This window comes from Brassica napus, chromosome C6 (genome assembly GCF_020379485.1).
Source record: "Brassica napus cultivar Da-Ae chromosome C6, Da-Ae, whole genome shotgun sequence".
NCBI classification, from domain to species: domain Eukaryota; kingdom Viridiplantae; phylum Streptophyta; class Magnoliopsida; order Brassicales; family Brassicaceae; genus Brassica; species Brassica napus.
In genome coordinates, this window is record NC_063449.1 from 19,802,749 (window position 1) to 19,873,877 (window position 71,129).

Genomic DNA, 71,129 nt, shown 5'->3' on the forward strand with positions numbered 1-71,129 from the left:
ATGTAAATTTCGTGTGGCCCAAGCTGTGAATGAGAGTTTTGACCTCATAAGTTATGGTCTATCCATTCTTGGTACGGACATGTATCACAGAATTGTCCACACTTGGGACATGTATTCACCAGTATTATCTAGACATATAGTCTTTATTATGAAAAAGCGGCTCGTAGTCGTTTTACTGGTGATGACCTAATGAGTTTCCCTTGTGTACATGCTACACACGTGAGATTCTTTGGGATAACTCTTCTTATCTTTTAATGTGTGTCTTTTGAATATCAATTTTCGTATCATGTTTGGACCAGGATGGCCAATCCGGTCGTGCCATATAGTGCATATTTTCGTAGGTTTTTAGCCTCTATCATACTGATCTATGCATAGTCTAGGTCAGTAGAGAATGCATGTATAGTCTTTAGGACTTATTATGGCCTTGGGCAATTTTATACATATATCTGAAGGAACTCTTTGTTTTCTTCGCCCATTGTTTCAATATGGAAACCATTCATTCTTATATCTTTAAAACTCAATAGGCTACTCTTGCTCTTAGAGCTAGGTGAATATAAGGCGTCACTGATTTCAAGATGCATACCCTTAGGAAATAATATATTAGCCGAGCTATAGTCTTTTTTCAGACTGACGATACCTGCTTTAGTACTTATATTGGCGTTTCTCAGTGTACTCATATTGAAAAATCATTCATTCATATAATCTAAGCAGACAATGTAATAGAAATAAATTCAAGGAGATAAAAATCAGAAAAAGCATACAAGCAAAGCAATCACACAAGTTTGATGTCGCAATCAGATTATCAACTTGATTCTTTTAGGCAATCATAAGTCTCATATTCCATAAGATCATCTTGATCATGTTCGAAATTATTTTCACCATCTTTATATACCAAGTGGGTTTCAGGATTCTTCCCTTTCAGACTCTCTTTGATAGAGGTCACAAAAATGTTTGGGAGTCCTTCATATCTTAGCCCAATGGTTCCCCATTCCACATCTATGGCACACTGATTTGGTCGAGCTTTGTCGTTTAAAGGATATACCACGACCATGACCGTGTGGTCTATCATTCTGGACGTGGTTACTTTTTTTTTCTTTTGCGGCTTTATTGGTATCAGGTAATGGGGTTAATCCATGAGGTCTCAATTCACTGTTTCTCATCAGTAATCCATTATTTTGCCCAGCTAGCAATAGACTCATCCACGGACTTATAGTCCTGGATTCTGAGATTCATCCAATCAAATAGGGTCTTTGGTAATAACACCGTTCTTTGGTGATCATATCTCGATTTTTAACTTTGTCCAAAGGTCTAGAGGATTCTCTATAGTCAGCTACTGATCTTTGAGACTCTTAATAAGATGATGGCTAATAATTAATATTGCCCTGTATCAATTTTTCTCATTGGCATTATTGTCTTCTATGATACATTCACCAAGTTTTTTTGACTTTAGGATAATCTTTGTATCCAATGCCCACCGTAAATAATTATCTCCAAAGAGATTTAGAGCAGCAAAATTTAGGTTGATTTTCGACATCTCAAATCATATATCACTCAATATTTAGGTATAATTTTCATGCGGCCTTACTCTTAAAAACAATCAATTCGGATTTCAATCTTGTGAAGACAATGAGACTATCAATCTTAAAGGTATTTAATCAATCAGTCAATTTCTAGCAAGTCTCAGCAATACTATTTCTATGTGCTCATAATATAATGGTTTATCAAAACTAGCAAAAACGGATTCAATTAATCATGCAACTAGGGTTTAACAATCAATGGATTTTATCAAGACTAGTAAAAAGATTTATTAATCACTCAATCAGTTTCAAGGTTGATTTTAGCAATACTAGAATATAGATTTCAATCATGAATTTCAATGAATCAGTTTCAAGGCTGATTGGTATTTAGCATAAACCATGTGTAAATAATTTATCTAGTATCTGAATTTATCAAACCTCAAAAACATATAATCAGATCAATCAATTTAATCGAACTTAGCATACAATCTTAAACCTCAAGACATTAGATTTTATTATGAATCTATCAACCTAGCATACGGATTCTCAATTCCCAAAGACATCCAAATCAGATCAATATAACCTATCATACGGATTATTTAGGGTTTCTATTTAAAACATATCAGATTACAAAACTATCAATCCTAGCAGATGATATTAAACCTCAAGAATCATGCAATCAGATCATTCAGATTTTAAACAAGTAAACCTCGATCAATCTATCAACTTATCGGATTATATAAGCAAAGCAAGCTAGCAACCTATCGGATTCAATCAATGTTTTAACAGGCTGGTCGGTTTAAACAATTTTAAATCAGATGAACAATTAACCAAGCAGGATGAGAAAATAAATCTATCAATTTAACGGTCAAACAATTCTAGCAACATAGCATCATATTCAATCAGATTTAAAACCTCAATGATCAAAACCGAACGTCTGATGCTGTCGCGAATGAGGAAGAGGTCGCGTGCTGGAGCTGCTCTCGGGTCGCGAACGTCTGAGCTAGGATCATGAACACCTTGGGATGAAGCTGATCGGGGACGCGAGCTGGAACAGATGCGGGAATAAGAGACGCGATCGCGGTTTAGGGTTCGTCGGATCGCCGGCTAGGGTTAGGGTTTTAGGGTTTTTCGATTTGGGTATTAGCTTAGAGATTTAGAATTTCGTGCTGATAACGTGTTATAAAAGTAATGGAAAAATCCATCTTTATTCATAACATAGAGGTTCTTTATATTGTAGATTACACCGTCATAGATAAATGGAAAGATTACAAATCATAATCTCTTGGTTATGAGCCATCCACAATCTGTTTCATAACAATTATACCAAAAAAACAAAAAGAATAAAAGGCCTTAAAAATTGGAAGAAATGCATAAATATATAAAAATACGTTTTTTTTTGGTAAAAATGTTAAATATTATTACTATTTTTGATTTTCGTAAAAGATTACAAAGATACCAGTAAATAACTACTACGATAACTAAACTACACAAACTAATCTAACTAAGAGAGAAGTTACAAAAATAAACCCACAACCTATTGAAAACCTGTCCTAAACTGACTGATTACTAAATCAACACCAAACGGTAAAACTATGACTAACCCTAGTAGCTCTGAAAATCCATCACATCTTAAGATGACATTGTTGACACAGAATGGTGTATCGGAGATTGACAAGAGAGGAACCGCGACTCCACCACATTGCAAGATGTTTTTTTCCGTCAATTTAGCAAGAAATCGGAGCCTGGTAAGCGACATTCCCACCATCTTGAGCAAGAGTACATGAGTAACCAACAAAGATAGACCCAACCAGACCAATCCAAGAAGATCGGAACCGGAGCTGCGCAGAGCCATCCTACACACGCCCTCAAACGGGAGTGGGGGAGTCTTGACCAGACGACGACCCCGCCAAACAAGAGCCCAGCAGAACCAAGAGGATTTCTTCAACCATCAGAACACAAGACCCTACATATCACAGACTCGCGATGAAGCCGGAGATGGGCTTTAATCCGCAGAAGCACCCAAAAACTCCTCTGGAAAGACAGAGAAGAAAAAACTGGCAGGAAGATCCGCCCACAATGAGGCAAAGAAAACGTTTGATCTAGTAGATCAGACCTCAAAACGGCCGACACACCGCCACTGTCACAGGCAAAGACCGGAACGAGGAGAAAATCCCGAATCTAGCAAGCGAGCTCCTAATCGCCGACACCTCTGTTCTCCACCAATCTCCACGCCTCGCCGTCCTTAAAAATCTACCGACAGCCTCTGACTTTCAAGAACTGCCACCGACCGTCATGATTACTGGTTCCAGAACTTTTTCATATCGGGAAGAAGGTTAGGGAAAACAGAGAAGCTAAAGAGAAAAGAAGAGAGGGGAAAGAAGCTCCAACACCGGCATGTCGGTGGCGGAAAAGAGAATCGGCGACTATCACTTTAAGAGGAGAGAAAGTAGAGAGATTGGTTTAAAAAAAAACAGTTTAAACTCTCTTCGTTTATATAGTACTAGCATAAACCCGAGCAAGTGAAAAATAATTGAAATTATGTTATATTTTAATATGTGTAAATATTTTCAATTTATTCTAAACTAAAAATAAAGTTAATCTTTAATATCTATTTTAGTTTTTATTAAAAACCAAAGACCTGATAAATTAATAAGAAAATATTTTTCATTAATGTAATTTATTTTACCTTTTTTTATCTTTGCTATACATTTATTGAAAAAGTAAGTAAATTACTTGTGATTACAGTTGAAATTTAATATACAAATCATGAATTATTTCATTCTTGTATATATATATTTTGAATATGTTGATATTTTTCTTTTCTTTTATATATTTTAAACCTATTCATGATTTAGATAATGTGAAAAATAAATCAATTTAAAATTTGTTTCTAAGGTTAGTTAAATAACATAACAATTCAAAATTGATTGTTTAAGAATATATATATTTTATCAAATTAACCATACCATCCAAACAGACTAAGATTATTAAACAAATATTGTTTTTAGTTTTTAGAGTAGAATTGGCTGTTATTTTTATTTGATTACCTTTTGAATATAATTATTTATTATTAAATTTTGTTGTTTTATTTTCATAATATTATATTTTGAATAGATATATTGCGTACTATATTTTTGGACTGAGTAACATTGATTTACTGAATAACTATGTTAAATAAATGTTTTATAAAAGTATATTATTATGAAATTAATTATCTATTAGAATATATTGGTATAATGTAAAGTTATAAGGGTAGATTCAAACCATAATTACTTTGAGATCATAATATGCAGATTTTGATGCTATAAAAGATAATGTATCTTTACGGTATTTAAACCAATTTTTTTTTTGCTTAAGTTCATAAAGAACTTTGGTAAGCATATAATTTTTTTTTAATAAAACTTGGTTAAACTGCTCGGTTGACCAACTGGTTTAGAGAGATATAGAGAATCTTAAAATTTACGGAACCAACTCTGCATCCATGTTTGTATTTCTCTTCTGATTGTCCTCTGCTGTTACCATTTTTGTTGTTGTTGTAAAACCTCTGTTGTTACTTCTCAGACAGAGCCACATAAAAAAAGCAATTGTTGCATACTCATTCTTTTCTTCTACTTGATTGGTTAAGTAGACTCAAGTCCAAAATAGTTTACAAAGCTTTCATGAGTCAAAATATAGACACGTATAAACATTATCTTACCAACTCTACTCTTTTCATTTTTTGTTTTTGGTAAAATTTACAAAATTATGCTTATCTTACCAACTCTACTATTTTTCTTTTTGTTAAAATTTACAAAATTATCTTACCGTGGAACATGTAAAATATGTAATCATTTATATTTTTTATTGTTTTCCTTTATCCCTCATCTTTGTTGTTGAGGAACGTTACCCCATAGTCTAATACTCTAATCTCTGTTGACCTTTTTGCTCTCCTACCTTGGCTTTGTAAGAGGAATGCCATTGACAATGGCCCCAGCTTTGCGCACAGCAAGGATACCATTGGATTCAAGCTGTGTACGAAAAGAAGAACCAAGATGGCCAGAATCATCTTTCATCTTTCATTATTTGTTAACACTTTTTTTAAATCGTAACACTTCTTTCACTAACAACGTAGTTTTTCACCTTATAGACACACCCTTCCCAAGGTACTCTTTTCCACCATCCATGAGCTCAAGAGCCTCGCAGATACCAATGAAAGCTCCACTCGAAACGTTGACACCCCTATACCGTTATCAGATAAATATCCATCAATCATGACTTTCATTTATATGAATCCAAATTAATCACTAATAAACAATTAACGTGAGACCAAAGAACATATCCAAATCATGAAATCTAGGTGAAGGATCGATGAAAACAGAACCGCCGCAAGAATCATCTAAACATTATCAAGACCATAATCGATGAACGACCCTCCATCATCTTCTCACAATATGTATTCACACTATCTAAAGCCTAAAGGACACAACATTGGTATGTTTTCTAATCTTTATTAAGTGCATATATATAGGAGTTTACCATAGTGTATTGTCGTTATGCTTCAATGGAACACACATGGGGCTTCTGCCGCAGAACCTTTTCGAATTCATGTATATGACACTTCAAGTACCGCTCGATGGTTGTAATATCCATAACTTACCAGGATGACTTTCCTAGGATCTCGATATATATATGCCTTCCATCTTTATTAATTCCACGATTCATTTCAGGATAGTGCATTATGATGTTCTCCAATTCTTTGAACCTGTAATCATGTTCCGAGCAATAAAGCCAAAAACGTTATTAACTTGGGCTTGCTACTACGTACTCCTTTCTGTTACATCTAATGACCAAATATAATATCCAGTTACCTTTATAATGTGATCTGTTCCAACTTCATTTTTCCATTTAAACATGTCTTCCCATCGTCGAGGAGGTTTACATTTCAACGGCATAGATAAATATAATATCCAGTTACCTTTATAATGTGATCTGTTCCAACTTCATTTTTCCATTTAAACATGTCTTCCCATCGTCGAGGAGGTTTACATTTCAACGGCATAGATAGAAACTTGGAGGCAAGACCGCTGTCGCTGTAACATCCTCGGATGAAGGAGATCTTAACTTCTGCTTTCGGTGAATGTTGAACTCGAGGAATCTAGAACCTCCGGTATTCTTCAATTTGGCGGCGACCATATGCTCGTGAGGTAACGAACTGATGCAAGCAATGTAAGTTAGCAGAAATAGATTAAAAAAATCGGGAGATGGAGATCCAATCGAACCAATGTAAAGAATCAATCTCATGGTCGTTGATGATTGATTTATATAGCTAGTTTGGGAGAGGGGAGAAGTTGAAGAGAGTTGAATACTTTAAGTTCCTTAATTTTAGAGCGCAATAATGGAGGAAGATGTGTGATGTTGGAGATGTGTAACGAAGGTGACTATTTGTTAACCGAAGTAAGTTTGACAGAGATCTCGAAGAGTCGAAGACGATGACTATTGTATCTAACGTGTCAACACCATAGAGCTCATATTTCCACTCTGTCATCCAACGTGTCCTCACAGGAGAGAAACATTCTCTTCTTTATATATAAAGATTATACTATTATTACTTGAAAACAGCTTAAATGAAAACGTTATAATTTGATTGGTTGCTTAAAGCACTATTGTGACTAAGCAAAAATGTCATGGATGTAGTCAACTGTGACTCATCAATACATCTAGAATTAACCTCTCAAAACTTGTTGACATGACTAATGTGTGATTAGCTTCCCTAAACTGTTTTTATTACCACTTTCTCAATATCGATTGTGTTAATCTATCTTCCGGTTATCATAGTCAAAACTCGTTTGGTTGTTATCCTCTAATTTTTATTTTGGCTCCCCTATCTCTTTTGTGAAATCCTACGGTATGGTTTGAAGACATTATTATAAAGTTTATTGTATATACAAAAGTGACATGTGCTATGTGATTCCATTATAAAAGCAACATGTTTTATGATTTATGGATTAGGGCTTATGTCTGCAGATGTTTAGATTTCTTTTAGGGTTTAAGGTATAGAATTCAATATCAACTTAACATATCATACAATATATACATGATATACATGATATAGTAAATGTTACATGTTCTAAGATTTATTGTTTACGGTTTATATTTTAACAATTATATGGTTTATTTTAGGGTTTAGTGTAAAGTTTTCAAGACCAAAAAAATATATCCCTTTCAAGGCTAGACACAAAAATTCTTTTAATAATGTTTGAATTTTAGTTTGATATTATATTTAAATTATTAATTCATTATTCGCAAGGAAGTTTTACCTTCTAAATATTTTCTATATAATGAATTGAGATCCCTTACTAACTATTATGTGTGTTCTTATGCTCTTCATTCATGTAGTAATCATTCATATCTAATGAAAATGAATCTAATACCAAACAATTGAGAATGCAATTGATAATGAAGTGAATACTTTTCCGCCTAATATTTTTCTCTTAATATTGATCATACTGCCTCAAATATTCTTTATTCTATCATTCATGCACTAATTATTTGTATCTATATCTAATTCAGATAAATGTTAACTACACTGAATACCAAACAATTAAGAAGCCAATTGATAATGGAGTACTCTTGCCGGGTAATATATTTCCCTTAATATTGATCATATTTTCGTGACTATGTTTTTAATTGTCATGTTTTACAACTTTACTAGCTACTAGGTGATAACCCGCGCCATGTGTGAGATGAAAGCGTGGAATAAATATTATAATACAAATTACTTTTATATATTATTATTTATGTTGTGTTCATTTACTTATTATAAAATAATAACTATATTGAATAATTGAGTAACTATTATGTATATAATTAAATTGGAAGAACATAAATCAAAACTATATCTCTTGTTTACTTACAACTAGGGTCGGCCGGCGCTGTGCGCATGATATGATTATTGTATGAGGTACATAACTATATTATCGTATAGTTTCATTGCAATATGTTTATATTCTTAAAATTTATTGTTTAATAATATTTACAAATTGATGAGTTTTATTTTGTTTTCGAGTTTATGTGACCTATTAGTTTTATGATCGTCCTTTTCTATTTGTTATCTTCATTGCCATTAAAATCCCCTATATATTAATTGAGGATCATTTAAAAAGTTGTAACATAGGTGTTATTGGTTTATATATTTTGATTGATTTAGAAATCTATATAGTATTTATAAATCCAAGTAAAATATGTAAATTCAGAGGTTTTCCCTCGGATTTGAGTCTTTGTATTTTAACTAAAAAATCCAAACAAATTCATTCAAATCCATTATAAAATCAAATATATTAGTAAATCCGTACGATTGAATAACACTTGATTTGATACAAAATTTGTGAATCATTAAACCAATAACACATGATTTTAATAAAGATTTGAAAATCATAGAACCAATAACACTAGATTTAGTTCGAATTTTCAAATCCATTAAAATACAACAACCAATAACTCCTACTAATTTTGTATTAATTAAAAAGAGAACATGCTTATGTGTCACTTAAGATGTCAATTTAGCTTACGTGGCAGCTTAATAATCAATTGAAAAAAATATTGGTCCAAATTCAATTACTAGGAAACATTATATTAACCCAAAATATAAGAAGTGTATTATTTACTTAAATAAAAGTTATGAAATTACCTAATATGATTAACATATATATAGTAATTAATGATTATGAATAATAAAGATTTGATAACAATTTTTGCATCTTTCTTCATTTTTGTTTAGTTTTATATTATTAAAAAAATTAAACAATCACATTAGCCATATAATAAAAAAATTAGATTTTTTCTTATATGTTATATTTGAATTTTTTAAAATGACTTTAAATTACAAAAATGAGAAAACCATATATGTTATATTTTAAAATTTTTAAAACGATTTTAAATTACAAAAATGAGGAAACCTTATATGTTATATTTTTCTTATATGTTATATTTTTCTCTCATATATTACATTTTGAATTTTTTAAAATGACTTTAAATAACAAAAATGTAAGTTTTTTCCTTAAACATACGACTAAAAACATTAAAATAACATGTATCAATTCGATGGTTGATCTAAAACCTTTCAAAACCATATGGAAGATAAAAGTCAAAATAATTCAACTGTGGAAACAATATCGTTCACTTTTTCAAGAATATGTTGGGTGAAAAAGAAATAAAGTTTTTGTGTCATAATTTGCTTAATTTTCAATCCGATCAACCCATGATATATTAATTATATTTTAGTTTCACAATTTTTAATAAAATTGATCCGGTCAATCAGAAAGAAATTATATAGTAACAACAAAAACATTGTATATATATTAATAAAATGATCAAATATATAAACAAAATTATCGATAATATATACAAATAAACTTATCATGCTCTAGCTGTGAGATTGAGGTTAATTCCTTTTGGAATGTGATTAAATTTTTATATTGCCCGAGAGATACTCAAACAGTCAAATGACCTGGTCAAAATTCTCTTTGCTCAAAAATCAGAAAATTAAACTCTGACTAATGAGTATTCTATAGTACAAATAAACTCACCACAGTTATCAAAATTTCATCACATACTCAAAAAGTACAAAGTGTGTTCTTTTACATATACTTCCCAGAGACTATACAACTTAGGTTGTGTTTCAAAAAAAAAAAATACAACTTAGGTTTAAGAAAAATGGTTTAATTGGTATGTGAAAAAGACCAAACTCTTCCTAGATTTTTAATTGTCTATTAAAACCTTTATAATCTCTTTCATGATATCGTTGTGAAGCCTTCTAGATATGGTAAAAAGATATTAAAAATGATGCTTTCAAAAAGTGAATTTATATAGCTGGACATGATATTAAAAATCTGTGTGAAACAAATTTTTTTTTTGTAGAGTTACACCTCAAACCGAAGTGGCCCTAAAGGTCTCAGCTATTTGAGTAGACCGACAAAGTAAGGAAGAAAAAAGGCATCTTTCATCTTCCTCTTGCGTCTTCGTTTCAGACAGTGAACCGACTTCTTCTAGAATCATCCTGCAAGTAAGTAGACCACATTTTAGTAAGCACGTGAAAGGATAAACATGAACAAAAGTATTATTGGCTTCTATAGGAGAACGTTAATTACATGGTTAGTGAAAGTTATCTTGTCGGTGACGTCAAGTAGCGCCTTCCACTTCTTTCCAATACTCATCTGAATTTACAACAACAAACAACAAAGCAGTAATTTAAGCAGACAGATTCAGAAACTAGTCTTTTAGCATCTAGATACTGCCATGTTCTAAAGAGCTGTCAAATGGGAAAATATAGCTATGTTTATACAGGGAAAACTATAACGGCAGGTATAATAGAAATATGAATAGTTAAACGAAACTATATAACTTCAGTATAAAAACTGTAGGAGATGGATTACACCCCTCCACAAGGCCCATCGAATAACAGGGTCTAATCCAGCAAGTCGGATCGGCGGCCAAACCTATCGGCTCGACCATAGAGTACTTTTAGCCGGTCGAATAAGCCGACCAAAAGTACCCGGCTTGGAGGGAGCCTTGTCCAGGCCCGCATACTCGGCCTTTCGCATCAAGGCCCAAAGAGGAACGAAATTAAGGCATCAAGGGCAAGAATCCTATAAAAAGGGAAGTGGAAGCAACAAGGAGAGGACTTTTGGAACCATAAAACAGGCGGAGTGGCTAGATCTAAGGTTTTTAGGCGATCTCTTTGATCTTGTTGCTCTTTGATCTTGTTGCTCTTTCGCTTTCCTATCACTCTTGTAGCCCTTCACTTCAAATCTAATAAAACGTCTTTAGTCATCCCATCTCAGACTTCAATCATTTTAGTCAACTGAATCCCGTTCAAACAATTGGCGCCCACCGTGGGACTGACTAAAGTAACGTTCTAAATCTACATGGTTCAAGACGACGCCACCTTCGGCGCTCCGGGCGGAGAACCGACCCCAACGCCCGAAGCAGCGCCACCCATCGCAGCAGATTTTATGAGCTCTATCATGGCTCGACTTGCTCGTCAAGACGAAGTCCAAAAGACGACCAACGACCAATTAGCTGCTTTGGTCGCGGCACTCACAGCTCCCGATGGCCAAACAAGCCGTCCCCAGCAGATACGCCGTCGCCTCTTTAACACCAACCCAACGGCGACCGGAGGCGATCATATCTCAGACGACTCGGAGCCTAATGAAACCCTTCTCGCCAACCACCCCCCAGTAGGTTCTGATCTCGCAACCATACGCGAGCTCGCTGAGCTCAAACTCAGCTTCCAACAAATGAGCGAGAAACTCAGCTTCCAACAAATGAGCGAGAAGATCCATCAAGTAACCAGCACGGCCCCGCAAATCGAGAGCGTCCTCGCCGCAACATCACGCACACCTTTTACTAGCGCTCTGACTAGTGTGCAACTCGGAAAGATAGAGAAGCTGCGCCTACCCGAGTACAAGCCCGGCGGAGACCCAGTGGAACACATGACAGCTTTCAACATCGCGATGGCACGGGCACGACTCCCCGACGAAGAAAGGGACGCATGCTACTGCCAACTGTTCGTCGAAACTCTCTACAAGCAAGCCCTAACCTGGTTTTCCGAGTTAGAGGAAAACTCCATCGGAAGCTTCCGTGACTTGTCAGCAGCTTTTCTCAAGACTTACATTATATTCACCAAGCGCAGCGCTACCGCCTCTAGCTTGTGGAACCTCAACCAAACCAAAAACCAGAGCCTCCGTGACTACATGGAGAAGTTCAAAGCCGTAGTCTCGAAGATTGAAATTCCAGACGGTATTGCCATCGACGCCCTGCGCAACACATTGTGGGTTCGTTCTAAATTCCGAGAGGATTTATACCAAAACCCAACTACGTCGCTCCAGGACGCTATCGCGCGATCTGACAATTTCATCCGAATGGAAGAAGATACTAACACCATTCTCAGCAAGATGAACCCACCCAAAGCTCCAGCGGCTAAAAACGCCAACACGCGACAAGAACCGCGCCAACATGCTCCAATCGACAAAAACGGCCGCAAAGACGGATACATGTATGTCGTCAATGAGAACAACATGCCGGTTTCAACTCTCGTAGTCCGCAGAGAAGGATGGAACAAGTGGGTAAGGGAGCTCGATTCGTCTGACAAACCAGTCGACGCCGTTTGCTCGACCCAGACTACAACAGCAACAGGTTAAGCGGCAGGACCTTCCAGAACCGTCGATCTCATCAAACATTGCAAGTATCACGACGTCAAAGGGCACGATACGACGGAGTGCAAGTCACTCTATGCGCACTACCTCTCATCCTTAGCAAGTGGTGACTTCAAGTTCGAACCCCTAAAGGCTAAGCCGAAGAACGGCAAGAGCTGGAGCAAAAATAAAGAAAGGAGAGCCCAGCGCAAAGCTACAGGCAAAGGCCGACATAGCGAAACTCAACAACGAAATGACGAGGAGGATGCTCCGAAGAGTAACGGTGAGGCAGACTCCTCGGCCAACGAAGAGCAACCAGCTAACCGCAGACGCATTGAGGTCATACTTTCTCAGGAAACCTTGTCGTCGGACGATGAGAACGATGACACACCTGTACTCGAAGATTTGAGAGATGTTCTGAAACGAAAGTTCGAATCCGAAAATAGCAACAGCTCCACGCGCAATAATCTCCGAACAACGTTGAATGCACGTAAGTCACAGCGTATCTCGGGAGTTGACCCCGATCCCGAAGAACGCTCGAACGGCGACCTTCGGGAAAAACTCAATGTAGGAGCATGCGATCTTCGAATCCGTCTCAATCGTTCGAAGCCCACTGACCTCCGAAGGCGTTTGGAGCAAACTAAGATGTCAAGCAACGACACTCCATCGTCAAAAAACGACAGCAGCGTACCAACCGATTTACGCGCCTTCTTAGACTCCAAGCAGGTACAAACGCGACGTCAACTAAATGTCATCATGGGCGGTTCTCTTCCTTGCGGCAACTCTGTTCGCTCCGTCAAGGATTACCGTCGGCAGGTCGCGACTTCGCAGAGATGGCCGACTAGGCCGCCAAAACACCCTCCGATAACGTTTTCGCCGGATGACGCTGAGGGGATTCATGTACCCCACAACAACCCTCTTCTTGTAGTTCTTGGAATTGGGGAGTACGACGTCACCAAGGTCCTCATCGATACAGGAAGCTCCGTCGACCTCATCTTCCGAGGAACTCTGCAAAAGATGGGAGTCGATCTCGACAACACCAAACCATCCTCCAGAACATTAACCGGCTTCAACGGATCCTCCGAAACAATACTGGGAACAATCCGCCTTCCGGTACGCGCACGTGGAGTCACTTGAACTGTCAAGTTTGCCGTTGTAAGCACGAAGGCCCCTTACCACGCTATACTTGGAACCCCCTGGATACATTCAATGCAGGCCGTTCTATCTACTTATCACCAGTGCGTCAAGTTCCCCGGTACGGACGAAAAAATCAAAACACTGCGAGGAGATCAAAAAGCCGCTAGGGAACTCCTAGTCGCCACAGTTAAACACCAACGATCGTCTTTATCGGTTAACTCTGTTACTCCTCCAACCTATAAAGCCTGCTCCCAAGAGGCGAAATTCTGGAGTTACCTATTGACGATACCGATCCAAGCCGGACCGCAAGGATTGGTGCGTATCTGTCTGAGGATATGCAGCGGTCAGTTCTCAACTTTCTCAAGGCGAATGTATCCACATTCGCGTAGTCCATGTCAGATATGAAAGGAATCGATCCGACCATAACAACTCACGAACTAAACGTCGATCCGACAGTCAAGCCTATCCGACAGAAGCGATGCAAGCTCGGTCCTGATAGGTCAAAGGCTGTAAACGAAGAGGTCGACCGGTTGCTCGGCGCTGGCTCAATTGCTGAGGTGCGCTACCCTGAGTGGTTAGCAAATCCAGTAGTCGTCAAAAAGAAGAACGGGAAGTGGCGCGTCTGCGTCGACTTCACAAACATAAATAAAGCTTGCCCAAAGGACAGTTATCCTCTTCTCAACATCGACCGTTTAGTCGAGTCCACGGCTGGAAACGAGATGCTCACCTTCATGGACGCTTTTTCTGGGTACAACCAAATCATGATGCACCCCGACGATCGCGAAAAAACGGCATTTATCACGGATAGAGGAACCTACTGCTATAAGGTCATGCCATTCGGTTTGAAGAACGCAGGAGCAACCTACCAACGGCTTGTGAACAAAATGTTCGCAGACAAGCTGGGCGTCACCATGAAAATATACATCGACGATATGCTTGTCAAGTCAATACACGTTGCTGATCACCTCTGTCACTTGCAAGATTGCTTCGAAACTCTCAACAAATACGACATGAAACTGAACCCAGCAAAGTGCACGTTCGGGGTTTCCTCAGGCGAGTTCCTTGGATACATAGTCACGTTGCGGGGAATCGAAGCCAACCCGAAGCAGATCTCCGCGGTCCTGAACCTCCGGAGCCCAAAAAACAGTAGAGAAGTGCAACGGCTTACGGGTAGGATAGCTGCACTCAACCGGTCATCTCCAGATCCATCGACAAATGCTTGCCATTCTACGACCTTCTGCGAGGTAACAAAAGGTTTATCTGGGACGAGAAATGCGAGGAGGCATTTACCCAACTCAAGCATTATCTAACAACACCACCCGTTCTCGCCAAGCCAGATATCGGCGACGTTCTATCTCTTTACGTTGCAGTGTCACAAGCAGCAGTCAGTAGCGTTCTAATAAAAGAGGATCGTGGTGAGCAAAAGCCAATCCAGAGAAGATGGCACTGGCGGTCGTTGACGCGGCGAGAAGCTTCGCCCTTACTTTCAGTCACATTCGGTGGAAGTATTAACCGACCAGCCCCTCCGAACAATACTTCAAAATACAAACAGGTACGGAAGACTAACGAAGTGGGCTATCGAACTAGGTGAGCTTGATATCACTTACAAGAACAGAACCGCAGCGAAATCTCAGGTTCTCGCAGACTTCTTAATCGAATTGGCCCCGGAGTTGGAGCAAGATCTCACACTCCCAAACCCAAACTGGACACATCATGTCGACGGATCTTCGACTAACAGGGGCGCAGGTGCCGGAGTTCAACTACAATCCCCAACCGGCGAACTAATCAAACAGTCTTTTAGCTTCGGCTTTCCAGCCTCGAACAATGAAGCAGAATACGAATCTTTGATAGCTGGACTCCGCTTAGCAAAAGCTGTCAAGGCCAAACGCCTAAGCGCCTACTGCGACCTACTACGACTCGCAGTTAGTCGCCAGTCAGTTTAGCGGCGATTACGACGCCCGCAACGATCGCATGGATGCCTACCTCAAGATAGTACAGGGCTTAGCCGCAGAGTTCGAATTCTTCGAACTCGTCAAAGTTCCCAGAGGAGAAAACGTCTGCGCCGACGCCCTTGCAGCCCTTGGAAGCAAGCTTCGCGACCAAGTTAAACGAACTAGTCCAATACACTGCATTGAGAAGCCGAGCATCGATATCTCTACGGACCAAACCATCGTCATTGCCCCAATCACCAAAACCGACACGCTCGTTACTGATGAATTCGGCTCCGACTGGCGAACTGAGTTCAACGACTATCTATCAAAGGGGGAACTTCCAACCGAGAAATGGGCAACCCGCCGACTAAAAACACGCAGTGCCCATTATGTCGTTCTAGACAACGAACTCCATCAGTGGACTGCGAGTAAAGTACTCAAATGTATCCATGGTGAAGAAACGGTCAGGGTTATGGCCGAAACACACGAAGGCGCTGGAGGAAACCACTCGGGCGGACGAGCATTAGCAATCAAAGTGAGAAGCCTAGGCTTCTTCTGGCCGACGATGAACGCAGATTGCGAGTCCTACGCCAGAAGCTGCGACAAATGCCAACGGCACGCACCAAACATCCATTGTCCAACTGAAATGTTACGAACGACGGTCGCGCCGTACCCGTTCATGCGATGGGCAATGGATATCATAGGACCTCATCCATGCTCCCGACAGCGGCATTTCATTCTCGTCCTCACTGATTACTTCACCAAATGGATCGAAGCTGAAGCCTACGCTCAAGTCACCGACAAAGAAGTCCTTGGGTTCGTCTGGAAAAACATTACCTGCCGTCACGGTCTACCATACGAAATCGTTACTGATAATGAGTCACAGTTCATGTCAGGCAACTTCAAGGAGTTTTGCAGCAAATGGAACATTCGTTTGAGCCCATCTACCCCTCGTTACCCACAGGGAAACGGCCAAGCGGAATCCTCCAACAAGCTCATCATCGACGGCATTAAGAAACGTTTAGACCTGAAAAAGGGTCATTGGGCCGACGAACTCGACGGAGTTCTATGGAGCCACCGCACAACACCACGAGGGTCGACCAAATCAACACCTTTCTCTCTTGCATACGGTGTAGAGGCTATAGCTCCCGCAGAAGTTAATGTTTCAAGCCTCCGACGCTCGACAATGCCCCAGTACGTCGAACTCAACAAGGAGATGCTGCTTGATGCCCTCGACGAAATTGAAGAACGACGGGACCAGGCTCTGCTGCGAATCCAAAACTATCAACATCAGATAGAGAGTTACTATAACAAAAAGGTCCGAGCCAGACCCCTTGAACTCGGTGACTTTGTCATGCGTAAAGTGTTTGAGAACACTAAGGAACTGAACGCCGGCAAACTCGGCACTAGGTGGGAAGGACCTTACAAAATCATCAAAGTTGTGAAACCAGGAGTCTACCGACTTCAAACGTCAAGTGGAGAAGAAGTGCCTAGAGCATGGAACTCAATGCATCTAAGACGCTTCTACTCTTAAAAAAAAAAAAAAAAAAACCGAGTAGATGCACCTCCGCGGTCACTTCTACTCGACCGAGTAAATGCGCTTCCAACGGCCACTTTCACTCGGGAAAAACGAACTACGAATGGCTTGATCCTCAACCGAGGTACGTAGGCAACCTTAACCGGTCCAGCTGTAACTAGGGGTGGGCACTTCGGTTATTTTATCGGTTCAATTCGAGTTCAGTTCGGTTTGGTTAGTTCGGTTCTAGAATTTTTTCAGCTGAAGTAAACCATAGTTAGTTTGGTTTGGATCGATTTCGGTTCGGTTATGTTTGGTTCGATTTATATTCGGTTTGGTTTGTATTCGATTCGGTTTGTATTTCGGTTCGGTTTAATCGAGTTTCTCTTAGTTTATTTATTGTACAAGAAATCATGTTTTAATACATAAATGTATGGTTGTCATGAAATAACCACGTTGGTCATAATAAAAATATGTAATACATAAGCTAAAAGAATAGTTTGATGTTTTCACTTTTGAGTTGTATAAATATATGTAACAAATTCTTAGAATTTGATAATAAAAATCTCACCTAAAGTTATTAAAATTGACACCACCAAAAGGAAAAATAGACAGGAAGGAGACGCAGAAAAGAGACGATGCGGAGAACTTTTGTTTTTAAATAGACTTGGTTTATGTTTTAATTTTAGGGTTTAAAAGTATACGCTATTGAAAAAAAATTAACATGGAAATTATGTGGGCTTAATGATGAATATTACAAAAGTTAGACGAAGTGTCATGGAAATCAAATTATATTAGGATTTCTTTCGTGCAAAAGGAAATTACGTTGGCTTAATCTTAGGATTTTAATATCTTGATATTACTAATATTTTTAATTTAAATAACTATAAAAACACTTCGGTTTATCGGTTCGGTTCGGTTTAAACCGAACTGAACTGAACCGTTCGGGTTAGGAAAATCTTCAACCGAATGATTTGAAATGGACTTTGGTTTGGTTCGAATCGGTTTCGGTTCGGTCGGTTCGATCGGTTCCATTTTTTTGCCCACCCCTAGCTGTAACAAAACCAAAGTCAAAATCTTGTTCTTTGTTTCGACTCCAATCGAGTAAATACCGATTGTCGAACCCAACGGCTCCCGTACCTCCAGCAGGGGGTACGCGGACACTCACGTTCCATCTCCTAGCTATGTCCTGATCAGACACTTAGCCTAAGGACCAAACGGTCGCGAGTCACATGTGCCCAAAGAGCACTGAACGACCAAACGGAGTGAATCTTTAACCTTTTCTCGACTAAACGCGTAACGGATTAGCTACCCATTTACTCGATAGTCTTTGAGAAAACGCGTAAAAAGAACCTTCTACTCTTAGATTCAGTCTCTTGTTTTCAAAGTAGAAAAACGCGTCTAGACGTTATCTCAATCGAAACACGACAAGAACTGAACAAAGTCCCTTAGCGGGTTGTGTCATTATCTATTTGCAAAAACCAAAGGTCAAGAATCTATTGTCTCTAGGCGAACATATCGCGAGACTCAAAAGATAACTGAAATTTACTTAGACAAGTTGCAAGTACAGATTGGGAACACAACAACCCGCAAATCTAAAAATCTGCTTGAAAACAGCGACTTACCGATAAAATAAAAGTACGTCTAGTAATACAACAACATGGTTTATCAAGACCACAAACACAAAAAGAAACACAAAAAGAACAAAGGAGACACAGGCAAAGCGTCAAGGTGCAGAATCTTGACTGACTGGGTCTTCAGTAGCAGCAACAGTCGGGTCATCCACCCGAGTAGGAACATGGACAAGAGAGGCCACAGCAGGAGGCGAAGGAACATCTTTATTCCCGACTTCATTGGTCGTCTCTTCCTCGATTAGCTGCGACGGCGACGTCTCCTCGACTCTATTGTCTTCCTCCTCTTCAGTCTTCTCGTCCTTCAGAAGAAGAATCCGAGATGAGGACAGGATCCTCGATGCCCACGTTCCCGGTCTCTTCCTCTCGAACCGGAGTGTTGCTTATCTCAAGGTTTTCCTTCCCGGGGACCTCCTCCAGGTTCTCGTTCTCTAGACGTTCACTGATGTGCCCTGGTTTGTGGATCAGTCCATTGGAGCCAACCAGCATGGAGATCAGGACGTTCTGAACAATTTGATCGAGGTTCGTTCATCCGACCGTACCGATCAGACTGACCGAGCCGTCCCGCGAACGTCCCGATTGGAGCTTCGGCTGGAACCACGTCCAGACGACCTAACCGACCGAACCACAGCCCGTCTTCCCGGACCAACTCGACATTCTAAAACCCACGGTCGAGCCAGACTTAGCTTGGGTCGTGAAGAAACCAAAGACGGACATGCATTCTTATCTGGCGGACCATCCGGACAGTCTCGCAAGCGTCCTTATCTTTACCCCGTGCATCCATCTGGTTCGGATGAACCTGGACAGTAGCCGAAGGGTTTCCTTGACCAGAACGTGAACCGAATGGTCATCTTTGACTAATCTGCATTGAAGACTGAGTCTTTGACTCATTAATAATATTCTAGTCAATGTTTCTATTTTCTATGCCTTGTTTTCCCACAATTCTCTTTAATTCTCTTTGACTACAAGTAGTATAAATATGTAGTCCCTTTGATGAATAAAATCAGTTCATTTTGGTTGTTTATTTTCGATTATTCTTTTCTCTGAGTGAGAGAGAGAGTTCTTAGCTAGTTCATCGGTTTGAACCGGCTTGTTGATTTGGTGGTCAGCCAATCATCTTTTGTGTCGTTTGGTGGTTAGCCAACACACCTTCATCGTTTCTTAGGTGGTTAGCCTTAGATCGTGGTATATCAAGAGTCATTACGCATCTCTTGACGATCCATTCATTACATTCCAGTTCCAGAAGTGTCATCGCCTTCTCGGTTCATATCAAACACCCGGCCAAAGCCATCCTTCCCGTTTTGGGCGTATCAACTTGAAATGATGCGCCACGAATCAGCAGCAGAAACAAATTAAGAAGTTTTGGCTTATGGGTTTGCGATTAATCGAGATGAGCTTGAAGTATATTGCAAATGTGTTTATGAACATGTATCCGCCCAAAGAAAGAAAGGCCCAACAAGAAATTATAAGTGATGGTAGTATAATATATCAATCTGACGGCAATTCAGAGACTGTCGACCATGTGGAAGCACGAGATCAGCCAAAGAGTTTGGCGACCACAATCTTTCAATTTCGGTCAAGTCAAGACATTTATGATTTTTGGTCAATTCAAGGTCTTTGGTAAGTCTTCCTTGTTTTTATAAGTTGCTAATTTCTATGTTTGACTAGTCTTTTGTATTCCAACCCTTTGTATGCTTTGCCTATTATTTAAAGGCCATTTGATCAATGAAATAAAATAAGCTTTGATTATTATTTTTGGGACCTTGAGATGGATTCTCACTTCTTTCTTGGTGTGGTTAGCTCCAAGTAAACACCTCTTTCCTGTTGGACTTGTGCGTCATATCAAGCAACAGATCGAGATTGCTTCTTTGTTGGACCGGTGCGTCACATCCGGCAACAAATTGGCTTAGGGAATATCAGCAGCCTTCCGCATCTGCTGTGCGACCCTTCAATCCACCATTTCTTCCTTTGTTGGACTTGTGCGTCATATCAAGCAACAATCGAAGCTCGGTAGTATCAAGAGACTCTCCGCCCCTCTTGTGTCACCATTCAATCCACCAGTTCTCCCTTTTGGCGAGTTCATATCCTTAAGACCGATTGAGTGATCCTTTCCCTAATTTAGGATGTATCAAGTGGTATCAGAGCCACTCAACCGGTACTTGTCTGTTCATTTTTCTCATCTTTCCAACTTCTTCATCCATCTTCTACCTTTCATCTTCTTTTCTTTATTAAAAAAAAAAGAGTTCTACGGAAAGTCAAGAGACCATCCCATCTGAAGCTAAAGAAAGATAGATTTGAGGGCAAATCTTTTTAAAGGAGGAGGGAATGATGCGCCACGAATCAGTAGCAGAAACAAATTAAGAAGTTTTGGCTAATGGGTTTGCGATTAATCGAGATGAGCTTGAAGTATATTGCAAATGTGTTTATGAACATGTATCTGCCAAAAGAAAGAAAGGCCCAACAAGAAATTATAAGTGATGGTAGTATAATATATCAATCTGACGGCAATTCAGAGACTGTCGACGTGCTCAGCCGGGACCGACGTGACATCGACCAGTGGCTCCTCTGATGGCTCCTCGGTAATTTCGAGCGAAGTGATGACCTGAGAAACCGCCCTGGTCCGATCAAATTTACGTTTGATCCTTATGGATCAAACGACGCTCTAAATCTGTCCTCGACGAAACGAGAAGGGAGAACCAGCGGAGAAAGAGTGAGGTCGCTATCAGACAGCGGACCTGCACAAAGCTTCGTAGCCTCCGCCTCGTAAAGTTTCTTCTGCTCGGCAAAAACGTCGATCATTTCTTGCGGGATCTCCGTCCCGCTTGCCTTTATCATCTCAAGGCACTTCTTCGTCCCCGAAGCTTGACCGTACATGTTTTTCGCCTTCCCAAAGGCGTCCAAGCGAATAAAATGGTCGCGCACACGACCAAAGCAGCGGTTTGCCTTCTCGACCATAGCAGCTTCGACCCTTTCCCTCTCACAAGTAACCTCAAGCCCCCGGGAGTCGCTCAAGCGTTGCCTCTCTCCAATCAATTTCTCAACTGCAGCGTCCCTTTCCTCGAGTAGCTCAGTCTTCTCCTTCTCAAGGGTCGCAGCCGCTTGCTCCAAACGGGTGTTCTCTCGGACAAGCTTTTTCTTGGCCGCGCCGGCGGATTTGAGCTTACCCTCCAGCTCTTCGAACTTCACTCGAAGAACTTCTTTCTCCTTCGCAGCCTTCTCGTTAGCCTTCTTATGCTCAGCCCTTACCCTTTCAATGGCCTTCAACCTTGCTTGAGTGAGCTTCTCCGAAGATCCCAACTGGATCATCGTTTGCTTCAGGGCGCTGTCGTATTTCTCAACAAGGAAGTTCATGCTCCCGTCACTCTGCAGAACGACAAACACGGACCACGTGAGATGGATGAACCCAATAAATCGAGGAAGGAGATAAAAGGTGAAAGGTAGCGCAGATACCCGCGCTCTCGAGGAAGCAGCGTCGATGTACTTATTCTTGAAGTAAAGGTCTTCCAATTGCGGCATCTCCTTCGTCCCACCACGAATTTGACACGTCAGCTCTGCGCACCTAAGGGGATTAAGGATCAGGGGAGTTATCTTGTTGTAGGAAAACTCGACGCGATCGGGGAATTCAATCCTCTTTCTCTTCGCTACGGAACCTTCAGATCCAGATCTTTTTCTCGCAGGAGAGTCTGGAGTAGACCTCGCGGGCTCGCCACCAGAACTTCATTCTCGCGAGCAGGTTTGATACGACCAAAATAAGGATCACTCTTTTGGTAAGGTTGATATGAACTCAGATCCGAGAGGATTGAGAACTGATGGATCGAGGGGTGACACTAAAGGTTGCGGAATAGCCCAAAGATACTACCAGACTTCGATCGTTGCCGGATGTGACGCACCGGTCCAACAAAAGAAGGATCGAAACTTGGAGATAACCTCACCAAGAAACTAAGAAGTGTTCTAAACAAAGAACAATGAGAGAAACTCATAAAAAGGGAAAAACAATATGTTTTATTTCGTGGCTCTAAGGCCTTATTTATAGGATTACAAGTTGTAGAGATCCAAAGAAAAATATGCTAAAAACAAGACATTGGAAATAGAAACAAAGACTTGACTAAATAAAGTCTTTGACTGAAACTTGGACTACCTCTTCATATAGCCACGACCAGGACTTTGAAAGGAGAAGAATATACTCCTGATATGGGCCAAGACATGTCCCTTTGAGGCCTGGTCGAAATCCATCTTTTCCCTTAGCCAATATTTATCGGTTTCTCCATTTGGCCCAAACAAGTTCGTTTTTGAATTTTTTTGAAAACCATCAAGCCCAATGCTTTCTTGAACATTTAGAACATGAATAATAACTTTTGTCATGATTGAATTGACCATTGGTTCATCAGAAACAAGGTTAGCCATTTCGAGCTTCTCGGGTGGTCTGAATTCGCGAGAACTGAAGATCACCTGATTTGTAAATAGCATAACTATCACATATGAACTCCGTTTGATCTGATTCTTCTTCAAGGAGCTACGTAATTGAGTTGAGAACATTCTCCAAGTGATTTCATGCGTAGAAGCCTCGTGGTTTGGAAGATATGAGTCAAACAATGAACATATATCTTTACTGCTTTCCATGATCAAGCCATGCATGCCTGTTTTGCCCGGTGCGCTAGCCCACGGCACATCAAGGTTTTCCTCCTTTCCTCTGACAGGTTTTCAGGAGTGCCGCTGGCCTCCCCAACAGCGTCGACTAAGGCCTCGTCAGCAGCGTTCGCGTCGGAGGTAGAGGGACGGGGCTCTGCCTCGACAGACCTCTTGGTTCTCTTCCTCGGGTGACCATCTGATGCCGCCCCGACTAAAACAGTCTCCTGCCCTTCTGCCCCGCCACGAGACCTTTTCCTCCCATCCTTCTTCTTTTTGGCCTTCAAACCCTCAAAAGTCGCATCGAGGGAAGCAGACTCTTCGAGAGGAACCTCGTCGGTCGCTCCCACTTTAGTCCTTTTGGTCTTTTTCTTCTTCTTGGGACCTGAAGCAGAAGTCTCTGCCCTGCCCCCCTGATCAATTGCAATAGGGCCTTCCTCTCTGAAGGCTCCTTCTTTGGAGGCCCTTCTCGGGAGGTTCCACCACCTTCAGAAGTGACGTCGACTCCAGAATTAGACGGTCCCTGAGAATCGACTGTAGTCGATTTCTTCGTGAGCGGTTGCAACTTCCCTTTTAACAGGGCGCTTAGATCCGGAACTCCACCCATTTCTCTGGCTTTGTCGAGAAGTCTCTGTTGTTTGCGAGTAAACAAAGGGAGGCGCGACTTACGGGGACCGGGAACGCAAGGAAGCCTCGACTCCCAATCAACTACAAAAGCAGAGAATCAACATGAAAAATCGCAAAAGGAAACTCGAGTAGGCCCTAAACGCAATCAGCAGGCTTACCTCTAGCGATCCTAGCTTGCTGACGACGTATCCACTCCCGACTGAGATCCGGCCAACGAAGATGACTATGCGCCGCGATCGCTTGAGCACTTTCGAAAAACTTCTCGGGGTAGGCGATCGTATTCGGATGACGAACTGCAAACACAAGGATAAGAAAAGTTAGGACTAACGACTAAAACGAAACTCCAACAGACGAGTCTCTACCGAGTTGCCGATTCCACAGAACGCGGTAGTCGTGCCCCGGCGGCTCTTCAAAAGCATGTTCATCAGATTTCACAAAGAAATACACGCGTTGCCAATCATGCGTCTTATTTGGATGACCGGTCAAGACGTTGTAGTTCGAACGCATTTTCACCGAGAAGATCCCGTTTGGCTCCGCCTTCGTGAAAGTCAACTCCTCGAAGACCCTCACGCTCATTGAGATGTTCATCTCAGCTGCCATTACCATTAGCATGACGGCTATTCGCAGCGACCCGTTCAAAAGTTGAGAGATGGCGATGTCTCAGTGGAATGCATAAGACATCACTAACCGAGGAATCGGGAACCATACCTTCGTATGATCCCCGAAATAGGACTCATACACGCATTGGTAACCAACCGGAGGCGACCAGGGACGCTGCTCGGCAGACGGAATGATGTAAGTAACGCCAGCACCGCCGCTCGCCCTTAATAGATCCCTCACGGTATAATGAGAAGCAGAAGATCCAAACACGTTCCCCCACGACTGAGCCCGCGGGTCCCGTAGCAGTCCGGGTGGCAGCGGACCTAGCTCTTCGAAGATCCCACCAGGATGATAAATAGTTGGGCGACAGTCTATATGGTCGAAACAAACTCTCTTGCGAACCTGTCTCGAAGGCGTCGGAGACCGACCAGACTCATCAGTGTCGCCACGTTCGGAACCAGTCGCAGTATCGCCTTGGTCTCTCCCTCCATCCTCACTTCCGCTCACATCACTGTTCCCGACTTCAAGACGCTGAGATAGAGTTATATTCTCCGTGTCCCGAAGAGCATCGCGATGAATCAAGTCGAAATCGTCCAGTGGACTACCGGTCGCTGACACATCTCTGGTCGGGCTCGGAGAATCTGCGATGTTCCCTTTCTCTTCTCGCGACAATCGACTTCTCGGAGGCATGTTTCTTAACTCAGGGGACGACTACAACCGCCGAACGATACCAACGAGTCTATACGAAGAAAAACCTATCTAGAGAAAGAAAGTAAAAGTAGAGAGAAGGGAGAGAAAACGGGATACCTGAATCTGCAGAGAAGAATGACGAATGCAAAGGAGAGAGACCTATTTATAGCAAAAACGAAGGCACGTTCCCCGAGCACAATTATTAGGTCTACAAAGGCCTAAATGGGCCTCAAAAGGCCGCCTAAATGCCCAGAAACCTACTCGCGACGGTTCGGTTTCTCGCTCGAACCGATTTTCAATCAGGTTGTCAGGCCGGAATCAATCCATGGTCTTGATTTAAACCGGTCCCCGGTTAACCAGCAAAACCGATCCCCGTCGCTTTATCCAAGATGATCTATCACCCGAGTAAATTGTACCCTACTATAAAAGCAGGTAGGCAAGTAAGCGAGTCAAGCGCTACTCTGAGCGACCAGAGACACCTATAGAACACCACGCGGCTAAAAGCACATACCAACGACTAAACGGGAAGGGTTATCCCTTGTATTAGAGTCTGCTATCCGAATAAACCTGACCCACAAATTCACTGAGACCGCCATGTCGCTCACAAGTGAACTGGGGGGGGACTTATTGTAGGAGATGGATTACACCCCTCTACAAGGCCCATCGAATAACAGGCCCTTATCCAGCAAGTCAGATCGGTTTGGTCGGCTCGGCGGCCAAACCTATCGGCTCGACCTTTGAGTACTTTTAGCCGGTCGAGTAAGCCGACCAAAAGTACCCGGCTTGGAGGGAGCCTTGTCCAGGCCCGCATACTCGGCCTCTCGCATCAAGGCCCAAAGAGGTACGAAATTAGGGCATCAAGGGCAGGAGTCCTATAAAAAGGGAAGGGGAAGCAACAAGGAGGGGACTTTTGGCACCATAAAACAGACTGAGTGGCTAGATCTAGGGTTTTTAGGCGATCTCTTTGATCTTGTTGCTCTTTGATCTTGTTGCTCTTTCACTTTCCTATCACTCTTGTAACCCTTCAGTTCAAATCTAATAAAACGTCTTTAGTCATCCCATCTCAGACTTTAATCATTTTAGTCGACTGAATCCCGTTCAAACAAAAACTGTTTTAATTCTGAATGGTAATTTAAAGAAGCAAGGGTATCTCAGTCATCAGAAGCTGGTAAGACACCCAAGGTCAGAACAAAGCAACAAGATAGTAGTCCTTTCTACATCTGTGTTGATAATTTAGAGTAGCGTTATTAAACAGCTTATGCTATTTTACTGTAGAAAGCAATCAACACGTTCAACAAAGGAAGCTAGTCTATAGTACTTGGGCATCTCATCGCACACCGCCAACAAGCAAGAAAATGAAAAAGAAAAAAAAGAAAACCAAACAAAATACCAGATAACAACTAGAAGAAAACAGGATTCGTAATCATGAACAGCACAAGAACATCAATGTACAAAGTGAGAAGAGAAACATCTTACCAGGACAGCTTCATTTGATTTAGTCCTTGTCCACAATGAGAGCTTGTCTTGCTTTTGGCGCACACTAGCAACAAGACCACAAATCTCATCTGCCTCATCGAATTGCTCTCCAATCAAAGCCATCAACTGCCGCCCAATGACGAGAGAGAGAAATAGACATTAGGACATAAGGCACAATTGTCTAAAGACAAAAAACAGTAAAAGGGAAGACGATATTACAGTTTCAAGCCAAGCCTTGTCTAAAGCTTGCTTCCTGCTGTTGGCAACAACATAAGTCCACTTTCCGCCATTAGCACACTCTGGATCTTCCCACTTGGGCTCAACACCAGCTTTGAACATGTGAATTTCAGCATTCGGCGTCAATTTGCTGGGGATGAATATAGTCTCGTGCAAACTGCAAAACGCATGCCAGAAGAAGTTAATCGAAGCAATCTAACGAGGCATTCAGATCTAACTTTACCATGAATCTCACAGATCGATACAAAGCCTAAAAATGAGGAAATGAAGGAGGAGAAGAAGGAAGACACACCCCCAGAAATCTTCGACAGTGTCGAAGGTACAGGCTTTACGAAGGGAAGCTCCCCAGGCAGCGCCTTGCTCTTGCTTAGATTGGTTATCGAACCAGAAACACCATTTTCTTTCGAGCTTATGAGGCTGCTTCTCCGTTACTTCCGCCGCCGCAAGGGCTTCTTCGTTCACATCCTCGGTCGCCATATTCTTCGCAACTTGTGAATGAGAGAGAGATTTGGAATGTTACTTTGAAGACTGTCATTAATGCCGATTTGGGTCAATTCGGGCCGGTACGCTAGAGACCATTATTTTAATTTTATTTGATTGTAACTAATTATTATAAACATCATTAAAACTCAATAAAATTATATTTGTTATTTTCTCTTTTTTCAAGAAAAGAAAATATTGTGGCCGTTGGTTTTTGCCGCCGCCGGTTACCGCCCTTCTCCTTTTGTTTTTTGATTGTAAATACTTTCGATCTTTGATCGAACTTGCTTTTCGCTTAGGCGATTTTTATCTTTCGTTAGGTAATTTTGGTGTGCTAGGTTTTAACCACATCAGAACTGCATAAATTTGTGTTCACAAATCATCTAATTTTGTGTTCTTCTTCTCTATCGATTATGCACATATTACTTCATAAAGGAGTAAATCTCTACTCATCTTTGAATGGATCTGTGATCGGTGAAAGAGTAAAGTATCCTTGAAGGAAAGGAAGACTCTGATGATGAATTTATTTTAGTTGATGTAAGGGGATAGTAGAGTCGGCATCGTTGTATGGTCCGATAAAAAATCCTCACTAAATTAATTGAGTCTTTTCTCTGTTTCTATCAATTGGTATAGATAGGAGTCTTGGATCCAAACAACGGCTGTGGTGAAAGATTGGAGGTCAAAGAGTGCTCTTTGGAAGCTTTGTGGCGGTGAAGATGATATACAGACGGTGGTTTGATGCAGAGAACTGCCGACGGTGGAAGACTCCGGTTTGCATGCTTCATTTGCGCCACGTTTCTTGACCTTTTTATTTTGTGCTTACACGTATAAAATATTTTTGCTCATGTGTTTGTACTCCTCTGCCTTCGGGCTTATGAAATGCAAAAATCGATAAAAAAATACATTTTTAATTGTTTTTTTTAATAAACAAATCTAATATTATAATTCTGATAAATTTATATATTATTTTTAATTTAAAATTTTCAAAATAAAAATTAGCTATTTTAGTTATTATTTTTTTTTAACTATTTTTATGACAAAAATTTAAAATATATTATTAGAGTAAATTGCCTTTAACCAGCTTAGAAAGTGGAAACGAAAACAATTAATATCTCCGGCAGAGGCGTGAAGAGTTTTCGTAAGTCGTAGTCCATGATTCTTTCAATTCTACATGGCACGCAATTTACTCTATCCAGATATAAAACGCATGCCGTTTAATGAATCAATCTACTTAGGCCTGGACGTTCGGATATCCGTTGGCATTCGGGTAGGGTTTTTCGGATTTTCAAATTTTTGGGTTTACGCTTCTAGGTTTCATACTAAAATTTTATTAGTACGGGTCGGGTTCGGATAATAACACTTCGGGTTCGGTTCAAAATTGTATTGCATCATAAAACCCATAAAGTAATCATATATCGTACGGGTTCGAGTTATATCGGTTCGGTTCGGATATAACCAAAGTGAAAAATAATTTTTTTGAAGTAAAACATAAATAAAAACATCTAAATTAAATAAAAATTAATCTATCACATATAAAATTGATAAAATAACAATAAAATGTTAAATCAAACATGAAAACAAACATCATTTGTAAAAAATATGTATTGTCTTATAGAGAGTCGACTTTTTATTTCAATGAGCAAATTATAAAATACTTATTTATAACTAATTGTATACTTAAAGCATTTATTAGAATTTTAATATTTATTATTATATATAATATTACCACAAATATTGAATTTGATAATTGGAATACTTATATATATTTCAAAATATTTATATTGACTATTAATTTTGAATTTTTTGGATTACCAGTTCGGGTTCAGATATATTTTGTACCACCCTACAAGATCCGTTCGGGTATTTTTACGTTTCGGGTCGGATAACGGATCTGGTTTTTCTGTTCGGATTTCGGGTTCCGGATTTTATGCCCAGGCCTAAATCTACCCATTTCCTCTCCGCTCTGGGATTGATTCTTCTCTCACTAACCAAAGAAAAGATGCAAACTCTCGAATAAATCGCAGGAAACGGAATCCTATCCGAGTAGAAGAAAGAAAAAATGTCATCAGGTAGCAATTCGGGAAGCTGTTCAACTCGATCCAGAAACAACTCTCGGGTTACTTCACAAGTCCTCGCTGATGCAAAGCTCCACGGGAGTTTCGAGGAATCGGAGCGTTTATTCGACTACTCAGCTTCAATTAACGTGAACATGCCGACCTCCTCCTCCTACGACATCCCTTCTTCTTCAGACGTCTCATCTTACTTACAGAAGATTCAGAGAGGGATGTTGATTCAGCCCTTTGGTTGCTTAATCGTCGTTGACGACAAAACCCTCAAAGTGATTGCCTTCAGTGAGAACACGCAAGAGATGTTGGGTTTGACTCCACATACTGTGCCTAGCATCACAGAGCAACGTGAAGCGCTGAGTATCGGAACTGATGTGCAATCTCTGTTTCAGTCTCAAGGCTCTTCTGCTTTACAGAAAGCTGCTGACTTTGGTGAGATTAGTATTCTGAATCCTATCACGCTTCACTGCAGGACTTCAGGCAAGCCTTTTTATGCCATTCTCCATCGAATTGAACAAGGTCTCGTTATCGATTTGGAGCCAGTCAGTCCTGATGAGGTCCCAGTCACTGCTGCTGGTGCGTTGAAGTCATACAAGCTCGCTGCTAAATCCATTTCGAGGTTGCAGGCATTGCCTAGTGGGAATATGTCGTTGCTCTGTGACGCTTTGGTCAAGGAAGTTAGTGAGTTAACCGGTTATGATAGGGTGATGGTTTATAAGTTCCATGAAGATGGGCATGGGGAAGTGATTGCTGAGTGCTGTAAGGCAGACTTGGAACCTTATCTTGGGTTGCATTACTCGGCTACCGATATACCACAAGCCTCTAGATTTCTCTTTATGAGAAACAAGGTTAGGATGATTTGTGATTGTTCGGCTGCTCCAGTTAAAGTAGTCCAGGACAAGAGTCTCTCACAGCCGGTTACTCTCTCTGGATCTACTCTGAGAGCTCCTCATGGCTGTCACGCGCAGTATATGAGTAATATGGGCTCAGTGGCATCCCTTGTTATGTCCGTAACGATCAATGGTAGTGATAGTGATGAGATGAACAGAGATTTGCAGACAGGCAGAACATTATGGGGCTTAGTGGTTTGCCATCACGCAAGTCCTAGGGTCGTCCCGTTTCCTCTGAGATATGCCTGTGAATTCTTGACTCAGGTGTTTGGCGTGCAGATCAACAAGGAAGCGGAATCAGCTCTTCTGTTGAAAGAGAAGCGTATTTTGCAAACTCAGAGTGTGCTATGTGACATGCTTTTCCGCAATGCACCTATAGGTATAGTCACTCAGTCTCCAAATATAATGGATCTTGTTAAATGTGATGGAGCAGCTCTTTATTACAGAGATAAGCTCTGGGCGTTAGGGGTTACTCCTACAGAGACACAAATTAGAGATATAATCGATTGGGTTCTTAAAAGTCAAGGAGGAGGAAACAGTGGCTTTACCACTGAAAGTCTAATGGAGTCTGGCTATCCGGATGCTTCCGTCCTCGGGGAGTCAATCTGTGGAATGGCTGCCGTACATATTACCCAAAAGGTTTTCCTTTTCTGGTTCCGCTCTGGCACTGCAAAACAGATCAAGTGGGGTGGTGCAAGACATGATCCTGATGACAGAGATGGTAAAAGGATGCAGCATCCTAGATCCTCGTTCAAGGCTTTTATGGAAATAGTCCGGTGGAAAAGTATGCCCTGGGATGACATGGAAATGGATGCTATCAATTCTCTGCAGCTGATCATAAAAGGCTCATTGCAAGAGGAGCATCCAGAGACTGTTGTGGATGTGCCGCCGTTTGTGGATAATAGAGTCCAGAAGGTGGATGAAATGTGCGTTATTGTGAACGAAATGGTGCGGTTGATTGACACAGCTGTTGTTCCGATCTTTGCGGCTGATGCCTCTGGTGTTATAAACGGTTGGAATTCAAAAGCGGCTGAGGTGACTGGGTTGGCTGTTGAACAAGCGATAGGCAAACCTGTATCAGATATCGTTGAAGATGATTCCGCAATAACCGTTAAGAACATGTTAGCATTGGCTCTCCAAGGTCAGTATTTGGAAGCAAATGTCGTTTGTGTTTTTTCCGGTTCCCTTTTATATTTAGTTTTCACAGATATTCATTCATAATACATAATAGGTAGCGAAGAACGTGGCGCCGAGATCAGGATCAGAGCATTTGGTCCTAAAAGGAAAAGCAGTCCTATTGAATTAGTCGTCAACACTTGCTGTAGCAGAGATACAACGAATAATGTTCATGGTGTGTGCTTCATTGGACAAGATGTTACAGGCCAGAAGACGCTTATTGAGAAGTATAGCCGCGTGCAAGGAGATTACGCCAGAATCATGTGGAGCCCTTCAACACTAATCCCACCAATTTTTATGACCACTGAGAATGGGTTATGCTCAGAGTGGAACGACGCGATGCAGAAGCTCTCTGGTATAAGGAGAGAAGAAGCTGTGAATAAAATGCTTCTTGGAGAGGTTTTCACCTCAAATGATTCATGCTGTCGACTTCAAGACCATGACACGTTGACTAAACTCAGAATAGCTTTAAATGCTGTGAGTTCTGGCCAGGATAACATGGAGAAGCTTTTATTTGGCTTCTACCATCGTGATGGTAGATTCATCGAGGCCTTGCTTTCTGCAAACAAAAGAACTGATATGGAAGGAAAAGTTACAGGGGTTTTATGCTTTGTGCAAGTACCTAGTCCAGAACTCCAATACGTTCTACAGGTTCAGCGAATATCAGAGCAGGCAATGGCCTGCGCTGTGAACAAAATGGCATATCTCCGCCAACAAGTGGAGAATCCAGAAAAAGCAATATCCTTCCTTCAAGATTTTCTACATTCATCTGGATTAAATGAAGAACAAAAGCAGCTCTTGAGTACAAGCGTGTCATGCAGGGAGCAGTTAGCCAAAGTCATAAGCGACTCAGACATAGAGGGAATCGAGGATGGGTACTACTGTAACCTGGATTCTTGTTTTTTTTTCCTGGTTGGATTGGATTGGTTACTATTTCTTGAATCTTCTGTTCTAATCCTGTTGCTTTTTGTTTGTTTGTTTGTTGATGTCTTTAAATCAGGTATGTGCAGCTGGGTTGCAGCGAATTCAGCCTTGAGGAATCCCTGGAAGCAGTTGTAAAACAAGTGATGGAGCTGAGCATAGAACGTAAAGTGCAGATCATCTGCGATTATCCTCAAGAAGTTTCGTTAATGAGACTGTATGGAGATTCCTTAAGGCTTCAGCAAATCCTTTCAGAGACACTCTCAAGCTGCATACGGTTCACTCCTGCATTGAAGGGATTGTGCGTATCATTTAAGGTAATGTCACGGATAGAAGCTATAGGGAAAAGAATGAAGAGAGTAGAGCTAGAGTTCAGGATAATACACCCGGCACCGGGACTGCCTGACGATCTGGTAAGAGAGATGTTTCAGCCTTTGAGGAAAGATACATCAAGGGAAGGATTGGGACTACACATAACACAGAAGATGGTGAAACTCATGGAGGGAGGAACGTTGAGATACTTGAGAGAATCGGAAATGTCAGCTTTTGTGATCCTCGCAGAATTTCCATTGATTTGAATGCAACTCTCCAAGGTCTCAATAAATAAATGAATAGATGATCGGACGTTATTGGGTTTCACATAAGTGTATGTTTTTCTTTTCACATAAATGTATGTTAGTTACTGTAACATAAATATAGGACGTTAATGTAATATACATATAGTTTACTCTTTTGTATTGATCAAAGTAACAAACACCCCGGGCAAGCATCAAACCAATGTCTCTACTATTTGATAAAAGTCACCAGAAATGTAAGACAGTAGATTAAAGATAACTCCAGAAAATATTAGCGGATTTAAGTGCAAACTGTTTTTTTTTTCTGAAGGAAAGATTATTGAACTGAGAGAACGAATGGACTGGTAGATAGTAATCAAAAAGAGAGAAAGAAGTATTAAACAAATTTATTTTTTAACTCTTTCTACATCTCTTTGGAAATTTGTGAGAATTTTGCAAGTACCATTTCACATTTTGGGAGAGTTTAAATTTACCAAAACGAAAAATTCACTGGGGAAATGGGAGAAGATTTGCTTATCGAGAGAGGGTGTGGGAACTGGATTCCATACGATTCATGAGTTTGATTTGGCCTTACTGGCTAAACAACTTTGGTGATTGGTCAAATTAGACATGTCAATTGGGGTCGAACACCTAATCCCGATCTTGCTGAGCCATATAAATTACCGGACTCGAGCTTAATTATATAAGACAAAAAATTGAACCTTTCGGGCTTAGCTCATTTGGGCTTTAAATGTTTTGGACTTAAACCTGTTTGGAATAAAACCGGCCCGAAAATCCGAAACTTATATTTTAATATATTAACTTACAGTAGAACCTTTATAAATTAATACTCAATAAATTAATGATCTCTATAAATTAATAAATTTTGCTAGTCCCAACTTGGGCTGGTTTAAAATTTGACACAAATCGATAAAATAATAAGATAATAATTTTTATAAAATTCTATATAAATATATGGTCCCATTAAAATTATAAATTAATAATTTATATGTATACATATTTTATATAAGATATAACTTATTCTTATATTATTTGTTTTATACTCACAATAAAATTATCTTTATGTTTTCTTAACACTTAATATATTTATGATGAGATTTAGTAATATTATATCTAAAACCACATTTAAATTTTATGCATTATATATTATATACACCAAATAATATAATAAAATTAATATAACTCTCAAATTTTAAAAAGTAACAATTAATGTCTATACACTAAAATAAAATATTTTTCTTATCTTAAAATAAATATATAATATAATAAAAAATCTAAATAGGGAAATTTTTGTAAATTAATATCTCTATAAATTAATAGAATTTCAAAGTTCCAACATTATTAATTTATAGAGGTTCTACTGTATTTAAAATATTTAACTTTCTAAATTATTAATTTAGACTATTCTCTTATATGGTAAGTTTTATTCTTTTATATATTTCATATTAATTAAAAATATTAATTCTTCAAGATTGATTTAATTTTGATTCGTTTATAACAAGATTTCAAAATTTATGAATGCTAACAAAAGAAAGTCTAAATTGACTTTATATTTTAGAAGAATAGATTGGAACTAACTATAAGACTCGGATGTTTTAGAATGGTGGAAATGTCAAACACGGTGCTAGGTGAATTAGTTCATATAACATGTGATCTTGTAAGCATTTTGATAAATACAATGGCATCAGTGTCTAGTTTTAACATTGGTGCTCATGCATTAAAAAAATATGCAAATAGTCTCCTAGCAAGATATGCTGAAGCAAAAAAATTTAAAATTTTTAAGTTCTAGCGAAATACATATTTTTTCACTAACTAACGAAAAAAATGAAAATTAGTTGTGTAGAGAAAAGATAGAGAGAGATAGCAAGAGAAAAGAGGAGAGAGTGTGTAATTTTTTTTTAGTTAGTGAACTATGGTTTTTTTGTTTAGCTAGTGAGCGCAATATTTTCTTCATCTACTCAGAAGAATAATAAGACTAAGAAAGTGGTTGATGCCACCACGTCTCTTCTTCTTTAGAATCAATAAGGTAAATCTCCTGGTGCTGGTACTGATCATTCGGTTCCTCTGAAGGTGCTCGCTCCAGAACTCGGGAAAGAAGTGCCTTTCAGGTTGAGCATCTTCATATGGACTCTCCACCGTCACTCCTAAAGTTGTTTTTGATTCAATGCATGTTCCGGAAGTGGTTCAAAATTCATCTATCTCTAGCACCCTTCCTAGTTCATACCACCCGAGTTGCTCCAGCTGCTCTTCTAGTTGAAAATGAGGGATATTTTGGTTTGGACAACAAAATGTTTTCGCTGGACTTGCAGAACAATGAGGCAAAAATCACTTTAGAGGGGCAACAAAAAGATTCCTTTGGATAATAACTCGGTGTGTCAACCTTCAAAGTTTTTTCTCGGGGAAGAAGCGTGCTCTATAATTTTGGTTATGGTCACAAAAATTTCTATATATATGGAGATGCTTTTTGGAATGTTAGAGGTTTTTGTAGTAGTGATCAGCAGAGGAGTGTGAGAAGATGGGTTAATGCTAATAATGTGTCAGTCAGAGCATTCCTAGAAACTCATTCTCAGGAAGCTAATATTTTGGTGGTGATCAATAGTACTCTCCCGGGTTGGGGGTTTGACAGCAACATGTGTCAGTTTTCGGGAGGCGGGATAGTAGTTGTCTAGGATCCAGCAATTTCTCTCCTGGTGTTGAAGCATTCTGAACAAATGATGTTCTGCAGTGTTCTGGATCCTGGATCTGCAACCTCCTTCTCAACAGCTTTTGTGTATAGTTTCAATACTGAGACTCAAACGCAAAAATTATGGAAGGAGCTGAAAGAGGTTTCTGATCTTCCTCTCACTCGGAATGTCCCCTTTGTTGCATTTGGAGAATTTAATCAAGTTCTCCTTGCTACAGAACATTTTTCATTAATTCGTATCCACTCCCAAGCAGAAGCATGTGTGATTTTCAAGTGTGTCTTACACATTGGGGTCTCGTGGTTGTGTAATCTTTTTTGGTAACGTTGTAGACTAGTCAGATTTTTTTATTCCGCGGCCATCCCTGTTGAGGGTTCCATGTTATTTTTTTGCAATGGGTTGCCCTTTTCATCAGTATAAGAAATATTTTTGGAAAAAAAATATATAACTATTCCATATACTATATTTGCGAAGTGATTTTGCCACATGTCATTTCTACAATCAATTTCACAAAACAAATATGACATGGCTAGTGAAATTGATGACATATCTTATAACTTAATATGACATGGACAATTGCATTTAATGTTAATTTATATTTTTGCTAATTTTTTAAAATATGGTAATAACTCATATATTACATTTAATATTGATATTTTCTTTTGGTAAACTTTTTAAATATGGTAATAGATCATACATCATCTAAAAAATAAATATATTCATATATAACATTTCAAATTTTGAAATATTATTATTTTTGTATAATTATACAATTTGTATTACTAAAGCTTTCAAAAATTTCTACAATTTTTTTAAAAATTTAAATATCTAATCGCAAGATCAATAGTTTTTTATATACCTACAAATTTTATAAATATTGTTTAGGCTAAATTTTTGATAATTATACAATGTTATATCATTTTTATTAGTTTTATACAAATTAATTTAATATATATCAAATATATATTAAATATTAGTAAGAAAATAGTAAAATATATAATATTTAATAAAATTTATTTCTAAATATAAGTTAGATTTAAAAAAAAATTTACTGCACATGGTGCAGGAAAACACCTAGTATATATATAATATAATGTCAACTTTCTATGTTTCATTATGGTTTCGACCGGTGACATGATGTATTAGAGTTGATTTACTAAAAGTTACAATTTGAATCGCAGTAAAAATTATGAGGTAAAATTTGTAGATTTATGTAGTGAGTTCACAGTAAAAATATGAGTTATTAAGTTTTTAAATAACTGACTGGTGACATTTTCGATGTATAAATTATAGTATTTTTTTCAGAAAATAACATTTATGATAGATTTACTTAGACATATAGATATATATATATATATATATATATATATATATATATATATTATAGGAAGATATTTATATATTTGCGTAATTTTTTATATAAAATTTTTAGTTACCAAATATATTTAACAATTAAAATTAAAGAAATATTTTTAAAAAATAATAATTAGTATCAAATAAGAAAATTTATAAAAATGTTTGACTAACTGGTAAATAGTTACGTATTTTTTAAAATGGTTTGGTAAGTGAAAGAAAGTAAACGTGAGAAATGATTACCATGCAATTAAAATATAAAACTGTTAATAAAAATTAAAAGTAACCGTAAGATAATCCGTAGAAAAAAAATAACTACCACCTCAACTTCTATTACATATGAAATTGCTTGATGTTGATTAATTATTTGATTTACCAATTTTATAAAGGAGATAACACAAAATTGTACCTCAATGATAATATATGATAACTCAAACACAAACTCAAAAAATAAAAAAAAATAATCATGATTGATAATATTTTTGAGTTATGGGCATAAATCAAACTTAATCATTTGTAACTCATGTCTATCAGTTAAGGGACACAAATATATCAATATTTTTGAGACCGTAAAAATAGAACCCTGAATAACAAAACTTGACAAAAGTGTATTTCTATGTAAATCATTCATATAACTTATAAGAAGGGTGAAGTGACACTAGTGAATAGTGAAGTGAATGCATCAAAATAAATTATGGTCTTGCTTTACAGACTAGATGGACTCTGGGACAAATCAAAGACGAGGTAATAGTGATAACTGGTTAAACTGTAGATGTAAAAATTATATTGTAGGACTTAGTTTGTAACTGTAATGTTTATTGTTGTAGCTATATGTTTTTCTATTGTTAAAAATATTCCAATTTTAAAATACTTGAATAATTTCTGTAAGAAAAAGAAACATAATAAAGGCTGCATATATTGTAGTTTTATTTTAGACTCATTAAATTGTTTAAAAATTGTAAGATTTAATTTTTAAAATAAAGTTATAATATGAATGGTAAGAATGAATGAACGAATGAATTACAAATAAATAAAGCTAACCAAAAAAAAGTTAAAGTCATCTACAGAAGCTGCAAGGAAAACGTAGAACCGTTTGCTGCTGCACGCTTACGGAAATGACACGGGGACAACCGCTTCACTACAATTTCCACAAGAGCGGGAGTTAAAGTGGTCGATGCATTAAACAGTGAATCAGATTTTGATGTTTCAAACCAAAGAGTTTGTATCCATAAGTCCCATAAAAATGAGAAAATCTGTAGTAGACAATGTAAATGAGTAAAACAAAGTCACCATTGACCACGGCCAAAATGAATTGTAATAAAAACAAAACCTATCAATACTGACTGTCCGGATATCAGATCATTGATTAGATATTCAGTTGGAGAGTCTAACTCTTGAAGGTTGCACTTCTATTCCCGGATGCTGGAAAGGCTTGACGGCGTTTTCCTTGCCCAAACTCAGACTGTTCCGGAGCAGACCCCTTCTTCTGACCTCCTGCTTTTGACCCACCTTCTTTCTTTCCTCCTTGTCTTCCCTTTTGTCCTTCTCCAAATGTCACCTCTTTTCTTGCAGCTTCATAATCAAACGGTTCTACGTTTAAGAACTCGGGCTTTTGGGCCTTATTGTTGCTCTTACTCATGGAGTTAAAGCATTTCTGAAAGTTTGTGGACAACTCCGAGAGGGACATTGGTTCATCTTCCGCATCAACTTCCTTCCCACCACCATCGTCTAACAGTATAACATTCTCTGTCTCAAAACAAGATACTTCGGCATCTGAAACTCTATCAGAAGTACCAGCAATTTCTGAGGCTTCTTCTGAATCATCTTTTAACGCAGTCGCACCATGTTGCTTGGAAACAGAGGCTGGCATAGTAGTCGAGACCTCTTCAGGCTCCTTTGGTGATGGTCCAGTAGCCGACTTTGACTCAGAACTTTTGTCGGTAAAAGATTGGAATTGCAGGTTTACAGATGATCGTATCTGTTCGAGCTTCGCCTCTTCATTCACCTGAGAACATTTTTATCAATCATTCTGCATTGAGAACCAACTCTCGAGTTCTAATTTAAACAAACTTACGTTCTTATCTGTTCGAAATTTCTTTTTCGAGGCTGAACTTCCCAGTAATGCTCCTAAACCACTGCTTGGTTTCTTAGAGATCAGAACAGCCGCAGGACCCTAGTAAATAACAGAAAGGTTTTTTGTGACTACGGCATGGATTACAAAAGAGCACCGACCAAAGAAATAACTAGTTGTCACCTTAGCAGAACCAAACAAGCCTGTCCCTAAATCCTTCCGTTCACTAGCATCTGCTGCAACCATGACGAGGCCCGAGGTATTATTCTGAACATGCAAAGAATTTTCCTTCAGATTTGGAGAAGCTACGTCATCTGTACGAGTATACATGTCTTTCCTCTCACTAAGAGGTTCAATATTCTCCATTACCTACAACAGGAGAAGTATATCTTCAAGCAGGCATAGAGAATACAGCAATAGGCAGTATATGGAGCTATTCGGTGAGGTTTCAGTACTAGGAATTTGGTATCACAATTAGCCCTTGAAATTAAATTCTTTCAACACTAGGCTATGGTTTTTTTGGAGGTTTGAGTATCAGAGGATATTAAATACCCTAATCGGCTTTCAATTAGCTTATACACTTCAACTGGAAACTTGCACTTACATTATATAAACAGAACGAGACCTGAAAATAGATTAACAGATATCTTACAGTTCCAGGAGACGCATCTTTTAAAGATAGAGCAGCAGACTCAAATGCTGCACAATTTTGTATCGAATGCTTGATGAGGCTGACAACAGAATTAACATTACGCTCAATGTAAGGATGCTTTGACTTCAACAACCGACGCAATTTGGCAACACTAAGAGGCATCTCCTTGGCTGTTAATGATAGCAATCATTAGACCAAGTTAGTAACTACCAGAACAATCCACTCTGGCAGATGAAAAATCAAAACCTAGGCTATATACCTATTTCAAGAAGAAGTTTGTTTGGCAAAACATAACCAGTACTCTCGTCCTCCGCACGTGCAACGTAATCACGCCATTCACAAAGTCCCTACAAAACAGAAAATTTGAAGTGAGCTCCATATAGTATAAGCAAAAGCAGAATAAGGATGCATCATATATTACCGCAACAATGGCAAGTTGAGCTGCGTTGAAGCCCGCTGCCTGAAGCCTGACAAAATACCAGGATAACATAAACAACATCGGTGGTTATGTAACTTGTCTTAAGAGAAGTCTATTCATGAAATAATCTTGGCCAGTGAAAAAAAATAAATGCTTAATAGGCTTTAACAATAAACACATAAACCATGTCTGCTGAGACAATCGAAACTATATTATAATGATTCTTTGAAGGAAAAGCAACAAACCCATATATGTGAAGGTATGAATTCTCAGTCAAAAGCTCTTTCTCATATAGTTGTGTGCACAAATCGTAACTGCGCTTATAGACCTACAGAAACAGTAAGTCAAAATGGTCAGAACTTTGAAGAATATAGAGCCTATTCGTCTTGGGCTATACATCTACTGGATGAAACAAAATATAGACAAGCAAAGATGTTAAAATCACCAATTCCAGACAAATGTGAATGCCGATAAACAATATGATTTCCCAAAACATGTGGTTGACGAACTTTTTTTGCCAGTGCTACTAAAGACAATTCAGCCAGAGAACAATTAAATGCATGATGAATGCCACCCAAATTTACTCTTTAAGAAGCAGAAAAGTGTAGCAAACCTAGGAAATCACCTAGCTGAGCCAGCTAATATACAATAAAAACACTGAAAATTAACTAGCTTACACAAAAACCCACCAATTATGATGTACCGATGAACCCCTCCGAGAGTTAGGAAACCATAAGAATGTTGCAAAACTAGAATCACTTAGGTTAGGAGCTAATATGCATTAAGATCACTGAAAATCCAACTAGCGTAGAAGACAACATAACCCACCCATATAAACCCAACGCACTTAGCCGCAAATAATATTCCACAAACAATGCTATGACATCAAGTTTTTTAAGCTACTTCCTACTTGGCCAGTGTGGGAATCTAACAGAAAGATACTATAGTGATCGGGTAAATACCAAAATGCAGATGGATATTAGACTTGTCAGAATAGTTTAATGGCGATTACCTCAAGCAGGGGAGAGTCTGTTTGATGGTCAGCCTTTGCCACTCTTTGCAGTTCTAGTCTCATTACGTCATATATGTACAAAAGATAGTGGGTATCTTCTCTTGCATATCTGCACGGAATTCCAAGAAAAGGTGAGCTAAAAAAAACTAATACCAGAACAGTAGTGAAAAGACACAAGACAGAAAAGAATTAACCTTGTCATTTCCTTTGGAAGGGGTCGAATTCTCCAGTCTGCATTTTGGTATCTGCAGCAATGAACAAGTTGACATACAAGTGACAAGATGAGAGTGAAAAGGAAAAAGAAAACAGATTGGACTAGAACGCACTCTTTATTTGCTGTAACACCACAAAAATGCTGCAAAAGAAACTCCAGGCTGTTTCTCTCCAAATTTAGCACCCTTGACGCCTGAAAAAAAGCGAATATGTAAGCCAAAACCACCCCACTTTTAGGGGAAAAAGTTATATAAATTAGATTAAAATCTGTTTGCTTCTTAATCACCACAATATGAAATCCAAAGCATTTTTAACCTATTGACTTGTGTCTTGGAACACATACCATGAGCTACCAACAGTCAGGAGGGTATTATAAGAATCTAAAAATCCAGCGTTGCCCAAATTCTTTCTAGTTGTCGCCTAGATGGTATAATTAACTAAAACATATCTTCCAAATAACTTGGTTCAGTGTACTTTGTAAGGGAGAAAGGTTCAAATTATCCATTTCCAGACCAAGAGAAAATGGACCTCCTATGATTAGTGTGATAGGAAACGTCACAGGAAAATTACGAAGTCATTGCTCAAACTAGAATCAAACCTGTCCTGTGTCAAAGAGATTGCAGACATATATCCCGAAGTCCCTTTGAAGCCAAACAATATCTCGATCTGCTCCGTGTATCACCTAGTTAAATGAACAGATTTTTCATAGTGCAGGAAAATATTTTAAACCTTCTGGAAAGGAATTTAATGCATCACAGGCAAAAACCTTTCTCTTCTTAGGGTCTTTGAAAATCTCCCTAAGGTAAGGACCAATATGAACACGAAGCTTGAATGTATCAACTATATAATCCTCCGTTCTGGTGGAAATTTGCATTAAGCATGTCAATCCTTGAAAAGATCGGTACTGATTATGCTCCAGATCAACCTAAACAGAGCAAAAAGAACAGTTATAAGAGAAGGGTAGAGAGGCATCTGCCTTGGTAACTCCACAATCGGAGTCGTTTTGTGTAACGAAATAACATAAACGTTTTGTTCTACAAATCAAAATGCTGAAATAACTATGACGCTGGTAGTTCAGTAGTATTATCAACAATAGACTAGTCTTTACATAATAATGATATAACTATCAAATTTCTTACCAACTCTAACAGACATTATAGTTAAACAAGGCGCTAATAAACAACAAGAAAAGAAATTACCGCAAACTCATCAACAGTACGCAATTTAGCAACTAAATCTTTCAGATCTTTCACATCTTGAACGAGCTTGAATGGAGTCTCTTCCAGTGGGAGGGGCTTAACAGGTTCCATCTCGCTTACACTATTGCCAACGAAGTCAATCACTGAAAGTTTCTCCTGCAGAGTATATAACAAATATTAAAAAAAAAAGGGGGGGAAAAATGCTGACAGCCTATACATCTAGTATAACTCTTTCAACTTTAAACAGCATGTGTAACCAGAACCAAAATACACTATTTGCAGTAAAGGGCAGACGATTGCTTCACTAGATTAAAAGGAATTATCTCATTCATGAAAAGAAAGTGGTGCTGCTTAAAGTCAATAATGAAACAAAACAAGAAACGTCCTCAAGCAATCATGTAAAAGAAAAAAAAAAGAAAGAGACAAACCAGTGGATGCAAAACCCGCTGATTGTCCTCGCTCCTCTCCAACCAAACATGCTCAAAGGGTTGGTTGGCGTTGTTCACCAAAATGTTAAACTCTTCTTGGGGCTTCTTTATGGTCGGTACATGGAAAGGGACTTTTGCCTTACCAGATAAGCTCTTATTATCCCTCTCAGCCAGTTTAACATCAATCACCGAACCACCAATTACAGGTTTCTTCTTCTTACCATAAACCATCTGAAACCCATCATCCTCAAAATCAGACGCAGGAGGCAATAGAGTCCGACCGATTTCTTCCTCCTCCTTCCGCACCCTCTGAAAGTCATCAACCGAAACATCGAACCTCTCGAGAAATTCATCGTTGACGTTGCAGAGCCAATCATCGGCGTCGTCTTCTTCGATGTCCCCGGGGAACCTAATGGATTTCCCCAAAACCTGATCGGAGTCACCGATCGTCTCGAGAAGCGACTGCGAGGTTGCAGACATCTCGTCGGTGGGTCGCTTGAACTCATCGAAGTTGTAGTAAAAGTGAAAATCTTTACTCGTCGGGATCAGACGGGAAGACGATGAGAGTTTCGATAGATTTCTTGAGAAAGAAGAACCATCGACGACTAAGGTCTCCAGGGACTTTACTTTCGAAGAAACCTCTGCTGATTCTTCCACGTCCATGTTACCGTCGCTCATTTCTCTCCAGATCGATTAGGGTATCTGTATCTGTATCTCTTGGCTTCGCTAGGGTTTTAGGAACTCCACGGCTGCTCCCCAGCTATTTTTGTACATTAAGGGCAATAACGTAACTTCCCTTCTGTCTGTCGTACTTTTTTTTTTTTAATTTCATCAAATCACTATTGTATGATTAGTTTAAATGCAAATCTCCAGAATAACACATTTCTAATTCTATGTCACAAAAATAGCTCTCAAAAACTACAATGACCAAAATAACATTTTATCTTTTGAAAAATTTAAATTTTTTTTATTTTTCAAGATCTGAAATCTTATCCCAAACCCCACTCCCCAACTCTAAACTCTAAAACCTAAACTCTAAACCCTAAACCCTAAATCCTAAATCCTAAACCCCACTCCTTAATTCTAAACCCTAAACTCCACCCCTAAACTCTAAACCCTAAACCCTAAACTCTAAACTCTAAATCCTAAACCCTAAACCCTAAATCCTAAACTCCACTCCTTAACTCTAAACCCTAATGTCTAAATTAATTTATCATTGGGGTATAAGTGTATATTTATCTCTTTTGATAAAACATTAAGTGTTATTTTGGTCATTTTTATTTTTAAAGGTTATATTTGTGACAAAAAAATTTTTAGTGCTATCCTAGTCATTTTCTCTTAGTGTAATTAATATTATCATTTAAAATTAAATTTTAATATTATTTTTCAAAGTTTGAAATCTTATCCACAAAACCTCATTTCTCAACTCTAAACCCTAAACCCTAAACCTTAAACCCTAAACTCTAAACTCTAAACCCTAAACCCTAAACTCTAAACCCTAAACTCTAAACCCTAAACCTTAAATCCTAAACTCTAAACCCTAAACCCTAAACTCTAAACCCTAAACCCAAAATCATAAACCCCACCATTTAACTCTAAACCCTAAGTTTGTGACTTTTGATAAAACATTAAGTGCTATTTTTGTGACTTTTGACCTTGAGTGCTAGTTTGGGAACAAAAACTTGATTTAGTGCTATTTTTGTCTTTTTCTCAATCTGATTGGTTATACAATTTTCGATAAAATTAAATATAATATAAAATATTAAAACATCATCTGTTTTGAAATAACAAACATCTTCTAAAACATCATTTATTATGAAATGGAGGCTGTATATATCATGATATTAAATATTTATTTAAATACACTACTATCTATTTATTATTAATTAATAAATAGATATTAACAATATCTATCGATAATATCATAATTATATTTATGATTTTAATGACTATTATTATAATCATTTTTTATTCTTACTTGAAAGATGGTCCAAATAACTATTACAATATTGAAGGTCATGCGGTTTCACATCTACTATTCACGTATGATAGTTTGTTTTTCTGTAAGGCGAATGTGGTTGAATGTGATGTTATCCCAAATATTAAACCTTTGATGGCTTTCTCATGGAAACCCAATTGTTCTCCGAAACTAGAACATTTTGTTTAGCAAGTTATTACAGGTACTATACCAGTTACAAAAAAATTAAGGGCGCGAGACATCAATTGTGATATTCGATGCAGTATTTGTGGTGGAGAGGAAGAGTCAATTAACCATGATCTATTTGAATGTCCCTAGCTTTGCAGATTTGGGCTTTATCAAAAATTCATTTGTCCCCTGGTATTTTCCCGACCTCCTCGGTCTTTACTAATATGTATTATCTTTTTTGGAGATTGCCAGAAGAGTATGACTTTAGTATCTTTCCATGGATATTGTGGTACATTTGAAAAAATAGAAACAATAAGGTTTTCAATAATAAAGATGGAAATCTACATGAAATTCTTAGAATCACTGAAATTGAGGGTGAGGTATGGGCAGAGGCTCAGCTCACAATTCCAGTAAAGCAACATATGGTTATACAGACCTTCGACTGGCGTTCATCGGGGCTTTCGAGAGTTTGTTTTATAGATGGTGCGTGGAAGGAAACTAGATAAATTCTCAGGACAAGGTTGGATCTGTAGAAACGTGGTTACAGAAGAAAAAATGATGGGGGCGATGAATCTCCGAAGAGGCTTATCAGCTTTACATGCAGAATGTGAAGTCTTGATATGGGTTATGGAGTGCATGAAGACCCTTGATTATCCAAACGTGGTTTTTGCGACAGGCTGTTTTCTATTGGTGAAGATGGTGTCCTCACGTGACGAATGACCAGCTTTTGCTATACACTTTGAGGAATTTCGACGCAGAAAGACTTTATTTCCTACTTTCAAGATTCGACATATACCAAGAACAACTAATCTAGTGGTGGACAAGCTTGCACGACGTGCACAGAGTTCTCCTTCAACTGTGTTTTATGTTGGTTTGGCTATCTAAACCGGTAGGAATTACTTCATAGTTTAGTGTTGTCAAAAAAAACAAAAAAGATTAAAGGTAAAAAGTCAATGAAAATACGTCGTAAAATATAAGGTACCTATTTAAGTTAAATATATATTTAATATTAAAATTAATATTCTTTAACTTAAAATAAATTATGGACAAATCTCCAAAATAGCACATTTCTAAGTTTATATCACAAAAATAGCACTCAAAAACTAAAATGACCAAAATAGCACATTTCTAAGTTTATCCTTTGAAAATTTTAATTTTTTTATTTTTCAAAATTTGAAATCTTATCCCCAAAACTTCATTTCTCAACTCTAAACCCTAAACCCTAAACTCTAAACCCTAAACCCTAAACCATAAACCCTAAACCCTAAACCATAAACCCTAAACTATAAACCATAAACCCTAAACTTTAAACCCTAAACCCTAAACCCTAAACCCTAAAATCTAAACCCTAAACCCTAAACTCTGAACCCTAAAACCTAAACCCTAAACTCTAAACCCCACCCTTTAACTCTAAACCCCAAGTTTGTGACTTTTGATAAAACATTAAGTGCTATTTTTGTGATTTTTGACCTTGAGTGCTAGTTTGGGAACATAAACTTGATTTAGTGCTATTTTTGTCTTTTTCTCATAAATTAATTTGTATTTGTATGTGACCAAACATAAAAATCACAAATAAATTATGCTAATAATGATAATTAACTTAAAATATTTAAAAACATATAGAAGCATGAAAAATTATGATTAAAACATTAAATAACATTAAAAATTTGACAAATAATAAACATAATATAAATATTATCTAAGAGAATACATATATAGTATTTTGTAATTAATTATTTTGTGTTTTTGTTCACTGTTTTTAAAATCTAAGTTATAGAGAATATATAATGTTCGTTGGCTATTGTTATTTTGTTGATGTTTTATGGATTGTGATTGTTTATAATCATTTCCTTTTAGTGCCATTGATTTTTTTTTTCAGTCCACAAATAAAATAAGTATATATATATATAAAAATAAGTTTTTTAATTTCAAATCCAAGTTTTATAATTTTACTACTATAATTTGGTTTTGATCAAACAACTATATTCCATAAATAAAAATATGAAACAAAATAATATAATTTAATACATTGATTATCAATATGAATATTGAAGTTTTATAATTTATAATATTAATTAAAAATTTTTATCTAATTTAATAATTAACTTTTTGTATAAAAAATAAACATTAGAATTGAAAATTGTTAGGTATATATATATATCTTAATCCGTATAAGGTGCGGGCCATCAACCAGTAAAAAAATACTTTTGAATAGCCCTTAAAACATTTTATCACATTAAAGTCATTAAGAGATAAATGACCAACATAATTCATATTTTTCGTCTTAATATTATTAAAGGGAAAAAGATCATAAAACAAAGGCACACATAGAAAGAGCATACATAAAAAAACTTGGGGCCATAAGCCCATCAAACGTAAACTGTATGGAAGGAAAAGAACATGTCACCCACCACAATCTCAGAACACGCATCATGGCGAGAGCTCACTTTCTTTGCCCGAGCCAAAGAAGATGTGAATCAGAACTACCACGTCGGTGAAGAAATGAACCGGTGAAGAGGCCATTCAAACTGAGCAGCCTTCACAGAAGTTCAATCCGAAGAACCTAGTCTGATAAATCGTCGCTTCTTGAAGGATAAGCACCATCTTCATTCGATCCAACAAACTTTGATCTTCCTGCGAGAATAAACAATCATTTTTGAGGATAAAGATTAGGTTGAAGATGAAGCTGCCCTAAACAAAAGGGAAGAAGAGAAATAGTATCAGATCGAGTGGGTAAAATAGAGGAAACGAGGGCGATCGAACCAAAGACGGTGAAATAGGTGCTTTATAAGCTTCTGTTTCCTGGAGGCAAAGCCGATATGAGGTACTATGGAAGCCACCGCAACCAAGAGTCAATAGCCCGAAGAGGAACAACAAACAAAAAAACAAAGGCTTTCTTTCTTTTCTGTGAAAAATCCTAGAGAGAGAACATAGATGAGAGAGAAAGCTCTTCTAACTAGGTTTTTTTACCAACATAAATTTTATCAAAGAGAAAAAAAATATTTGTACCTATATCGATTTTAAAAAGGCCATATAATCAGATACCAAATTCAAAACTATCTCACTATAACCAGATCAACATTGACTGTAGCAAAAAGACTGAGTCGGTGCACCATATGCAAACTTACGATTTTTTTTTGTTTTTGGAATATGTTGGAATGCAAAGTTGAGGAAAAACTTGCAACATTGAAATTCCTTCATATGCGTAGTAAATGTTGGTCATTCTGTCGGTTCAGACACCATTTTCACCAACTGCATAGTTTGTTGCGAACGCTATATATGTAATACATAGGTCATCATGCACTCCATTATCCAGATCAAAGCTTCACATTATGCATGGAAATTTATATTCATATAATTAACTAATTTAGACTTAGATTTATATTTGGGGAGGTGAGTTTTCGAGTTTGGAGATAAAAGTTTAGGGTCTGAAATTTAAGATTTATGATATTAAGTTTTAAAAAATATATATTTTACTAAATTTGAAAAAGAAATAAAAAAGAATAAAAAAAAAATTGGAAAGAAAATTTTCAATTTTTATATATCTATAAAATTGGAGTAGAATTGTCATTTACCTCTTTAAAAAAAATTATTTTGGTTATTTTTTTCCATGTGTGCTATTTTGGCCAAAATTTTTTTGAGTCTTTTAAATAAATTATATATATAGATTTCACTGAATACATTTTGGTCAAATTTCTTTTAATAATTTTGTTTTGTTATTTATGTTTTCTCAGTAAACTCAATTTTATATTAATGTAAGTTTTATTGCATAAAAAAGATTCTGGTTAACTAAATCATTTATTATATTATATTGAAACATAAATCTCTTCAACAATCAATAAACATAAGTTGTACATGATTGATACTAGACAAATTTGATGGCAAAAGCTTTAAAATATGGTTGAAAAAGATTTTGTTTTTCCTCACAACACTAAAGTTGGACAAATTTATCAAGGAAGACGAATCTTTTTGCCTCACATGATTAAGGATGTTCACACTCTCGAGAGTGTTGAGATATAAACGCAATCTAACATTCTCTGCAAAGATGAAATTTTGGTCATCTTAATAACCAATTGTACCGAACAGTGAGATTCGACAGTGAAAGAGCTCTGGAAATCTTTGGACAAGGAGAGGCAAAGATGCTTACTACTAGAAGTTTGCAGTTGTGAAGTTCTTTGACTTCAAAATGATAGATTCAAAACTCATTATGTATCAAGTTAAAGCTTTGCAGCAGTTGTGCCATGAAATTGTTGCTAAAAGAATGTCGATCTGCGAGACATGACGATGGACTACTTCATCAAGAATTTTTCTCCAGCGTAGCTGACTTTCAAAAACTACCTAAAGCACAAGAAGAAGGCAATAAGTTTTAAAGACATCATCATGAGACTTCAACTAGAATCCATGAAATGAAATGATGACACGCTTGTTACTAGAGAGCACAATGTCAGCATTATTGAGTTGAAAGACAAAAGGAAATGCAAAGATAAACTCTTCTGCTAACCTTCCAAAATGGATGTTCTCTTGAGAACTTCTGAAAATAAACTTGAAAAGAAAGCCGTTGAATCAAATGTGGAAAATTTCAAGGAAAATGTGAATACTTTAACAAAAATCAGACACAAGAATGATGTGTGCCGCATGCAGTAAGATCAAAGATGAGATGGATCAACTCAATCTCTTTGAAGAGGAACTTTGCGCAGTGGTGATTGAGGTCAACATGGTTGTGAACAACCCTGAGTGGTGGTATGATACAAGAGCCACCACACACATTTACACAGATAGGCCAATGTTCAGAACATATCAAGTGAGCAAAACTCAAGGAGTAGTTGTTCATGGGAAACAATACAGTCTCCAAAACTGAAAGTTGCAGTAAGGTGATTTTGAGGATGACATATGGACTTGAAGTTACTCTATAGAATGTGAAACATGTATCTGACACGAGGAAAAACCTGATTACATGAAGCTTACTCAGCAAAAATGGATTCACCATGAACCTTGAGACGGACAAGCTCATGATTAGGGAGAATGGGGTTGTGTGGGTAAGGGGTATTATAAAGATAGACTTGCCGAGATGAATGTAATGATAGTTCCACCAAAATTTGTATCTATGAAAGTTTCAATGAATAAAAAAAAGTCTTTTGGATATTTGGTCTAGTCTTTCAATGTATGGCACGAACAATTAGGTCTTAAGTCATGTTAACTAAAAACCAATACAAATATTAGTGATTTTATATCTAATTTCAAAATGCAAAACAAATAAGAAAAATGTCCATCACCTCGTGTCGAAAGAACGATTAATGTATATTTATTACATAGCAAAGATCCGGTAATGCCATAATCTGAAGGTATGATTAGGGGTGGGATCTGGAATGTAAGGGTGTGGAGTGAGACGGGATCTGGAATATTGATCTCTCTGATATATATCAGTTCTCGGATTTACTAATATTTCTCAAATTGTTTGCTTATTTTTATTGTTCTTACACTAACTTAGGTAAATAGCTATATGTAATTAAAAAATTAAAATTGTAGAAGATTTTCTTTAAATTAACCAAATTGATATGGATCGTTAGTGTTCTAAATTATACAAAAACTACATGGATTATAAATAAAATAATTCTTCTTTTCCATAAAATATCTACAAAAATTAAAGGAATAATAATCCCTCCTCTTAATAATACATAAATAAATAAACTGGTGAGGAAAGAACAAAAGTCAGGAGTGGTGGAATCGGAATCGAAGACGAAATCAAATCGAGTCATCTCATCTTCCTCAGACCAAAAAAATCAGAATCAAAAAGCTTTGCACTTTTCTCTCTCCCTCTGATTATCTCTTCTCTTCTCTTCTCTTTTGGTTTCCCTTCCTGGCAATCTCCCTCCTTCGTCCTCCGACATCAATTTCATAGTTGAAATCATCCAACCTTACCCCTTTTGCTGGTGTTCCATCAAAGTCGATTCCTTTAATACACTTGTGTTGATTTATGGATCGATTAAGGGCTTGGAGTGCGCTGACTTGGGTTTGATTTGATGAAGAAAAGGGGGGGCATGGGACTTGAGTCAATCGGCTCTTAGAATTGGTCATTGTAATCTATCTCAAGTTGCTTTGGTGTGATCAATTGAGGTTTTGCTTCGTTCCGATTATGGATGACACTGATGGTGGTGCTCGTGAGATGGGCTCTAGAGGTGCATCAACACCGTGGCAGCCACTTCAGCTTGTTTTCAAGCGTTACATCCCACCGAATGGGTCTGATTTCGCAGGTGGGACTTTGCGTGCTACTGCGAAGAAGAAGAAGAAGAAGAAGTCGGTGAGAAGTGCTCTTTCTTTCCCTTCTTTCTCTTTGTTTTGGGAGGGAGCTCTGCACCTTTCATTTCATCTTTCAAATGCATTAAAGCAAATTAAGCCTTTTTTTATTTTAACTGTGTGTGATAATATAATTTTCCCATTTTGCAAAGATAATAGCTCTTAGATTTTTAGTAATTGAACGCAATACTACGTTCGTTAAGTAACCCAATGTTGTTTGTAAGCTGCCAGGTCTAGCTCTAGGTCCAGTAATGTCTTTACGAATAGCCTCCTAGTATGTGCTCGCTTACAGTAGTAATAAAGGAGGTCTATGATAAACTTTGCTTAGAAGATGTCACCACTCTTTTATTCTACCTAAATTATGCTTGCTATGTCATGAACTATTAAGTAGGTAATAATACGCTGCCAAGTCCTACATACTGCTCAATGCAATTACCATAGTACTTTAGATGAAGGATGTATAGTTCAAAACAAATATCTCTTTATGCAAGGTTCGGGTTAGAGCCCTTCATGCTTTTAGGTATCGCCCAACCAAAATGAACTCATTTTTGACTCTCATGCAAAATGTTTTCCATTTTCTTACTGTGAGGTTCGCTAGGGTCCGGGTTGAATGATTGGATATGACTTACCCAGTGTTTCTTAACTGTGCATTAATCTTAGCTGCTACAGAGGTAGTGGATGATACTTGATAAATGTTGTTGTTTTCTTGCCATAACTTTACAGGAGGTTATTCCATGCTCTATCTACTCCTTTATCTTGTATTTGATCACTGTTCTGATTTATGACAAGTCATCAGAAATGTATATCTACTTGAGAATAGTAACAGTCTGTATATCTACTTGAGAATAGTAACAGTCAAGATTTTTGTTACTGTTCCAATACTTTCCAGAGCTCAAATTAGCTTTTTTTATTTATTTATTTATATAATTGTCTGTTTGCAGGTAGTGGTGAGACTAACTAACGGCTTGGTTGAGACATACAAAATATGCAATCCACAGTTCAAATATAGAGGTGAGTTGAATCCCAAGCGGTACTTGACTACTCCATCGGTTGGTGTGCTCAATGATGGCTTTGATAATGTCAACTCCGACCTAATTCTGGCTGTAAATGATGATTTGAGCAGTTCAGACTCACGGCAGAGGTTTGCTATTGTCTTAGTTATCTTCAGTTTCCATTTCACCGATACTCTTCCTTCTTTTGTTGTGCTGTTAGAGGCATGAAATTTGAACCGCTTTTTATCTACAAAAGATGTCTTTTTGATTAAGCTTCACCACGTGCTCTTAGATACATTGTCAAAGATCTTCTTGGCCATGGGACTTTTGGTCAGGTTGCGAAATGCTGGGTTCCTGAGACAAACAGCTTTGTTGCTGTAAAAGTAATAAAAAACCAGCCTGCGTACTATCAGCAAGCGCTGGTTGAAGTATCTATTTTGACAACGGTATGAGATTCTTCTGTACTTGAATGATAACTTTGGCTTAGTACTAAAAATCTTATGAGGTGTGTCTCATAATTTTTGGATTGGTTGAGTTTGTAGCTAAACAAGAAGTATGATCCAGAGGATAAGCACCATATTGTTCGCATATACGACTACTTCTTACATCAACGTCATTTGTGCATATGCTTTGAACTTCTGGACATGAATCTGTAAGTTGTATAACTAAAGTATCCTTCTCCGTCTTTGTGACTATGTTTGTCTTCTTATTTCCATTAATGCCAACTGTATACAGTTTTTTTATTTTTTGTGTTGATGATAATTTAATTGTCCGTGGTAATTTGTGGTTTAGGTATGAGCTCATAAAAATAAATCAATTTAGAGGTCTCTCGTTAAGCATAGTCCAGCTCTTCTCTAAGCAGGTATTTATATTTTCTAGATCTGTGTTTTCACCATTTTGTTTGTTTTAGCGTCTGAATTTACTGTATCGACTGTTTTCTTATGGTGTCCCGTAGATCTTACTTGGTTTGGCTCTTTTGAAAGATGCTGGCATAATTCATTGTGATCTGAAGCCGGAGAACATTCTTCTGTGTGCCAGGTCTACTCTCTACCACCAATACAATACACACAACTGGAGTCCATAACTTTAATTTACTTGAATATTTTTTTTTTTAATTGCATCAGTGTGAAGCCAACTGAAATTAAGATAATCGACTTTGGATCAGCGTGCATGGAAGATCGGACTGTTTATTCATATATTCAGGTTTTATTCTTGCTTCCTATTTATCTGTCTATTCTCTTATGTCAAACCAAACAAATGAACTAAGTTACCTATTTTTTCCTTTCTACAGAGTCGTTACTACAGATCGCCGGAAGTTTTACTTGGTCATCAGTATCCTTTTTAGTTATATATATAATAAACGAAATCAGAATATTTTCTCAAAGTCGTTGGTAGCGGAATGACTCTCTGTCCTTGGCAAATCATAACTTTCCTGTCCCGCGTTAGTTTTAATGCTAGCAGAAGTTCTTTGCTTTTGTCTTCCCCTGGTACATGATATCTTTAAAGTATTCTGAGATTGTATGTTGAGGCTTAACCACTCTATAGATACACCACAGCTATCGACATGTGGTCATTTGGATGCATTGTCGCCGAGCTGTTTCTTGGATTGCCACTGTTTCCAGGAGCTTCAGAATTTGATATCATGAGGCGTATGATTGAAATACTAGGGTATGATCTGTTATTATAAATTTGGTAAATGAGCAAGCAGACTACAATTGTAGGGGCCAGGGAAATTCTTTTTGGGGTTTTGCACCCTTGATGGTCAATACTACTACTCATGCATTTTCCTAGTAGCGGTTATTTTATTGTGTTAGCCTTCCCTTGGTGCTTACAGTCATTCTTTCTTTGGCCTCTGTCTTCAGCAGTCCTTATTTTAGCTTCTCAATGAAGTCCTCAGTTTTATTTAATCAATAATTGTCGAGATTTCTAGGAGCGAGAACTCTTGTTATTCTGTTTCTTTATGTTGTGATTGTATCAATGTTATGTCATATTGTTTTCCAGAAAGCAACCACCTGATTATGTGCTCAAGGAAGCAAAAAATGCAAATAAGTTCTTTAAATGTGTTGGGAGTGTCCACAATTTTGGGAATGGTGGAACTCATGGTGGCCTCAAAAGTGCTTATATGGCTCTGACGGAAGAAGAATTTGAAGCTGTAAGTAACGCTTTACCTCTGAGACAAACAAAATATAAAAATACTGAAAACAGAGGAAGATAATTATGTCAGTGAACAAAGAAGGCTTAGATTGTTTCGTGAGGAAATTAATTTTATTCTTAGATAGTCACTAAGTTTTGACTTTGGTGATTTTTTTCTGGATAACTATGTGCCATTTTTTATTTTTTATACAGAGAGAAAAGAAAAAGCCAGATATTGGGAAAGAGTACTTCCGCCATAAGAACCTTGAAGAAATTGTAAAAGGCTATCCTTACAAGATAAACTTGCCTGAAGACGATGTTGTCAAAGGTAAAGTCAGGACCCTATAGTGTTATAAGTTTCAGGGATAATCACTGGACTATCTTCCATGGTGACAGTTTTTTTTTCATGAACTATCACAGAAACCCAGATCCGGTTAGCTCTTATAGACTTTTTGAGAGGACTTGTTGAATTTGATCCAGCTAAACGTTGGTCACCTTTTCAGGTATTGAACTTCCTGGCTAACGTCATCTATATATCTTGTTTTAAAGGCTTAATATTATGTTGCTATCCATAGTGGATAAACATGTACTTTTCATTTCTTTAGGCCGCCAAGCACCCTTTTATCACCGGGGAACCTTTTACGTGCCCATACAATCCTCCGCCAGAAACACCTCATGTGGTGAGTCAGATTGAATTTATTCCCATGTCTCAAACTTCTTGTGTGGCCTTGCCGTCATACCATAGTTTTTTATTTCATCATTTTCTAAACCAAACAATCATATGATAAACTGAAGATACTTTTCATTCTAGCACCTTCTTCCGGTATTTCAATCTTCTGTAGTGGATACATATGCTTCACAGTTTAGAGATCTTGCAGAAAGTTAGCTGAAAGACAAATGCAGTTCTTTCTTGTGGACCGATGTATGTAAAAAAATCATCTATTCGCTGAATTGGTTCTTGTCCATTTTCTTTGTAGCATGTTGCTCAAAATTTCAAAGTTGACCATCATCCAGGTGGAGGGCACTGGTTTGCCGCCGGTCTTTCTCCTCATGTATGACTATTTTCTCTATAGAAAATTTGCAACACCTTCAAGTTGTTTGTGCACCTCCTTTTTTAAAGTTATTTATTTCTCTTCTAGGCATCAGGGAGAACCAGAATCCCAATGCACAATAGTCCCCATTTTCAGATGATACCTCCTTATTCACATGCAAATAGTTATGGGAGTATTGGAAGCTATGGTAGCTACAATGATGGTGCCGTACAGGGAAGTAGCTACGGGAGCTATGGAGATAACGGCAATATGGTTGCCTATTATTCACCTGTGAATCATACTGGCCTATACATGCAAAACAGAGGTGGTGTCCCAATGGTTGGAACTAGTCCTGATGCCAGACGCAGGGTTATGCAGTATCCACATGGAAATGGCCTTGGTACAAGTCCATCCGCGGGAAATTTTGCTCCACTACCCCTCGGCACTAGTCCATCACAATTTACCCCACCAAATCCAAACAATCAATATTTAGCTGGCTCTCCTGGACACCATGGCCCGACATCTCCAGCAAGAAACAGTTGTCACGGGTCTCCTTTAGGGAAAATGGCAGCATTCAGTCAGTTTAACAGAAGACAAAGCGTTGGATATTCTGGAGGTTCTCAGTCTCAAGATTCTTCCTTGTCACAAGCTCAGGGGCATGGGATGGACAATTTGCATCAAAATGAGGGTTATTCTGGGCAATTCTCTGGTTCACTTCCACATCGACATTTGGATCCTGGGTTCCAAAACCGTAAACAGTCACAAGGAAGTCCTGGGTACTCTACGCATAACATTTCCAGCTCATCCCTTCGGTCCAGTACTGGACTCCATATTGAGAATACAGAAAATGCCTTATCAGTGCCTGATCCAGGAGATTGGGACCCAAATTACAGGCAAGTATTCAAGATATTCCCTAATTTTCAGATTATAGAATGCCAAAGCTCTTTTTCTGCGAGTCTATATAGAAATCTGGGAGAGGCTTATATAGAATATGAGTGATATTGTGTATTGCCTTCAGTCCAACCATTCGGACTAGGCATGTCGCAGTCCCTGATCTCTCATCATTGTTAACTGGTAGTTGGGTTTTAAACTTAGATAGACAAATTTAAAGGCCTTGAAACTCTATCAAAAGCTATCAGTGGAGTGACATCTAGAACCAATCACGTTATAGTGTCCATTTAAAGGGCAATCATTCTTTGTTACTTGATGTTATTCTCTGTTCTGTTTAATCTTCCCAGCTAAAATGATATCAACCTCTTTTCATTCTGCCATTTGCAGTCGCATAAGATACATGCTTGCTTCTAATCCTTTAATTGGAAGTGTTCTAATATGCACAGTTTTGTTACATGAACAGCGAGGAATTGCTTCTACAAGAAGATAGCGCAGATGAAAGTGTTATTGCTAATGCATTCAGCAGAGGAATGCAATTTGGTTCAACAGATGCTTCCAGTTCCAGAAGGATCAACAGTAATCCCTCGACCTCATCATCATCAAATCCGGTAACCCAAAGGTAACCTAAAAGATAACCTTTCTTTCTTTTGCTGTTGAACCTCTGTTAGAATGCGTGAACATATACCCCTGCGAGTAACTTCGGTGATACTTAGATCTACATCTTTCATATATACTAACTTATCAGTGCAGACTATTCGTCTTGAGTATCAGAACTATGTTATACTTGGATCAGGGTTTTTCAACTAGATTACAGAAATGCATAAAGTCCCATACTTGATGTTGATGCCTCCTGAATTGGTGATATTATCTATGTGCATAATAGTCATCTTGATGGGACTTATATATTCATTTTATTAGAAAATGTATACAGTACTTTGTACAGTATGTGTGAACCGTTGTACAAGACTGATTCTTGGTGGACGTGTATCTGAAGCAATTAATAAGAGTAACAAATCTTTCTACACTATTCAGTGACCCAGTAAAAAGCAATTTGAACTTAAGATGTTAGACGATATGATGTATTGTTTATCACATGAACGTGCTCTGATAGGGAAATTTAAGCTTCTGTCCTGCAAGCATTTTAGGCTATTATTATTTTTGTTTCAGGCTTGATTTATCTGATTGGCTTAATTGCTTGTAACTTTTGATCTACAATTCAGGAGATATGTTCCCAATCAACCCTTTTCGCAAGTAGAGATTGGCAGCCCTCCAAGTAATGATCCTTATGCCAGATTTGGCCAACTTATGCCAGGATCGCAATTCACTCCTCATGTCACCCAGAACTCTCCAAGTCGCTTAGGGCAGCAACGGTCCAATCATGGGAGACCAAATGCTGGAAGGGCTACAGATCGGAATCACGTCAACGCTCAGCTTCCTCCGTCCAACACTAGTTCTGGGGGTCAACGCTCACCCAGAAGTAGCTCATATACCAATGGTGCCCCTTGGGGTACTTCATTTCACTCATAACTAATTTATCTCTAGACCTTTTTTTTTTCTTGTTCACAGCTTCTGATTGGTCTTAGACTGTCCGTAAATTAAATTGGCTTGTAGGAGGGCGTAGGACTAACCATCATGTTCCAAATGTTCATGGAAGGATGGACTACGGAAGTATTGCCTGATTCCTCAGTCTTAAAACTCTCATTTTATTTTGTTATTTCCCTTAGTGTGCAATCTTCTTACTGGAGAAACAAAACTAGTTCATGGCTTGTGGGCTTTTGATCAGAAAAAAATGCTTATTCATTGTGCTTTTTGCACAAATAAACCAAACAGTTTCTCGTCATTGATGTTGTTGTCTCTCTGGTTATCTATTTATTGGGATTATATTTCGTATTAATATCTTCGTAAAGATGCTGAAGTTTAAATCAGATAGTCTCTTGTGACCCATAGTTCCTCTGCAGGTTCTGTAGTCTCTCTCTTGTTCATCTCTTTATTTCTCCACCACATTTGGTGAGTAGCATCAGCATCTTCTCTTGTTTTTTTTTTTTTTTTGTCAGCACATCTTCTCTTGTTAAACACAAAAAAGAAACGATCAGATCATAAAGTAGTCCCAACAAAAGCTCTATTTTATTCCAAAAACATTAGAAAGTAAAGTCTCTCACTGACTTGTGCCATATCTTGATTCTCCTTCTCCAACAGTGATGTACCGTAAACATGTAAAGTACCTTCAGTTCTTTAGGATTGTGCTTCTGGCAACACTGTAGCCGACTATCTTCCTTACTGTCTCCATCTTTGCCCATATCCGCTCCTCGCTATACAACACCTTCATCTACATCCACAAACACCTCAATCTCAGCAACTTAACTTGTACAGTCTTGGTTTCGAACAAGAAAATAGAAAATCCCACTTGAGAGTGATTTTGGAATCAAAACAATACAATGCATGATCACATTTAACAAGTTAATATCCATCGAGAAAGAATAAGAGACTAGCTGATGGGTACTGTGGAAGATGATACTCCACATATGACATCGGCAAACTTCTTGAATAAGTTCACCACCAGCAGGTCCAGCACTATGTTATGTTAATGTTTAGACACTATGTACATGGTCCTTGACTTTGATATAGTTAAGTTGAAAATGACCCAGTTACATATGGTTTTTAATACATTCTAACAACCATTCGACTCGGGCCAATAACAATATCAAATAAAACCTCCAAAATCCATTTCTCTTGCAAGTTTTTCAAACAACTCCATACTTAGTTAGTTGACTTCAGATCACAGTAGTGTCACACCAGTCAAGAAGCACAAGGATTGACCTACAAAGACCTATTACACTAACCTTGAAAAGATTCCTAGTCCTAACAAGATACAAGAAGGTACTGAAAGAATGTGAGGATAAAGAGATGTAGATGAAGAACATTGAAGAACAGAGAGAGAGAGAGAGAGAGAGAGAGAGAGAGAGAGAGAGAGAGAGAGAGAGAGAGAGAGAGAGAGAGAGAGAGAGAGAGAGAGAGAGAGAGAGAGAGAGAGAGAGAGAGAGAGAGAGAGAGAGAGAGAGAGAGAGAAACTCTATTCCCTTGAAATTCAAATTGTGGATCTGAGTACAAGTATTTAAAGACAAGTGACCTCATTACACAATATAATAAAATATATTCTTCTCTCTTCTTCTTCTGTTCAATAAACTCGAGCTTATAAAACCTTTATAAAGACTTATAAAACCTTTATAAAGACTTATAAAACCTTATAAAAACTTTATAAAACCTTATAAGTCTGGCAGCTTAATTTTCAAGTCTGGCAGCTTAATTCTCAAGTCTGACAGCTTAGTTCTTAAGTCTAGCTGCTTAATTCTGTTTCATGTCAACACCCCCCCTCAAGCTTGACCATGTGGAACATGTCAAGCTTGAAAGCCATGAAGTATTCCCTCATTAAAACCTCAACTAGGTAAAACCCTTTGGGAGAAAACCCAAGTCAAGGAAAAAGAGTAGAACACTTCATGAAGGAGAGATCATTGACATGATAGGTCTGTGAGTCCCAATTTTGGATGAATGAACTCACATACCTTAGTGCTTGCTGCCTTGGTGAAGATATCAGCTAGCTGATCTTCACTCCTTGTGTAGCACGACAATATGATCTTCTGCTCCACGGCTTGTCTCACTTTGTGGCAATCTACCTCTATATGTTTGGTCCTTTCATGGAAGACTGAGTTGCTAGCAATGTGTATAGCAGCCTGGTTATCACAATGCATCGTGATTGGCGTTGTAACTTCAATTCCCAAGTCCTTAAGAAGTCCTTTGATCCAAATCAACTCGCTTGTGAGCTTCCTCATAGCTCTATATTCTGCCTCAGCACTTGAACAAGACACCACCTTCTGCTTCTTGCTCTTCCATGTTACCAAATTGCCTCCAATGAAGGTACAATATCCAGTAGTTGATCTTCTATCAACTCGATCTCCTGCCCAATCCGCATCACAGTACCCAACAATCTCAGTGTTTCTATTGCATCCCATCCATACTTCTTGGCCTGGTGCCTCTCCTAGGTACCTGAGAATCCTCTCAACCATGTTCCAGTGGTGTACCTTGGGAGCTTGCATGTGTTGGCTTACTTGGTTTACTGCAAAGCATACATCTGGTCGGGTAATGGTAAGATAAATGAGTTTTCCCACCATTCTCCTATAGTGATTTACATCTTCATATGACTTGTCTTCAATCTCCCCCTCACGCATCACTTTGTTTCCTTCCTCTAGAGGTGTTTTGGCAGCTCTTCCACCAAGATCTCCAGCCTCATTTAGTAAGTCAAGGGTGTATTTCTTTTGAGATAGAAACAACCCTTCCTTAGACCTACACATCTCGATCCCTAGGAAGTATTTGAGCTCTCCCAAGTCCTTGATATCAAATGAAGCCTTAAGGAACGCTTTGGTCGAGATGATCCCTTCTTTGTCACTGCCTGTGATGATAATGTCATCAACATAGATGAGAATGACAATGATTCCTTGCTGGCTAGTGAGGGTGAATAGGGTATGATCAGCTTCAGACTTGACAAAACCTCTTCCATTGAGTGTGGTGCTTAGTTTGTGGTACCACACTCTTGGTGATTGTTTCAAACCATAGATGGCTTTCTTCAGCCTCAATACATTTCCTGGTTTGGTAAGGTGTTCCATACCAGGTGGTGGTCTCATGTAGACCTCATCTTCTAACTCTCCTTGTAGAAAAGCATTCTTGACATCCATTTGCCACAGATCCCATTCTAAGTTCACAGCCAATGAGAGTACAATCCGTATCGTGTGAAGCTTAGCTACTGGTGCAAAGGTGTCAAGGTAATCTTCACCATAGACTTGAGTGTAGTCTCTTGCAACAAGTCTGGTTTTTTTTCTTTCTGGTTGCCCATTAGCCAAATACTTGATAGTGAATAGTAACATGCTTGTGACAGCCTTCTTACCTTTGGGGAGCTCACTCTCAAACCAAGTTCCATTTCGGATCATGGCACTGACCTCATCATCTACTGAGTCTCTCCATTCCTTTATCTCCATTGCCTCCTCATAGGTCCTCGGAATATACTCTTGATCTATATTGGTGATGAAGGCTTGATGATCTCTTGGATAGTAAGCAAGTTGCTTGAGTGGGATGGGCTACTGCTTGACTGTTGAAATACTTCCAATTTGATGGACGCTTTCTCACCCTTGTGCTTCTCCTAAGCGGCTGGACCTCTCCAACAATCTCAGCTTCAACTTCATTTTGTTGATCTGATTCCTCTTGTTGTTGGCTTTCATCCTGATCATGAACCTCTTGCTCTTGATCAGTAGTCTGCGGATCCTCTTGACCAATGTATGGTTCCTCTTGACCAGTAGACGAATCCTCTTGATTCCCCTCTTCAGGATTAGGATGAGAAGCCTCTTCAGCCGCATCCATACCATTGGCTTGATCTAAACTATTTGCTGAACTAGTAGTTCTTTCATTTGGTGTCATGATGGTACCTAGGCTCTCCATGATAATTCGTAGGTTGTTTGCCCTATCTGAGGCCCCTTGAGATAGATCCTTGAGATTGTCCCAACTCTTCTTGTCTCTGGAGAGTAGCATTTGTAACCTTTTTGAGTGGTAGAATACCCAATGAACACTGCCTTTGTGCTTCTGGCCTCAAGTTTGTTCTTATGATCACCTGTTTGCAATACATAGCACAAGCACCCAAATACCCGTAAATGGTCAATTGATGGTTTTCTTTTGTTCAATACCTCATAAGGTGTGGCATCATCAAGGACTCTTGTTGGAGTTCGGTTGATGAGATAGCATGCTGTCATGACTGCATCACTCCAGAACCTCTTAGGCATGTTGGTGTAGAACATCATGGACCTGGCCACTTCCATCAGATGTCGGTTTTTCCTCTCAGCTACACCATTTTGTTGTGGAGTGTAAGGACAGCTGGTTTGATGGATTATTCCATGCTTCGCCAAGTGGGATTTGAAAGATGTGCTTGTATATTCCCCTCCATTATCAGACCTGAATACTTTGATCTTAACATTGAACTGATTAGTTATGTAGCTCTGGAAGTTTATAAATGCATCTAGTACTCTATCTTTAGATGGTATCATAGTCAGCCATCTATATTTAGATTTCTGGTCTATGAGGGTGACAAAATATCTATGATTTTCCCTAGAAGTGCATGGTGCAGTCCAGACATCAGAGTGTATAAGATCAAAGCATTTCTCATAGATAGTAGATGACTTGGGAAACACAGTCTTGCAATGTTTGCCAAGAATACATGCTTCACATCCATCATTTTTGAAATAAACATTAGGCAATAACAGGTTCAGTGCTCTAGAATGGGGATGGCCTAACCTAGCATGCCACAATACATCATTTTCTAAGACATGGATTGAACTAAAAGCATAAGGTAAACATGATCTAGTCGTGGTGTCTTCAAGCAGGTACAAGTCCCCTTTAGTAACACCCTTTCCGATCATCTTAAGAGTCTCAATATCCTGAAATACGACATCATTAGGACTAAAAATAACCTTGCAGTTAAGATCAGTGGCAACCTTCTTGACAGATAATAGATTAGATGCAAAAGATGACATATAAAATGCTTTAGTATCTTTCTCAAATAGTTTCAAGCTTCCTACACCTTTTATTGGTATGCTGTCACCATTTGCAATCATAACATTGCCTAAGGCAGGCTTAACATTACTGATTAACCTAGCATCACTAATCATGTGGTGAGAAGCTCCAGAATCAATAAGTACTAGCTTAAAGCTATCAGATGCATTCAAGGTTGTAACAAGAGCATTGGACAGTTTATAAGAGGCATTCAAAGATAAACCAAGTGTGTTACCAGAGTTTTCCTTGAGGGCTTTGATGAGAGCATCAAGGTCAGACCTCTTGATTGTCTCATCTTGGCTAGTCCTCATGATAGAACAGCCACTGAATCCCAAGGTCTTCCCTTCTCCAGCCGCAACCGAGTTCATGGGGCGAGGAGTAGATGGCTCGCCCATTTCACCAGAGAAATTCCCCCTTGCATCAGAGTAAGGTGTCCTGAACTTCTGAGGCTTGAGGTGTGGGTGAAGGATCCAACATTTGTCTTTGCCGTGACTTTTTTTCTTGCAATGGTCACACACCCACACTTTCTTGTCTTCTGGCTTGTAATACCCCTTGTTAGCTATGCCCTCATGTTTGTGCTCATTTCCTTCAGCCTTGTTAGCTATGATAAGGTCTCCTTTGCCACCAAAGAGTCCCACTGAGCCTTGCTCCTTTTGAATCTGAGCACAAAGCTCCTCAAGTGATGGAAGCTTCTCACTTCTTAGAATGTGTTTGATTAGATCACTATAACCCGGGTTGAGAGTGAACAGCAAAGCAAAGACCTTGTCTTGCTCCTTTCTCTCATTAAGTACATCTGGATCAAGACTGGCCGGTCTTAGCATCTCTAACTCGGCCCACAACGATCTGAACTTCCAAAAATGCTTGGAAAATTCAGTTTCTTCTTGACTGAGAGTGTTGATAGCCCTCTTGACTTCAAACACCCAACTGATGTTAGATATATTTCCATATACCTTCTGGAGAGTATCCCACAGCTCCTTGGAAGTTTCACAGTAGGAGTAAGCTTCCAAGATAGAGGTTTCAAGACTATTCTGAATGATGGAAAGGACCATGAGATCCTTCTGACTTCTCTTTCCACCTCCTTCAGCCGCAGCAACAACTTCTTTACCATCCTCTCCTAGAATGGTCTTCTTGGTGTCTTTGCCGTCAACAACATACTCCCAAAGACCTCTGCCTCCAAGAGCGGTTTTGACAAGTCTAGACCACAGTAAGTAGTTGGTTCCCTTGAGGGTAACCTGAATATACACAGATTTAAAGACATCCGTGTATGAGTTTTCCATTTTTTTTTTTCTGGGAATGAAGAACAACTCAAGAACAGGATGAACTTTACCAAAAATAGAAAGGAAAAATCAGAGATTTGTGAAAGTAAAGAGAATAGAGTAGAGAAGAATGAATCTCAGGAGCTTACTTGCTCTGATACCATGAAAGAATGTGAGGATAAAGAGATGTAGATGAAGAACATTGAAGAACAGAGAGAGAGAGAGAGAGAGAGAGAGAGAGAGAGAGAGAGAGAGAGAGAGAGAGAGAGAGAGAGAGAGAGAAAGTAGATATGAGAGAAATTCTATTCCCTTGAAATTCAAATTGTGGATCTGAGTACAAGTATTTAAAGACAAGTGACTTCATTACACAATATAATAAAATATATTCTTCTCTCTTCTTCTTCTCTTCAATAAACTCGAGCTTATAAAATCTTTATAAAGTCTTATAAAACCTTATAAAAACTTTATAAAACTTTATAAGTCTGACAGCTTAATTCTCAAGTCTAGCTGCTTAATTCTGCTTCATGTCAACAGGTACAAATCTGTTATACTGGCCCAAGGGTCAGTCTGGAACAGAAGGGCTTCAATAAGCAGATAGTGGAATCACATAAGCAGAACTAGTCCAACACAAATGGCCCCAACATCACTTAAATAATACCATCGAAATTGTACATGGAAACTATGAATCCATTCAGTTCACCCGTAAGAGGTTTGTCATTGTTTAGGATGAACAGAAAATATCCTAACCTCATTTGAAGATTCTTCCATATCCTTCCCTCTAGATGCTTCTTTTGTAATAGACTCAATATAAAATTCTCTTTATTTTGCCCTAACAAATTTTTACCAAGTAATTTGTAAGTATTAACTTTTTAGGCATGGACTTGATAGTTGTTCAGAAAAAAAAGGCATGGACTTGATTATCAAGACATAATCAAGTACAAATACAAGTCCATATTTTAAATACTTGCACGAAACAAATCGAGCAACGGATAAGGCAAAAAAATCAGGTTTCGGACTTGTACCCATGCCTAGAAACCAACCAAACATTTGTTATGACATGAAAAGCAAACACGCTTTTAATAGTTAAACGTACTACTACGCAAAAAAGACTTCATCTCTAGAAATAAACTCCAAGAATATGTCTAGTGTCATGTTTGTTTTTGTATTTTGATACATCATCTAATTACGATATCTACATGTTTTATCTAATTTTTTTTTGTAGCTAGTATTTATATCTAAATATACCACGTGGATGCTAAATTGTTTATATTTTCTTTTATAATATTTGAATGTTATAAAAACTAAAAACTAAAATGTGTATTTATTACTAATTATTATATTTAAATAAATATGATTAGAAATATATTTGTGACAAAATTGTGATTCTACAATTTTGCAGTTCTAGTAAGAAATACAGTTTTGTTGATGGAAAGACATGATTTTGCATTTAAACTCTCTTTTTTTTGCATATCAAATAGCTAAACATTTTAGATGTTGCAGATGTAGAAAATGTTTTATAAAAAGAGATTATTTGGGAAATAACAAAAAAAAAGAGAAATTATTTTTGTAAAGAGAGAGTTGAGAGAGATAGAAAGATAAATGAGGAGAAATCAGAACCCTATTGTACATTTTACCATAGTCTGTCCTTTTCTTTACTAACATTGCATGTTTCATTAAGTACAATCAAGTAATATTAATAACACATCTATATTGGGTCATTTTTTTTCGGATCCAGCCCACATCAGATCTCTCTTGGGCCATTTGGACCGATTAAGAAATCAGATCCAATTCTTACATATTTTTTTCCTTTGGGCCATTGAGTCTAAGTTCAAATAATTTTTTTTCAACCATTCTTAATTATTATTTTTTTCATTGAAAAATATAAATCTGTATTAAGAGTATAATTTTTTTATTAAAAATATTAACCACATAATAAGATTAATTTATCAGAGTTATACCAACTTAATACATTAAAGAAATAAAGTTTAATTTTTTAAACATAAATAGTCATTTAAAATAAAACACAATAAAGAAAGATAAAAAGTTTAAATCTTTTATAAAATATAAAACAAATATATAAAATATGACATTTACTAAATATTTGTCAATTGAAAAAAAAAAGAAAATAAATCAGCGCTTTGATCAAAATCTAGTTTTTCATTATAAAGACAACATTTTGAGTATTTGCATCTTAATGCAATATCTATCCAAAATGAACAGACGAAAATCTCAGTGCCCAGAATCCAAAGAATAATGAGCAGCAGCACATACACAAAGAGATACCACTATCAACAGAGGCCAAAAGAGTGTACAAAAACAAATGTATTACGGAGTATGATTTTCAGATTCTAGCTAATTTGTTGTTGAGAAACAAGAACGAGAAGTCCCTGTGGACCAACCAAAATCTCACTAAGGAAACTCACAAGCCCGAACCAAACCACTGGAGTTACATCGACTCCTGCAAGTGGTGGAATCACTTTCCTCGTCTGAACAAGGATTGGTTCGGTCGGAGCGTACGCCAAAACGTAAGGGAACTTGTCAACTGGGAGTTTCGGGTACCAAGACATAACAATCCTCAAAATAAAGAGAAACCCAAAAGCTGATAAGGCAGGACCCAAGATCCCAATCGCAAGCTTTGCGGTTCCTGGATCCAGATCTGCTAGAGATATGTTATGCAAGGCCTCCGAGATTGGTTTTGACGAGACAATACTTGGATAGAGGCTTGTTGTTGTTGTTGTTGTGTCTACTTCGATTTGGGTTAACGATGCTGAAACCACAGGAAGACATGCAGACCGAGTTCGAATGTTGGGACATGACCGTCGAGATTTGGCCTGAAAAATGTATTGAATTCGAGAGATGGTTAGAGAAAACAGGTTGGGTAAGAAGGAGATTTGATGAATCTCGGTCGATTTATCTCACCAGATTCAGCGCCGGCGAGAAAGATACGAAGCCGGAGGCTACTGTTGTCATCGCGAACTCTGCACTTAGTGAACAAAAAAATGTTGATTTTTGACTCTGTTTTTGATTGAGCGTAAGGTTAAGAATACAGACAGGACTCGGAAAATCTGGTGCAAGAGGATAATGCTGACATGGAATATCAAAGCAAAGTTTTTTTTTCTCTTTCAAGGTAAACAAAAGCTATTTTTTATGCAAAAAAAAAAAAAACAAAAGCGATTTCACCCAGGCAAACAGATCAGAGCATGGTTATTGTAGGTCTCTTGCGTTGAGTCTATTAGCGTAATATAAGATACAATCTCTTAGTTTTAAACTAAAAAAGCTAAGAGACATCTCTTATATATCTTATTTAGAGCATGATTATCGGTGGTGGGAGGAAGGTTCTTACGCGTGGATCCCACCACCTTTTTGCAAAAATCGTATTTAAATGTCGCCAAATAAGAAACATTTCACAGGAGTTTGTTGTACTGTTTGCGGGTTCCACAGATACGTGGCCGTCCGCGATTGGTTCATTTTTATTTTTTTTAATTTTAAATTAGAAAAAAAAAATTTAAGAACCCCAAAAACGTTTTTACCGATAATCATGCTCTTACGAGACGTCTCTGGGTTTTTTTAGTTAAAAGCTAAGAGTATGTATCTTATATTACGCTACGAAACCCAAACTAAGAGACATGCAATAAACATGCTCTTAACAACCAGAGTTTCGACCTTTAATACCCTCCAAATCATCTCTCTCTATTTCACATCATATTCTCTCTCTTCTATCTAATAATTTAACACCATCCAATTACTATAATTCAACACCATCCACTTTACAATTGTTTTTTAAAATAATTTTATTTTTATATGTTTTTGTAATTAACAATATAAAAATTACGTATTAACAATATAAAAGCAAGAATTTGTTGTAAATTAATAGAGAAATTATAGTAAAAAAAGATGAGTTTCTTTTCTGTATTCAAATCAAATGAAACAAATCTCTATTCATAGAATATGAAAAATGATTAATTTTGATGTAATTTTTTTTTTAAATTAAATTTAGGAGATAATTGATTTCAAATAATTGAGAGGAAAAAACATGTCAGAAATTTCGTTGGTTAATGGTTTAGTGACACATGGCTTTTGAAAGACCACTTTACCTCATCTTCCGCGATTCAACAATGTTGAATTCTTTCAACCATATTGAATATAAGTTGGATTCAATCTCTTTTCAATATACCATTGCACCTTTTCAACTATTGGATTAAAAGATTCAATAAGCCATTATAAGTAGTCTAACGAGAAATCGTGCATCATACCACTAAATCTGAAATCCAATTCTGAAATATCCCTCTAGTAAAATGAATTTCTGTGATTTATTTTTAATGTTAAAATATGTTAATTACTTAAATAGGTTTGTGGCAAACGAAGAAAAATGTCGCAGTTACCACACTCTTATTTTTTATCTTGGTTAGATAACTTTCCAAAACTTTATTATACATGTCTATAATGTTGGGATCCATACTATATAAGTGTGTGGATCCTCCCATAAATAACTTAGCCAAATTATCTAAATTATATATAATATATGAATATTATTCGTCTACCCGATGATCCGTCAGATCAAATCGAATATATAAGAAAGCCTATACTCAATCGCGATTTTAGATTGTTCTATCTCCTTACAAGAAAATTTCAAAAAGCTTCTTATGTACTGTTTTAATGTCTGTTAAGAGTATAAATGATTTGTGAAGTTTCCAATTACATTAAGAGGTAAAATTTCATTAGGAGGTGTATAGTCATGAGGTAATTGCATATAGATCTTTTCTCGTATATTGCTATGCAAAAATAAAAAAATTATTACATCCCTTTTTGTGAGAGACCATCCATATGTTTTATAGCCAATCTGTTATGAACTTTACTATGACAAGTTTTGCAATTCTGTGAGAATGTGTCAATGTAATCTACACCTTCTTGTTTGGTAATATCCATTAGTTGTGGTCTATATTTTCCATTGTCTCATCTGCTTTTTATTTAATCTTATAAACCCAATGACATCCAATTGCGTTTTTTCTTTTAGGTATTGTTATTGATAATGTTCTATTGATAACACAAGTTTACATTTCTCTATTCATCAGCTCATGCCACTAATATGAATTGATTGCTTCTAAAAATATTTCCGGATCAGACTAAGCAAAGTTATTTAGAATGATATTACTAGTGAAGATCATTCAACCTTGGGTAATCAAGTATGAAGACATATAATGTTCAGTTTTACCACATTTTTTTATTGAGGATTCATTTGTGAACTGAACACGGGTCTCCGCAAAGTCGTAAGACCATGTATGGGGTTATGCCGTCTTTTAGGTTTGTTTTTTCCTTCCCCTAATTCTAGGATGCCTCCACTTGATGCTTGACGCCCACGCTTCTGAGTTCACGAAGAAGAGTTTGATAAACAATAGCACGAACTCTCATTCTATCACTGGCTTATTGTGATCTAGGGAACACGGTATATGGTAGTCGGGTTTCCCGTTTACCCACAACGGAGGTGCCGCAATAGCTTTAACCCGATCATTTCTCAAGAACAATAGCTAAGTGACCGATTGATTTTGTTAGTGAGAAGCTCAGTTCCGCTTTAAGCCCGACAAGCGGGTGGTTCGGTTGGTTGTTGATAGAGGACTCCAAATAGCTTTATTTGAAAATTGGATGTGTCATGTTCCTTTGTCCTACTCCCCATTTGTTGGAAGGGTTTGACCTTGCTGCTAACTTGTTATATTCCCGAGTGATGAATCATATTTGTTATAATAATTATCGATATAAGATGAAGTATAAATGTTTCGTCAATTTGCATTCATATAATTTTTTTTTTCATAATCACTATGAATTAACCATTATTAGATGAAAATTTAAGAATAAAAACTTTTATTTTTAATAGGAAAAGTGTTTGGTATTGGGTTGTGTGGTGATGTAACTAGCATGAAAAGATGAAGAATGGTTGAATTAAAAAGATCATGCGTTGGACAAGTAAATTCCAAAGTTAGAAGAGTTATATATCTTTAAGAAACTATGGTTATATAGATATATTGTGTTTCAAGATTGAGTACTTTGTATTTCTTAATCAGAAGGATAAACTAAAAACACAAAAGCTTTTATTTTAGGTGTATGTTTATGTCTACATTTGGGGTAAGTAGATGCATAGCTAAAAAAATCAAAAATTAATTAAGAGTAATTGTTCATTAGGATTTCATTTTGATTTTTTTTTTGAAGTAGAGGAGTTGGGAATCTATTGATAAGGAAAACTAAAGTTTGGGTAAAATCACTCCATTATGTCAATGAAAGAAAAACCAAATTTAGGTAAAGTAAATCCTTTATATCAATGGAACATTGGATTGAGAAGAACGTTAAAGTCACATTGAGAATGTTTTGAATTTTCCGTCTATAACTTAACTTTACTCTAGACTTGTTCACATGGAAAGGCAATGAGATTTATTTTGAATTGAGGAGGGTTTTGAAATCAAGTTTTGAGATTTATCTGAATGAATCGATTTGATTTTACTGGAATATTTG

General features: G+C 37.8%; 5 protein-coding genes across 8 annotated transcripts; 2 read left to right on the forward strand and 3 right to left on the reverse strand.

Annotated features, from left to right (window-relative positions):
- Window positions 1-10,338: 10,338 nt before the first annotated feature.
- Window positions 10,339-27,724, reverse strand: LOC111202925 (eukaryotic translation initiation factor-like). 2 transcript variants are annotated; one of them, XM_022696161.2, is made up of 5 exons: window positions 27,455-27,724; window positions 27,145-27,319; window positions 26,926-27,051; window positions 10,646-10,711; window positions 10,339-10,554 (listed from the first exon to the last, which is right to left on the reverse strand). In XM_022696161.2, the coding sequence occupies exons 1-5, from the start codon at window positions 27,637-27,639 to the stop codon at window positions 10,522-10,524; spliced, it is 585 nt and encodes a 194-aa protein (XP_022551882.1). In that variant the 5' UTR covers window positions 27,640-27,724; the 3' UTR covers window positions 10,339-10,521. The 2 variants fall into 2 exon arrangements, with proteins under 2 accessions (XP_022551882.1, XP_048616476.1); XM_048760519.1 differs by lacking the exons at window positions 10,339-10,554; window positions 10,646-10,711 and adding exons at window positions 22,930-24,240; window positions 24,318-24,452 and having other exon boundaries at window positions 27,455-27,716.
- Window positions 27,725-29,597: 1,873 nt separating this feature from the next.
- Window positions 29,598-33,426, forward strand: LOC111212637 (phytochrome C). Its single transcript, XM_022714211.2, has 3 exons — window positions 29,598-31,739; window positions 31,830-32,649; window positions 32,775-33,426. Exons 1-3 carry the CDS (start codon window positions 29,702-29,704, stop codon window positions 33,271-33,273), a joined length of 3,357 nt encoding a protein of 1,118 aa, XP_022569932.2. The 5' UTR covers window positions 29,598-29,701; the 3' UTR covers window positions 33,274-33,426.
- A 5,057-nt stretch (window positions 33,427-38,483) lies between these two features.
- LOC106415808 (protein RRP6-like 2) lies at window positions 38,484-44,042 on the reverse strand. Of its 2 annotated transcripts, XM_013856605.3 has the most exons (14): window positions 43,298-44,041; window positions 42,870-43,025; window positions 42,437-42,595; window positions 42,269-42,352; window positions 41,784-41,863; window positions 41,652-41,702; window positions 41,458-41,566; window positions 40,691-40,773; window positions 40,449-40,494; window positions 40,287-40,374; window positions 40,028-40,197; window positions 39,559-39,744; window positions 39,379-39,477; window positions 38,484-39,309 (listed from the first exon to the last, which is right to left on the reverse strand). In XM_013856605.3, exons 1-14 carry the CDS (start codon window positions 43,973-43,975, stop codon window positions 38,692-38,694), a joined length of 2,607 nt encoding a protein of 868 aa, XP_013712059.2. In that variant the 5' UTR covers window positions 43,976-44,041; the 3' UTR covers window positions 38,484-38,691. The 2 variants fall into 2 exon arrangements, with proteins under 2 accessions (XP_013712059.2, XP_048616504.1); XM_048760547.1 differs by having other exon boundaries at window positions 41,652-41,863; window positions 43,298-44,042.
- Window positions 44,043-51,103: 7,061 nt separating this feature from the next.
- LOC106381243 (dual specificity protein kinase YAK1 homolog) lies at window positions 51,104-58,678 on the forward strand. Of its 2 annotated transcripts, XM_048760389.1 has the most exons (19): window positions 51,125-51,436; window positions 51,475-51,741; window positions 52,679-52,878; window positions 53,022-53,175; window positions 53,272-53,381; window positions 53,522-53,591; window positions 53,685-53,767; window positions 53,854-53,932; window positions 54,021-54,061; window positions 54,275-54,397; window positions 54,731-54,881; window positions 55,076-55,190; window positions 55,283-55,365; window positions 55,468-55,542; window positions 55,840-55,914; window positions 56,002-56,786; window positions 57,248-57,403; window positions 58,005-58,291; window positions 58,396-58,678. In XM_048760389.1, the coding sequence occupies exons 2-19, from the start codon at window positions 51,577-51,579 to the stop codon at window positions 58,461-58,463; spliced, it is 2,820 nt and encodes a 939-aa protein (XP_048616346.1). In that variant the 5' UTR covers window positions 51,125-51,436; window positions 51,475-51,576; the 3' UTR covers window positions 58,464-58,678. The 2 variants fall into 2 exon arrangements, with proteins under 2 accessions (XP_048616347.1, XP_048616346.1); XM_048760390.1 differs by having other exon boundaries at window positions 51,104-51,741; window positions 58,368-58,678.
- Window positions 58,679-66,765: 8,087 nt separating this feature from the next.
- LOC106381245 (protein COFACTOR ASSEMBLY OF COMPLEX C SUBUNIT B CCB3, chloroplastic-like) lies at window positions 66,766-67,763 on the reverse strand. Its single transcript, XM_013821136.3, has 2 exons — window positions 67,548-67,763; window positions 66,766-67,459 (listed from the first exon to the last, which is right to left on the reverse strand). The coding sequence occupies exons 1-2, from the start codon at window positions 67,596-67,598 to the stop codon at window positions 66,977-66,979; spliced, it is 534 nt and encodes a 177-aa protein (XP_013676590.2). The 5' UTR covers window positions 67,599-67,763; the 3' UTR covers window positions 66,766-66,976.
- Between the last annotated feature and the right edge of the window lie 3,366 nt (window positions 67,764-71,129).

Excerpts from the sequence above, each read along its gene's own strand:
- LOC111202925 (XM_048760519.1), bottom strand. The coding sequence starts at position 27,639 with ATGGCGACCGAGGATGTGAACGAAGAAGCCCTTGCGGCGGCGGAAGTA. Across the intron at positions 27,320-27,454 it reads ACTGTCGAAGATTTCTGGGG|TTTGCACGAGACTATATTCA; the intron begins GTGTGTCTTCCT and ends TGCGTTTTGCAG. Across the intron at positions 27,052-27,144 it reads ACAAGGCTTGGCTTGAAACT|TTGATGGCTTTGATTGGAGA; the intron begins GTAATATCGTCT and ends ATTGGGCGGCAG.
- LOC111212637 (XM_022714211.2), top strand. The coding sequence starts at position 29,702 with ATGTCATCAGGTAGCAATTCGGGAAGCTGTTCAACTCGATCCAGAAAC. Across the intron at positions 31,740-31,829 it reads GTTAGCATTGGCTCTCCAAG|GTAGCGAAGAACGTGGCGCC; the intron begins GTCAGTATTTGG and ends AATACATAATAG. Across the intron at positions 32,650-32,774 it reads ATAGAGGGAATCGAGGATGG|GTATGTGCAGCTGGGTTGCA; the intron begins GTACTACTGTAA and ends TCTTTAAATCAG.
- LOC106415808 (XM_048760547.1), bottom strand. The coding sequence starts at position 43,975 with ATGAGCGACGGTAACATGGACGTGGAAGAATCAGCAGAGGTTTCTTCG. Across the intron at positions 41,567-41,651 it reads CTTCCAAAGGAAATGACAAG|ATATGCAAGAGAAGATACCC; the intron begins GTTAATTCTTTT and ends AATTCCGTGCAG. Across the intron at positions 39,310-39,378 it reads AATTTCGAACAGATAAGAAC|GTGAATGAAGAGGCGAAGCT; the intron begins GTAAGTTTGTTT and ends AAATGTTCTCAG.
- LOC106381243 (XM_048760389.1), top strand. The coding sequence starts at position 51,577 with ATGGATGACACTGATGGTGGTGCTCGTGAGATGGGCTCTAGAGGTGCA. Across the intron at positions 53,592-53,684 it reads TCCAGCTCTTCTCTAAGCAG|ATCTTACTTGGTTTGGCTCT; the intron begins GTATTTATATTT and ends GGTGTCCCGTAG. Across the intron at positions 54,398-54,730 it reads CGTATGATTGAAATACTAGG|AAAGCAACCACCTGATTATG; the intron begins GTATGATCTGTT and ends ATTGTTTTCCAG.
- LOC106381245 (XM_013821136.3), bottom strand. The coding sequence starts at position 67,598 with ATGACAACAGTAGCCTCCGGCTTCGTATCTTTCTCGCCGGCGCTGAAT. Across the intron at positions 67,460-67,547 it reads TCTCGCCGGCGCTGAATCTG|GCCAAATCTCGACGGTCATG; the intron begins GTGAGATAAATC and ends TACATTTTTCAG.